Raw genomic sequence first — 72,089 nt, forward strand, 5'->3', positions numbered from 1 at the left:
TCGATTCTGATTGTCTTTGTGGTTTTTTTTTGTACGGTGACCTTGAGTGTTCAGAAAGGCGCCTTTAAATAAAATTTATTATTATTATTATTATTATTATTATTATTATTATTATTATTATTATTAAAACTCGTCACACTCTACCCTAGAGTGTGTCTTTCGAAAATTGAATAAAAGTGTAAACAAACAATACAAATCGTTTCACACTGACTTTTCAACTAAATCTTTGAAAACAAAATCATGCAAGGTAATTTCTGGACAGGGAAGTGGTAATGAGTGTATGTAGTACAGCAATAACAATGATTTAAAAGCACTAAAGGGCATCTGGTGACTCAAGATGCAAACTATTGTTAAAAAGTAGCTTTGTGTATCTGATTTCCTATGCAAATATGTCAAATGCAAAAGAAAAAAGAAAGTCTCTTAGGAATAATGTAATCTTAGTTTTCCATTTCTAAACATCAGCTTATTATAAGTTACTGAAAACCCAACCTCCAAACTTTTATCTATAAATATATAATGTGCTGACATTAAAACCTTTATTTATAGGTAAACAATGTTTTAACATTATTATTAAAAAAGAAAATGATATATTGAAAAAACATATACCTGACCTAATTGTGAGTTAAACAAATTTATTTTGCTGTGTGATGAAAATATTTACTAAGAAGCTGTTCGTTAAGGTCTGACCTTCTATGTGGAGGACCAGAAGTTGGTTTTGACTAGAAATTGTTATTAATAGAGATTGTTTGTAGAAAATTTTACTGGGTCAAAATGAGCTGGAGACGAGTTGGCTCATAAACAACTCTAGGCAGACCTTGGTAAGGGTAAGATTATCCTGAGCAGGAGATGATCAGATGTTGTCCATTTAGCCAATGGTAGATGATGATTTATTTTTCTTAGATTCTGTGTCTGAATCATGTTTATAAAAGCTGTGTAGCATATTATCAGGGCCCTTCCTCTCTCATGCTACAAAAGGAGATTTGGGACCTGTTGCGCAACAGCATACAATAAATCGTAAAACCTTTTTACTCTTGCCCATGCCTACTAGTGTGTAATAGTATGCCTACTTAATTTCTCTAAATTTCCACAACAAGTTGGCATTGTTGGCAGGATTCCGCGCTTGAGGATTAGCTTTGGGAGCTCCCGAGGAGTCTGTTAACTTCACCTCGACTGCATGATTGGCTCAGAGTGTGAGAGGACACAGGAGTTCACCGTGAGCCACCTCAATGCTGGAATTGGTATAATTGGAGGTGTGGAAGGTTAGAACATGTTATTCATAATAAGTTATTTGTTTTGTTGAAATTGCTAAATAATTGTAAGGTTGTAAGAGTTTTTAGAAAACCATAGTTAAAATTATTATAGTTGAATAATAAAATTATATTGTTGGTTGTCTGGTGTGGAAAGGGCTGTAAAGACAGGATTTAAACCTGGATCTGTCAAAAGGTCAGGGACCTGGATAGGCACCTAGTGCCTGGCCTATGGGAACAAAAAGTAAAGCATGGCACTAATCTGGGATTAGGTGCTTCAGGTGTCTTGTTTTTCGGGGTTTATGAAAACCCGCCACTAAGGGCTGACTTGCTCGGTGTAGACTCTCCGGAGGGCAAAGCAGGTGAGGGGAAAAGAGAAGAGAAAAAGAGGCAAAAAAAAGATAAAGTACAGATAGATTCTAAGACAAAACAGGCTTTCTGACACAGAGACTGTCAACAATAAACTAAGATAGTCATGGGCAAAAGTAAATCTAAAAGCAAGCTCAGTAAAAACACAGAGAGTGTCACTGGATCTCATAAAATTCACATTAGTTAATTATGGTCCTGATTCTGTGGCTTCCCTTATGGCAGCAGTTTTAGCCTGAAACAGTTAGATTCACTGAAAGGTAACCTTGTCCAAATTGGAAAAGATAATGTCAGGAAGAAGAACAGGAACAGGGTAAATGTAAACTGGACAGCTTTTTACATGTGGAAATCAGAGGCAGAAAAAAGGTCGAGAAAACCATAATCTAATCCAAAGTGATTATCTGCACAAAACATACAGAATGAAGCTCAAGGCTCACAAAGTCGCCAGTGCCTTAAGTCTTTTCAGATGATCCTGAAGGTAAAAAAAACCTATGCATCATGTGGGATACTGGAAAACTGAGCCTCATCAAACAACACTCTCTGCATGCGGAAAGGCTGCTCGTGCAAAGTAAGCAGGAGCAGGAAAAAAGAGAGAAGCACAAACACACAAAGTTCAGCTGATAATGATGCAAGCCATGGTGAATGAATGTAAAAGTTCCATCAGGCTTGGGAACAAGTAGGCATGGGGAGCTCCATGGACTACAATTTGGTCTTGCTAAGCCATTTTCTAAGACGTAGCTTACCTCTTGGCGCATAACAGACCTTTTAAAGGCATTAACACGATAAGAGTGTTGCTTAATAGGGCACGCACCATTTACATTGATGTCATGATATAACACGTTTTTGCCTAGGAACATCACTAAAAAGTAAGGTTGCAAAGGGGCGGAAAGTTTCCAGTAAATTTCCAGTAAATTTCCGGAAACTTTCCACGGGAACTTAATCTGGGGAATTTTGGAAATATTCCAAATTGGAAACTTTACGGGAATTTATGGAAATTTACGGGAATTTATGGGAATTATTTGGAAATATAGGGAACTTTATATAAACTATATCATATACAAACATAAATAAACATTTAGTTTGGTCATAAGCAGACATGCATGCAAGGTAATACAAATTTTAAAAATGACATCTTGACTGATTTAATTGTAAGTAGAACTTTAATTGATTCTTTCATTGAATAACACAAAAGCATAATAAACATTATTATGCTTGTAATAAAGATAATAATCTTAATAATTGTAATAAACATATTTCCCTATGATTGCTGTAAAATGAAAGCATCCCCCACCCTTGCCCTTCTAAAAAAGTCCCAATCAAAATGTAAAATGAAGCATTTTTCTCAAGCTTATTAGGTAACAGAAAACTGGCAGCTTAGCTAGCTACATGATAGCTAGCCTCATAAATTTTCAATGAAATAGTGCTAGCTTAAATTTAGATATCTGATTTACTGGAAAGCAAGTGTGGCTTCTGTGGTAGTCAAGGCCTGGAAAATGGAGGGGAATCCCCCCTTAAGTGATATGTGGAGGATTGTTTTTTTTTCAGGGGGAGTGAGTGTGTGAAGGAGGTTCATTAAATTATCTGTGCATGTGGTAACACTCCTAATTTACTACTTATTAAGAGTTAGTAAGGTAGTTTAGTTTATTAAGTTTAGGTATTGGGTACAATTAAGAATATAGAACAAGGTAATGCAGAATAAGGCATTAATATGTGCTTAATAAGTACTAATAAATAGACAATATTCTACTAATATTCATGCTAATAAGCAACTAGTTAAATGATCCTAAAATAAAGTGTTACTGTGCATGTTATGGAAGAATGCAAGTACATGCAGGGGGTGTGGCCTCAATGGCCCTCCAGTAAGCAGTGTGCTGTGTGCAAGTGACCGAGGAATGCAGGGTACAAGTCAACTTAAATTGCATTAAATCTTCTTGTTTTAATTCCCATATATTCCCGTTAGTTCCCATATATTCCCCTATTCTAGGCCCACTGCTTTTTTTCTTAAATATATTATCTCTGGGTAAAATTATCCATAAACATTGTATAAGCTTCCACTGTTATGTTGATGATACTCAGTTATGTTTCAGCAAAGCAAAGAGTAGTAGACAATAGTAGAAAATAATTCATGTGCAACAGTAAAAGACCTTGGTGTGGTCATTTATTTGAAGGTAATGTAGATAATATTACTAGCATAGCCTTCTTTCATTTCTGACATAATGCTAAAATAAACACAATGCAGAAATATTTCACGCTATTTCTACAACTAGGTTGTATTACTGTATCTCCTTTCTTCCTGGAGGTCCTAGTAGGTTCATAAACAAGCTCCAATCAGCCACAATTTTTTATTGTGATCCAAAACTGCAGGCTATTTTGTTATTTTTTGCCATTTATTGTCCCAATACAAATAAAATTTAATTCAACTAATTTCAATTATCAACATTGCAAACAATAATGAAGTATGTAAACAATGGCTGTCTTACAGCAATAAATTCTAAAAATTTAAGAGTAATTTACACATGCAACTGTTTGCATACTTACAAACAGAACCTAAAAGGCATGTACAAGTTTGCTTTGTCATGCAACTCAAATTGTGCAGTGGGAGTTTAAATATATGTTTCTCAGGAACAGAAAGGTGCTGAGTTGTTCTGCTAAATTTTTAATTTTGAATTTCTTTCAATTACAATTAATATTTAATTCAATTTCACATGACATCAGTGTGATTATTATCATTTTCATTAAATCGTTTCACACTGACTAAAGCAGTGCATTTTCTATTCCTAACTTCTAAAAAACCAAAATCATACAAGGTATTCTCTGGACAGTGATGTGTTAATGAGTGTATGTAGTACAGCAATACCAATGATTTAAAAGCACTAAAGGGCATCTGGTGACTCAAGATGAATGCAAACTAATGTTAAAAAGTAGCTTTGTGTATCTGATTTCCTATGCAAATATGTCAAATGCAAAGCAAAAAAGAAAGTTTCTTAGGAATAATGTAATATTAGTTTTCCATTTCTAAACATTAGCTTTTTATAAGTTACTGATAACCCAACCATTTGGTCCATTAAATTATTTTTTATTAAAACTAATCCCTAAACTTTTATTCACATGTACACAATGTTTTAACATATTATTATTAAAAGAAAAGTAAAATAAAGATAATTAAACACCTGCCCTTTTTTTAATCAACCAAAATTATTTTACTGTTATAAAATACTAAAAATTACTGTTAAGGCTAAAAAGTGACGACCCAGGTTAATCATACTACATACTATCTAGAATATTCTGAATGATTCCTTGAAGAATGCTTCTTGATGGAGATTCTTCTTATTCTAGAGAAGAGTGTAGAGTTATCTCTAGAAAATGAAAAAAAGACAAAATTTTCAGTGAATCAAAAATGAATCAGTGAAGGAGAAATCGAATGTTATGTAAACTTATTTTTATTGTAAAGTTTATGGTGCTGGTCTTAAAATTCTATTAATAATCTTGTATTATCACAGAAATATTCAGTCTAACACATTTCTGATTGATGTTTTGGATGTTTAATACCCACCTTCAGTAATAGCAAAGGAAATTAAGCTCCTCGTTGCAGTCTCTTTTCTCCCAGACTGATGTGTTGAAGTTGAAGGCACCACAGCTATATGGCTGGATTGGGCATTGAGGTAGCGATACGTTGTTCCCCAGCAGCATCCCGTTCACCCAGAACCATTTTCCATCAAGGAATCGCAGGCCTGTCCACACAGTGGCTGATTGAGTCTCTGTTTTAAGCAGTGTCTGATAATATTGAAGCGATTTATCCGATTCCATAAAAGCCAAGCTAGTGTATTGAGTCCTGCAATGCTGAAGAGCCATCTCCCAGGTTTTTTTCTCATTCACAAATATGAAACTCCTAGAACAAACGGAAAGAAATTTTCCACCACAGCTAGTATCACGCCAGCCATTTTGATCCATAACAACACAATTCTCTCCTGTATTCATACCATTGGGCTCGCCAGAGGACCACTTTTTGAAATGTAATTTATCTCCATCAGTCCACATCCAGTTGTTTACATCTGGTGCAGTTCTGATCAGCCCATTCCAAGCTAGGTTTGGTATTATAACCGCCACAGATTTGTTGTTTTCCTCTACAGAAGTGATGGTAGCCAAATTCCCAAAGTGTTGTATGCAATTGTTCTGAGCTGTGGTCCAGTTCATCTGCTGAGGAACGAAAAAGTATTCTTTTGTCACACTTTCAGATGTCCCATAAAGGACAAACAGGTGACAAATAAAAAAGAGATACTCCATCTTTGGTGTTTTGAGTCTAAGCTCTATAAACCTTTACTTGCTTCACTGCTGGCTGAGCTGACAACTTTCTGACTTCAGCTTGAGAGAAGTCATTTAAAGCACATGTAAAATAAGATAATTGCGTCATCATCAGTTCAACAAAACCCGAAGTGTTTCATGTTTGGACAACATTTTATTTGTGTCTGTAAAATTTTATACTTTTTCTGGTGACCTGAATGGATGCAAAGTAATAATGATAATAATTGCCTGAATTTCATTTGACTAACTCTTCATTCATTAATGTTTTGCAACAACTTGAAGCTTGAACCTCCACACATTGGTTTTTCTACATTCACTCAGAACATTGTTTTAGATTTGTGTTCTTAGTGCATGACCTGGTGAACCAGTATCAGGATATATTTATTAATAGACTTTAGAGCACTTCTGTAAGTCATTCTGAATTATATAGTCTGTTATAAATGTAAATGTAACTGTAAAAATTTATTTTCATGCATTCTGTTATTAACAACACTATTTTCACCTTTTAAGCGCTATAAGATGCTGCACTCTTGAGAAAGATTCATTAAAAGGTTCTTTTCTTTTATTTATATATATTTTAAAAATTAAGTTTGATTTTTTTTAAAATATGAAGGAAAACTGAGGGACCATCACACATTGCACGTTTCCCAATGATATCCTGGAGGCAGTAAAAAAATCACCCAGTGATTTGTATATTGTATTGCCCATATTCTCAATGTCCCCAAGCTCCTAAACACCTTGACTTTCAAATTCTATCTTTACTGGTCACACAAGCAACCATATAGTCTTCAACATTTACATTACATTTACATCTACAGCATTTGGCAGATGCCCCTTATCCATAGTGACTTACATTTATCTCATGTATCTAGCTGAGTAACCGAGGGCCAGAGGCCCAGTAGTGGCAGTTTGGGGGGGGTGTCACATTCTGTGTCACGTGTCTGCCCCCCACTTGTTTACTCCTCCCCGTCTCCACACACCCGTTCCTCATTTATTCATTGTCGGAATCATCGTCAGTGTACCCTCGTTGTGTTTAGTTTTCATCATTGTTCTTTATTAAATAATGATTTTCATCATTATTAGTTATTAAACCGGGGGGCACGGTGGCTTAGTGGTTAGCACGTTCACCTCACACCTCCAGGGTTGGGGTTTCGATTCCCGCCTCCGCCTTGTCGGTGTGGAGTTTGCATGTTCTCCCCGTGCCTCGGGGGTTTCCTCCGGGTACTCCAGTTTCCTCCCCCGGTCCAAAGATATGCATGGTAGGTTGATTGGCATCTCTGGAAAATTGTCCGTAGTGTGTGATTGCGTGAGTGAATGAGTGTGTGTGTGCCCTGCGATGGGTTGGCACTCCGTCCAGGTTGTATCCTGCCTTGATGCCCGATGACACCTGAGATAGGCACAGGCTCCCCGTGACCCGAGGTAGTTCGGATAAGCGGTAGAAGATGAATGAATGAATTTTATGATTTTTTTCAGGAGAGGAAAATAAAAGACTAGCACGTTCATCAGAGACTCTAACAAGATGTACTGTACTGAGCTAGCATGCCAACACAACCAGCAAGTATCTCTAGACTTTCCTATTAACCTTTTCATTCAAATTTAACTTCTCAAAACCAAACAAGTGACTTTCAGAGTCAGGCCTTTTCAAACCCATACAAACTGGCCAAGCCATGCTCACTGGTGTGTAACACTGGTAGTGAAGAACACAGCAGTGGTGTACTGTGTTAGTACTATTGTGATCCCAAGGATCAGCACCTACAGTAGCCACAGAAAAACCCACTTGAAGGATGCTGGATGGAGGGTCCATCAACAGAGTGCCCATCACACATTGTGCACTTTCTACCATGCTCAAACTCAGTGCCATCCATTTTGAAAAGGTTTTGCTCCCAGATATAGTAACCTCAAAGTTTCCCATAGTTCTCAGCTTCTTCTGGATGATGAACCCACATCCCAATGATATCCTGGAGGGAGTGAAAAATCACTCAGTAATTAGTATATTGTCATGCCCATAATCTCAATGTCCCCAAGCTCTTAAACTCCTTGGCTTTCAAATTCAAATTTCACTGGTTACACAAGCAACCACAGTCTTAGACATTTACATTACATTTACATCTACGGCATTTGGCCAGCGCCCTTATCCAGAGTGACATACATTTATCTCATTAATACGGCTGAGCAACGGAGGTAAAAGGGCCTTTCTCAAGAGCCCAGGAGTGGGAGCTTGGTTGTTCATGACCTTCCGTTCAGTAGTACAACACCGCATCCGGTAAGCTACCACTTCCCCTGAAAGACATTACAATCACACACATCCTACATACAGTCCTTAGCCTGGACATCAGGAAGGGAAATTAAGGTGCATTTTGTTGACTACAGCTCAGCATTCACAATCCATACTCACCAGCAATTTGGAGGTCCTGGACTTAGCCTGTCCATGTTTTAGTGTATTCCCAACTTCTTGACAGACAGACAGACCTCAAGCAGTACAAGTGGGCAGACATATCTTGCCTTCTTTTACCCTCAGCACTGGAAGCACCAGTATTGTGTCCTAAGCCCCCTGTGGTAATCAAATATACACAAATTACTGTTGTGACCAATTCTAACTCTACTACCATTAGAAAGTTTATTGACAACTCTGTTGTTTTGGGCCTGACCTTTGGCAATGATGAGAAGGCCTTCCTGGAGGGGATAAAAAGTATTTAAAACTGGTGACAAAAGGTGCTAACTCACCTACATCTTCAGTATAACATCTCTAAGTAAAGTGGAAGAAATATGACATTTACATATTCAAGGTATCCTGACATGTGTGCATTGTCACTACAGCCTGGAATCATTCTTTCTGTTTGCTTTCAAGTTGAAGATGGTTTGATGATGGTCTTACTCTGGGTTACATAAGCTCTTAGCAATTTATGTGAAGGGCAAGTACACTATAAAAAACAAATTTAATGGAAAATATCACTATTTTCTTACAGCATAATTCTGTTTTTCTTTTTTTCATTTTCCCAAAACGGTGTAAAACTATGGACATTCTCTGAAAATTAACATCAAAACTGTTATTTTACATATTATGATAATAATGACCAAAATACATATTTATTTATTTATTACAGAGAAAATACTATATTCTTTATATCTGTTTCTCATATAAGACAAAGTACGTGAAATGTAAATAATTATTTGCATTTAAACATGTTGATATTTATATTTATAAGGTAAATGACTATACTAACAATTTAATTTTTATCTTTGTAATTTTAAAGTAAATCTTAAATTTGTTTTATATTTATGTACTTTTACATTCAAACTCTGCAATTCTGCATACAAATTTAGCAAACTTTTTTTTTGTGAGAAAAATAGTTACAGTGAAGTATTTAAAACTATGCAAAGCAGTACATGAAAAAAGTTATAAAGTACTTGAATGTATTCTAGCATGTACTATGTATATAGCCGAACAGTAAAGTCTCACACACACAGACACACACAGACCTAAGAACAATGTAGATTCCTCAATTCATAGGATAAGCATGTCTTTTCAGAATCCCTGCAAGCACTAATACAGGTGTCATTTAAGTAGCACATTACTGCAGTGTTGAAATTCATACATACAGACATAATTTGCTGAATATTTTTGCCCCACTTAAGACTAGGACTGTTTCATTTGCTGTTACTGCACCCTGGTTCACTCCTTTTCTCAGGCAATTAAAAGCAAAAGGACGACGACTTGAGAGACTTTTTAGAAGAACTGGCCTTACTGTGCACAAGGAAATGTATTCAGAACATATGTCTTACTATAAAGAAACTATTGCCAAAGCTAAATCTACATACTATTCTGGCTTAATTGGTTCTAATGAAGGTAATTCAAGGGTTCTTTTTTCTTTATTGAAAAATTTTACAACACCCCCCGACTCACTTCCCTCTCATTTGTATTCATCTGATTTTTGCAATACTTTAGCTTCATTCTTTACTTCAAAAGAAGACATTCATCATCAACTTATGGCCACTCCTGTTTCTACTCCATGTGTCTCAGTTTTACCTGTTCCTACACAACTGTTCTCTGAGTTTATTCTACCCTCAATTGTTAACATCTAAAAACCTGTTCATCAATCTAAATCTTCAACTCGTGTTCTTGATCCTATACCAACTGTCCTTGTTAAGGCTACTGCTTCCTCTCTGTCCCCTTTTATCATGGGTATTATTTATTCTTCCCTTACCACTGGAGTTGTTCATTCTCTTTTCAAAACAGCTGCTGTAACTCCAATTCTAAAGAAACCAGGATTGGATACAAACAACCTTAATAATTTTCGTCCTATTTCTAATCTTCCTTTTATTTCTAAAATTTTGGAAAAAGTTGTTGCTGCTCAACTTCATATCCATTTGTCTGGCAATAATCTATATGAACTATTCCAATCTGGTTTTCGCCCATTTCATAGCACTGAAACGGCTCTATTGAAAATTACAAATGATTTGCTTATAGCAGCTGATTCTGGCTTACTATCCATCCTCCTACTTCTTGATCTGAGTGCAGCTTTTGATACAATTTCCAACAATATTCTTTTAGACAGGCTTTCCACTATTGGCATCACCAACACACCTTTGAAATGGTTTCATTCATATCTCTCTGATAGCACACTGTTCAACTAAAATCATTCACCTCTTCAACAGTTTCCGTTACCTCTGGTGTACCCCAGGGCTCTGTCCTGGGCCCCTTGCTATTTATTACTTACCTTTTACCCCTTGGACATATTTTTCATAAGCATCAGGTTAAGATTCTTTGATATGCTGATGACACCCAGCTCTACCTTTCCACAAAACCACATTCCAAACTCCCTCCATCTGCTCTTACTGATTGTCTCATTGACATAAAATCATGGTTTTCAGAAAACCTTCTTAAAATAAACAGTAATAAAACAGAATTTCTCATTATAGGCACAAAATCTGTGCTTAACAAATTTTCAAATTTTCTTATTTCCATTGATGAATCTCTCATAGCTCCCTCATCTCAGGTTAAGAGCCTTGGTGTCATCTTTGATAGTACCCTTTCTTTTACTTCTCATGTACATGATGTTAATTCATACTTTCACCTTCGAAATATCAATAGGCTTCGCTCCTTTCTCACGACTCAATCAACTACCACTCTTGTTCACAGTCTAGGAACCTCCCGGTTTGACTATTGTAATTCCCTTCTTATTGGGCTTCCTCACAAAACCCTTCATAAGCTGCAACTTGTTCAAAATTCTTCTGCCCGCATTATTACTCGTACTTTCTCTATCCATCATATTACACCTGTTCTGGAACAGCTACACTGGCTTCCCATTATTTTTCATATTAAGTATAAAATTCTTCTTCTAACATTTAAAGCTATCCACAATCTTGCACCTTCATATCTTCTTGATCTTCTTCATACTCCAAAACCAACTCGTACTCTTAGATCTTCTTCTTCCACTCATTTCATTGTTCCCTCTGTCCGTCTTGTAACTATGGGGAATAGAGCTTTCAGTTACTCTGCACCTCAGCTCTGGAACTCACTTCCATCTGAACTCCGTAATATTGATTCTCTTTCATTATTTAAATCTCAGCTTAAAACTCATCTGTTTAGTTTAGCTTATTCTACATCATAATTTGTACTGCTGGAATAATTTGTAGCTATTCGATTCTGATTGTCTTTGTGTTTTTTTTTTGTACGGTGACCTTGAGTGTTCAGAAAGGTGCCTTTAAATAAAATTTATTATTATTATTATTATTATTATTATTATTATTATTATTATTAAAACTCGTCACACTCTACCCTAGAGTGTGTCTTTCGAAAATTGAATAAAAGTGTAAACAAACAATACAAATCTTTTCACACTGACTTTTCAACTAAATCTTTGAAAACAAAATCATGCAAGGTAATTTCTGGACAGGGAAGTGGTAATGAGTGTATGTAGTACAGCAATAACAATGATTTAAAAGCACTAAAGGGCATCTGGTGACTCAAGATGCAAACTATTGTTAAAAAGTAGCTTTGTGTATCTGATTTCCTATGCAAATATGTCAAATGCAAAAGAAAAAAGAAAGTCTCTTAGGAATAATGTAATCTTAGTTTTCCATTTCTAAACATCAGCTTATTATAAGTTACTGAAAACCCAACCTCCAAACTTTTATCTATAAATATATAATGTGCTGACATTAAAACCTTTATTACAGGTACACAATGTTTTAACATTATTATTAAAAAAGAAAATGATATATTAAAAAAACATATACCTGACCTAATTGTGAATTAAACAAATTTATTTTGCTGTGTGATGAAAATATTTACTAAGAAGCTGTTCTTTAAGGTCTGACCTTCTATGTGGAGGACCAGAAGTTGGTTTTGACTAGAAATTGTTATTAATAGAGATTGTATAAAATTTTACTGGGTCAAAATGAGCTGGAGACGAGTTGACTTATAAACAACTCTAGTCAGACCTTGGTAAGGGTAAGATTATCCTGAGCAGGAGATGATCAGATGTTGTCCATTTAGCCAATGGTAGATGATTTATTTTTCCTACATTCTGTGTCTGAATCATGTTTATAAAAGCTGAGTGTAACAAATTAGCAGGGCCCTTCCTCTCTCATGCTACATAAGGAGTTTTGGGACCTGTTGCGCAACAGCATACAATAAATTGTAAAACCTTTTTACACTTGCCCATGCCTACTAGTGTGCTTATTTTCTCTAAATTTCCACAACAAGTTGGCGTTGTTGGCAGGATTCCGCGCTTGAGGATTGGCTTTGGGAACTCCCGAGGAGTCTGTTAACTTCACCTCGACTGCATGATTGGCTCAGAGTGTGAGAGGACACAGGAGTTCACCGTGAGCCACCTCAATGCTGGAATTGGTATAATTGGAGGTGTGGAAGGTTAGAACATGTTATTCATAATAAGTTATTTGTTTTGTTGAAATTGCTAAATAATTGTAAGGTTGTAAGAGTTTTTAGAAAACCATAGTTAAAATTATTATAGTTGAATAGTAAAATTATATTGTTGGTTGTCTCTGTGTGGAAAGGGCTATAAAGACAGGATTTAAACCTGGATCTGTCAAAAGGTCAGGGACCTGGATAGGCACCTAGTGCCTGGCCTATTGGAATAAAAAGTAAAGCATGGCACTAATCTGGGATTAGGTGCTTCAGGTGTCTTGTTTTTCGGGGTTTAGGAAACCCGCCGCTAAGGGCTGACGTGCTCGGTGTTGACTCTCCGGAGGGCAAAGCAGGTGAGGGGAAAAGAGAAGAGAAAAAGAGGCCCAAAAAGATAAAGTACAGATAGATTCCAAGACTAAACAGGCTTTCTGACGCAGAGACTGTCAACAATAAACTAAGATAGTCATGGGCAACAGTAAATCTAAAAGCAAGCTCAGTAAAAACACAGAGTGTCACTGGATCTCATAAAATTCACATTAGTTAATTATGGTCCTGATTCTGTGGCTTCCCTTATGGCAGCAGTTTTAGCCTGAAACAGTTAGATTCATTGAAAGGTAACCTTGTCCAAATTGGAAAAGATAATGTCAGGAAGAAGAACAGGAACAGGGTAAATGTAAACTGGACAGCTTTTTACATGTGGAAATCAGAGGCAGAAAAAAGGTTGAGAAAACCACAATCTAATCCAAAGTGATTATCTGCACAAAACATACAGAATGAAGCTCAAAGCACAAAGTCGCCAGTGCCTTAAGTCTTTTCAGACGATCCTGAAGGTAAAAAACCTATGCATCACGTGAGATACTGGAAAACTGAGCCTCATCAAACAACACGCTCTGCATGCGGAAAGGCTGCTTGTGCAAAGTAGGCAGGAGCAGGAAAAAAGAGAGAAGCGCAAACACACAAAGTTCATCTGACAATGATGCAAGCCGTGGTGAGGTCCAGAACACAGTGAGGAAGAGGGCGATATCGAGGAAGAGGCAGAAGGGGTAGAGCAAGAGAATGGATGTTTTATTTACAGAGTTTTATTTACAGGGATGCCCTAAGAAACACGACAAGGAAAAAAAATCGTTGATGCTTTGCAATGAAGAAACACTTCAGTTAACTTCTGATTCCGACTTAAATGCTAAAGTTTTGTATGCTGTTGTTTTTCTCGAAAAGAAACATGCTCCATAGGTCACATATGCAAAGTACAGTTTAGATGCCTATAAGCACATGCCGGTACACACATTAAATGTAAAAGGGCAAGAAATTGTGTTTAGTAGATTCAGAATGACCAGCGGCCATTCAAATTTTCATTTCTGCTATTTGAATGTTGCCCGATTAATCTGATGGGCAGAGATTTGATTTGCAAATTGGGAAAAAGCCTAATTAGCCAAACAGATTAAAAGTGTGTACAAGTCAAACAGTTGCATTTCAGGCTGTTAAGTTGGACCCCAGACTTTTTCTGTATGTGTATGATTGGGAACTCAACACCTCTGCTGTGAATTCAGTGAATTGAACGCTCATAGATAAGGCCTGTGCTGTTACTAACACTACACACACAATACAAGGAAGCAGATGTGTTATTGTTGAAGAATTTGTATTAGGATAATTACAGATGTACTGTAGAAGTGAGTCTTTGTAGAATACATGTAAGGCCATGGAAGACACACCCATTCAAAAGAGAAGTGGGACGATTTAGTAGAGTGGACACTAAATTGCACATTCTGCAGGCCTCAACTTTAGAAGGTTTTAAGTCTCAGTTCAAAACTTATCTTTTTATTTTAGCATTCGTTGAGAATAGACCTTGTTTAGAGAGATTTTCTTGATGCTTTTATATATTTTATCTTATCTGTTTCGCTTTTATGTATTTTATTTGTTTTAATTTTCTTTGTATTAATTGGTTTGATTGTGATAGAGCGGCCTTACGGGTTCGCCTTCTACCCAATTGATGGCAATACTCGCTGTGATGTTAAAGTGGTGTTTATTTACAATGTGCTCATTTACTCATTTACAATGTGCAAAATATTTACAACTCCCCAGAAAAGTGGAAAAATAAAGAAAACCAAAGAAAATCTGAGAAAAATAAAGAAAACTATGTACAAGCATACAGCACCTACAATTGTGCATTTACTTGACCAGCTTCCAATTCCAAAACTCCACTTCACACTCCTACCACTCCCACACCGAACTGAACTGAACTGGGAGACTGGTTTTTAAAGGGTAAACCCCTCCCCCTGGACTCAACCATTTCTCCCGGAGGGGTTGAAATTTTTACCCAGCCATATAAAGGAGTTATAACATTATATATAAAATAATAAACATAATAACAATAGTAATAATAATAACAGCAATAATGAGAACAATACCAATAATAATAATAATAGTAATCGTAATAATAGTAATAAACAAAAATGTTCCATCAAAATAAACTCGCCGACTTCCGGTTTTACTGCGCATGTGCGGCGCAGCACTGGCGCTTTAAAGCCAGCCGCTATCCAGCGCTCCGGTTGGCTGCTGTCCAAAACCACCCGGAAGACCGACACAACAAACAGGCGAGTTTCTAAAACATAACCCCAGAAAAGGAAACCTATACATAGATATTTAAAGACAAATAAAGAATTACAAAGTCCTTGAGTGTGTGTGTGCTTATTGTGCGGATTGAAAGAATGAAGTGAGTGTGTGTGCGGTATGTATGCGAGCGAGCGGCGTGTTAACTGGCGTGTGTGTGCACCCACAGCACTGTAGAGAGAAACGGAGGAGAAGTGAATGTGTAGTGTGGTATGTAGCGCCTTGGGACAGTTCACTCTGTCACATTGATATATATATTGCTTTATGTCTTTGTAATATTGTGCAGCACTTTGGGCAATTAAAATTGCAGTAAAATGTGCTATATACATGAATAAAGTTGAAGTTGAAATGTGTGAAAACTGGTGATTGGAAACCCAGTTCAGATCCCACAGTGTTGTACAGTGAAGCCTATTGTAATGTCTTTGAGCTGTATAGCCTTGGCTGACAGAACATTTGAGATACCGCCACAAGTAAACACAGATGTGCTAAAAGCAATGTGGCAGTTACCACATATTTCTGTAGATGATCCCCATTAAAATGCAGTTCTTGACAGGGTTCCCACGCGTCCTGGAAAACCTGGAAATCCTGGAAAATTAATGACCAATGTTCCAGTCCTGGAAAACACATGGAAAATGAGAGAAAACATAAATTGTCCTGGAAAAAATCTTGTTGTCCTGGAAAATTATTTTTAAATGTTCTTGACCATTTTAAAGAACAGTTTACAACTGGTCGAAACAATTAACGTTAGTAACAGAAAGCGATCTGTTCAGGGACGCTGAGTTTTGACGGGTTTTTTGTTATGCTGTTTACTCTCGCTGTGTTGCGGTTTCAGGTGCTAGGAATGGTTTAAGTGCTCGAATGTTTTCAGCAAATGGTGACGGGTAAGCAGGTTATATTAACCTTGTTAATCTGAATATCATGTGCAAGGGGAATGCACAGCAAACTAAAGCATGCTTGACGGCATTGGCCTGAGAAAGGAAAGGGTATTAATATGTGCGGTCTTTATATTTTATAATTGTTGAAATTTCATTCACATGACAAATCGTCTTTAAAAGTATAGTTAAGTAATAGCCATAAAGTGTACATTGTTTTTAAGACTTCTGTAGAGAAGAACGTATTACTTTAGGCCGTGAATCTGTGAGCCTTGTCTTTTTTTGCTAAATTTGAAATGTCCTGGAAAAGTCCTGGAAAATGATCTCTGAAAAAGAGTGGGAACCCTGCTTGAGCAAACATGATGTGGGTCTAATTAAGAATTGTGCACCATGCAAGTAAACCCCAAATTTGATTACAGGCCTTGTAAATTGCCGTATCCTTAATTTTGGTTTGTGTTTTATATTAATGAGGCATCACATTGTGAATCTACATACATTTATAATAAAGCTTGGAAATTGCAAATTGTAAAATAGAAGGTGAAATTTCTGTGACATCTGATATCAGAAGGCAAAAGTATAGAAGAAATCAGAGTTGCAAATATACAAAACAATCCAAAGCCTAAAACAAAGAAATAATTGATGTCATTTTTAGACATATGTCCTATTGTAGGACCTTTATACTTAATTATGCAATCCTCGAGTACAATGGATTATGGGAAGGGTCTACAGGCCCACGGTGCACTTAGTAGGACATCTGAAAAGAAAAGGCCTTTGTAAGAGTTGAAACTAGCCTTACTGTAGGCTAGGGATATTGTGGGATACAGTGAACTAACTCTTTTGGTCCCACATGCAGTGTCACTTCTTCTTGAACAAAAAACGGCACATATGTCTGAAACCCGATGGCTGAGATACAGTGGTGGCAAAAGTATTCACATTCATTACTCAGGTAGTAGTATAGATACAAGGGTTTAAAAAGACTTCTGTAGAAGTTGAAGTATGAACTCAAGCTTTTTACTCAAATAAAAGTGTAAAAGCACTGGTTTCAAAACTACTTAAAAGTGTAAAAGTAATGCAAGCAAAAAATGCCATTAAGGACAAAAGCTTAGGCTGTGCCACATGGGCCTATTGTGCACTGCCAAACCTCCTCAAAAAACATATTTCTAAAGGCCATAACTATAATGTTATATTAAAATGATAATGTTGAAAAATTTGGGATGCACTAGGCTACCTGTTTCAGCCGCATACAGCCCATTGGAAAAAAAAAAAAAAAACATTTTAGTGCAATGCAAATACATTAAACAACCATATGTGTACTACTGAGCTGTGTTTCATGGAGTGGAAGATATGACTAGTTGGCTATACTGTAAGTACTGTAATAGTGCAAAAAGTCAAACTTCAGAGGCATGTCATCAATAACCTTTATTGAAACAAACACATTTGACTCAAACAACAACAGGGTATTTAAAATCAGTTAAGTACAGAACAGAGTTACCAATAGGCTTTGTTCAGCCGCAAAAGCAGCTGGTTCTCAAAGTTCTTTGAGCCAATGCATGCTCTTCTTGGCCTGAAGATCAGCCCTGCAACACTAAACAGTCTTTCACAGGCTGCTCTGGCAGGGAGTGCCATATTACATTTACGCGATAGCCGGCACACAGCTGGGAAGGACTTCAGTACCTCTACTGTGTCTTCTGGGCACTCCAGGTACGCATCCAACTGCTGGGTCATTTCAAGAGGGCTGGTCTTCTTCAAGGAGGAAAAGAAGTCCTCTTCCTCAGATGATTGGGAGCCCTCACTGATGTGATTCTCGGCCTGACAGTCCAAGTGGTTTCTGATGTAGTCAAGGCCTGTGGAATAAAAACAAAAATCAGGACAATTTAGACCATATGACAGTATTGTAATTGTGTATTGGGTAGTGTGTGTGGGTCATTAAATTTCATTTTAATCTCAATTCAAACTCATTTCACTGTCTACATAGAAATGACACACATTAAAGGGATAGTTCACCCAAAATTTCACCCTAAAATTCTGTCATCATTTTCTCATCTCATGTTGTTCTGAATCTGTATGAATTACTTTTTTCTGATGAACACAAAAGATGATATTTTGATAAATGTTTGTAAGCACACAGCTGATTGTAACCATTGACTTCTATCTTCCACCTACACAGATATCTGCTTCAGATATATGCTTCAAAATATATATATAATAAAAAACCTTTCAAATTTTGATTTTGAAATGCTTTAATATTTTAGGCTTCACAAAAAAAGGGAAGGAAAGAAGAGGTAGAAGAAGAAAAAGAAAAGCAACAACAGAATTCCAGAGCAGTTTGTTTAGACTCAACAGAAGCAAATCATTTATTTTAAGGTCAGTGTAAGCAAACATCAAAATAAGATTTCCCATTCAAATATTTTAAATGCAAAATAAAGTGAGCCAGTCTGGAAAGATGTAATAATGACATCATCGTCTGAGCAATTCCTAATAGGTTTCTTTATTCCATTCTATTTGTTTAAATCACTAGCATTCTAGGCTATTTCCTGTATGTATATATATATATATATATATATATATATATATACACACATACTCACTCAGATGAGAGAAGAAAGAAATTTTGGAGGAATCAGACTCAAAAGGGAATCAGGGTGTCACCAGAGAGTGTGATTAAAAATAATGCCTTTTTTACAACAATGTATAGTCAAGTGGAGCTGTGTAACCAGAAGATTTTTAACAACTTATAATTCAGCATAATTTCTTAGTTTATTATAGATTTAACTCTGATTTCTTCCTGCCAGAGCTTTCAAATATCCAATGATGGAGACCAGAGTTCAAAACGGACTGTCACAGCAGCAGTTCAAAGCCTGTGCTATAGTCTCCAAGTGGTTCTATTCACAAAGGTTCCAACTGGTGTTGGTGGCAGGCTGGATCTGGCAGTTCCAGAGAAGAAGCGGTCAAGAAGACTGGTTGCTTGGGAGGAGCATGTTTACCTTGACAGTGAGAAAGAGAAAGATGCTTTTAGGTATGCTAATGATCCTGTAATGGTTAAGGACATTGTGCATTGACATGTACATTTACCTGAAGAAAGTACTGTAAAACACACACAAATAAAGATGTGAAATGATGTTTTCTGAATCATAATTCAAATAGACAGTCAAACAGTCTGCTCTGCAATAAAGTCTTTTTTGAAAATACTACTATAACAAATTTCTTCAAATTACATTGTACTCTATTAACAAAAAAGATGATGCTGAACTCAATATTAAAATCCTTTTTAAGATTAAACAGCATGTTAGGAAAATGCAGTGTTCTATATAATTTCTGTTGCGACACTCGACTACAGCAACTCTAAAAGGACACTCAATTAAAACCACAATTTCATATTGGCTACTAGATTCTGGGGTCGTGTTAAAATCATCACAAATTCAAAACTATTTTACTATTATAGGTTAAAATGATGATTACAGATCAAATATACTACATGATATCTAGGTCTGGATGAATTTTGAAAGTATGCTAATGGAAGGTGAGATTATTCTTCTTCCAATTGTAGAAGGTCATCTGTTTTGACATATATGTTAGCCCTTACAGAGAATAATAATAAAATAAAGAAACTCTAAAAGATCCAACCATCTACTGTACCTCTCTTGTCAGAGAGCCCAGTCTTTACATATATTTGTTGGTTTTCAGATTACTGCCAGTTTAGGCTATACTGTATGCTGCCTCTAGTCCCCTCAATACTAGAATAACAGCTTAATGTTAAAATATTTCTAAAGCTTTACCAAGTCAGCACATAAGCAACCTCATTCATGTAAGAGAGGGAGCTTGCAGAACTTTAGAACTACCTTTGGCCACTACAAGCATTGCATAATGCCATAATCACTTTTATCAGTGGCATGTCTAAAGAAAAAAGAAAATGAAAAATCATAGCTCTGGGTTTGTGCCTTCTTCTCTTCACATCTTTCCCACTTGGCCTATTTGCTTGGCATCACCAGGAGTTGGTTTCACTTGAAGAGAAGGGCCGGCTCTGCCAGCTCCTGCTCTTGAACTGCCTGTACTGCTGCATCCATAATTATGTTGGCTTTGTAGAAGCCAACATTCTGTTTTTCTATTTAAGCTTAGACAAAAATTTATCAAGAGTAACTCCTTCTAGGGCTTTCGAGCCACATGCACCAAATTCGGATATGTCGTAGACCCTGGTCTGAAGTTTGTTGCTATTATTTTTCAAAGCAATCCGATTTCCGGTACTTCTGGTACCGGGTCTCAAAGTGGCCTTTTTTCCCATAGATTCCCATTATAAACTTTGGAGGTTTATAACTCGGCAAGCTTTCGAACTATCTACACCAAACTCGGTTAGCTCCTTTAGGGTGATACTCTGAACAAAGTTTTAAATTGGTGTACCGACTGGCCTTCCAGTTGTGCCGCAGCCCTGCCCCCAAAATATGCAAAATCAAAAAACTTTTTACAACATGGGCATGTGATATATCAAAACACTCAGAACAATGAGGGGAACGTCCTTGCGGTTATTCTGATGACGTCACATGATGTCATGTGAAAACAAAACAAATTAGCACAACATGGACATGTGGCATATCAAAACACTCAGCCCAAGGAGGGGAATTGCGCCACAGGTTTTAGGATGACGTCACATGCTCGTCTCCCCTTGCCTCCAAATGTTTTGGCACCCTAGCGCTCCACTAGATTTCACAAGTTTTATGTCCATTTGCCTCCAAAAGTAACACTGACCCTTATGTCCACTTGCCTCCAAAAAGCACCGGCCTTTGCGAATACTTGCCTCGTCAAAGCCAACATCAAAATTTGTTGCGACGAACTTTATAAATCTAGTTGATTGGTGCATTCTGTCATAGAGTGGGGGAGACTGTGGATGTTTGTGAAAGCAAGGGCTGGAAAGTATCCTAAACAAGTGAACAGTAAAAGGGGCAAGGAAAACTAGAATATGAAAAAAATGAGACAAACAGTCCAACAGCTATCATAATCTATCCATGCAAACTAACATAAGCATAATGCTCCAACCAACAGGGAGGAAATTCTTGAACTTATATACATGTAGGGTGACTAATAGGGAAATGCTAAACAGGTATTTGAAGAAGAAGAAAGAAATGTGTAGTGATTTAAAAAATGTGAGAGAGTTCCCTCTGCTGGTCTTGTGAAGAATTGTCCCTGGTAGCCATGACACTCCCTCCTGTGACTCAGGCAAATGACTTGCCAGACTGGACAAATGGTGGCATAGAGTGCAAGTGATTACATTTCAGTCAATATCTCCTGAATCGTGAATCCTAGCGAAACTCGTTTTCACTGATTCCTTGGATACAGCTTCAAGAATAATTTAGCTTGCCACTGTTTTTCCCCCCCTTTTTGCTAACTTGCATAATATGTTCAAAAAGTTCAAAAAGGTGTAACCCTTAAGTCTCACTCAAATTTACTACTGGGGGCATTATTCATTTTCATAGTGGATGAAAATAAATTCAAATTACTGTCTTTTTGGAACTTAAGTCATAAAAGTTCAATCAAAACAACATTGCGCACACATGCCAATTTACTGTAATGTCTCAGAAAGGGCACAAGATGAAGGGAATATGTGCCAGCAAGTCCATATAAGGGCATCTACATCACATTACTCCAGCTTCTATTTGTCTAAAGAAAGCATGAGTGGACGCCCAGAGTGTGACAAGTGACGCAGTGTCTCAATCTTGTCTCAGGGAACCAGGGCTTCAAGGCTGATGCTATATTAATGTCAATACCCATGCCACCACACACCGGTCGATTACTGTGCCAAAGGCCATGAGTGAGCATGAGTGGACTGGGAATAGTACATCAATAGCCTAAAGTGGGGTCCAGGTCTAGTTTATAAATGTGTGTGGAGAGAGGCAGCCTGCCACAGCACAAATTTCTTCAAAAGGAACACCCCTGGCGAAAGCACTGGATAAGGACCTAGTGGAGCTCTGACACCTAGAGGCAGAGCAACACCTCATGCCTCATAGGCCTCTGCCTCACTACCCAGTGCACCAGGTGATGCTTGCAGATCAGATTGAACCTGTTCCGGGTCCCAAAGCAGACAAACAGGGAGGAGGACTTATACCATGAGCTCAAGCAGGGGACATAAATTCTCAAGGCACTAACCGGGCAAAGCAATTACAGCAATTATATCAGGAAATTTGTGTGCCATGAAAGACAAGGGCCCTCCCATAGACCCTGGGTTGGGCAGCCATCCGAGTCCACTCCCCAGCCCGAAACTGAGGCATCCATTGAAAGAGTCTTGCAATAAAAAAATCAGGAACCGGGGACTTTCCCACATAAGAAGAGTACGATGCCCATGGCGCATAATCCAGGGATGCCTGTGGGGATGAAAGCCTGCACCTCTGAGCCACTGCTGGAATCTAAAGCAGACCCAAAACGATAACATTAGCTGCTGCCACCATGCGGCCAACAGAGAGACTTTGGCATAGCTGAATAGCTTTCACTGCTGACAGTATGGAAGCCACCCAAGCAGGAGACAGATGTGCCTGCATTGTTTTGAAATCCAAAACTACTTCAAGAAAGGTGGTTCTCTGTACAACCTGTACAACATGGGCAAGTACAGCATCTCGATGACTTGGTGCCATAGCCTTCGACTGGGCCAGTATGAGCCAGATGTCTAGGAAATTCAGTATGCCCTGGAGATTCAGAAGTGCCAGTAAATGTCATAATTTCATAAACGTGCATGTTCATAGGGCTAGACAAAATGGCAGAACACAATACTGGTAAGCTTCATCCCCAAAAGCAAACCTGAGAAACTTTCTGTGCTCTGGCAGAATGCCTATGTGCTTTGTGGTCTATTGTCACAAGCCAGTCCTTGGACTTGATCTGCGATGCAATAAGCTTGAGCCTGAGCATATTGAACTTGAAAGTCTTCATAGTACAGTTCAGAACCTGCAAGTACAAAATTGGACACAGCCTCCCGTTTTTCTTGGGAACAGCAAGCAGGAGTCCTGATCTGGAAGAGGAATATGTTCTATGTCCCTATGTTACTGTGAAAGGAAAAGGAGCAGCCCATTGACCCCAAAACACCAGAGGCTGTGGAACAGGGTTTAGGGAAAGCTGGGAAGGACGATTCTAGGAATCCTAGCCCTCAAGTGTCAGGATTCCTTCTTAGCTCGACTGACAGAGATGACAGTGCTTCAGGTCCTCTCTCGTCTGATGGGTTGGGGCCTGGGCACGTTAACACGGTTGTTGCAATGTAAACTGACAGGAAATGCACAGGAAGCATGCTCGGCTCTCACTCTGGAACACCACTTGAAAAATGAGTCGTTATGGCTACTGCTCTTCACTCATATGAGCATGTGTCTGAAGCTTACGTTCAAAGATTTAGTGACTCTGTTAAAGCAGCCAGCCAAACCTATGTTGAATTAAGTTGTAAAAAATTCACCTTGTTTGAAAATAATATTTTGCTTGTGTGTTAAAGAGTTTTGAAGAGCTTGAAATGCTGATATTATTGGAGGAATTCTTGTCTCCCCAAACAATCAGTGTTGTATCTGAATGAGGAAAAGATTGACATACTGTTTAAGTTTGCCATTCTAGCTGATGAGATTGTCCTAATCCATAAAACTGTGTGCAGTGCCCTTTCTTCCTGTAGGTATGTGTCCTTGTGCTTATTTCCTCTCAGTAAACCTCTATAGGCTTGCACATCCACAAGTTCCCCTTTTAAAACTTGAGTGTTTTTACTGTGACAACAAGGTCACTTAGTTACTACATGCTAACTGTTAAAAAGTAAACATACAAGACAGCAGGCTCCAGTTAAAAGGGTAGGGCTGCAGATGTATTGTCAAATGTTTCTGTAACCCAGCCTGCTGTTGAACCTATGGTGATATCAATTGCTTCTTCCCCTCATGTGCCATTAAGTGTCTATGATGCAAAGATTGTTTTTTTTTTTTTTTGAAAATGTATTACCTTTTTCAAAAGATTCATATGCTGGCAGTCATGTATTTATTCAAGGTATCAAACTGACTGTAATTTATGTGCACATGTACAATGTGTATTTGGAAAATGAGGGTTTTTCCGGTCTTGTCAAGCTGTCGTTCAGCTTTGTTAGTCGTTGGTGTTTCAGCAATTCTTGGAAATTATATAGATGGTAATAAAATTATTTTTTTTTCACAAGTGCTTGATCTTGTGAATAACAGCACTGATCCCAGTATTCCTCTGTGTTCCCTGCCTGAGTGAATCAACATGCGCCCAGCAGAAAAAGTTGAGTGATGTGGTAGATTTGTTGATTCTTTGATCATGTTGTTCCTGTGTCATGAGGTCACTTTAGTGGACAAAATCTCTTAAATTGCTTCTGATGTGCCACCTCAGGTTAATAGCAGATTAACTTTTGAACTTTTTAACCACATCACATGCCTTGATAAGTGATGTTCAAAAAGCCAACCCCTCCTTGGTTCACAGTTGTAGAGAAGTCCGAGTTGGCAAATCAACCTGCTGCTTATTTTATTGAGAACAAGTGTTAATGAGAAAGTATTCTGGATGGTAGTCCCTTGTTACTTTGGAAAAAACAAACTTTGCTTATGACTATGCTAGCTCTGGACATGCAGGTGTGGATCAAACATACTTTAAAACTGCAAATATGTGGGTAAAACAAATCAGGTTATTCCATTTTCACCAATACAGCCCATTTTAATTCATACTGAATCATTTGAGTGTATAATAGTTGATTGTGTTGGTCCAGCAATTCTTTTTTGACCCTTGTGTGCTGCCACTCATTTTCCAAAGGCTATTCCAATGCATACTCTCAAGTCTAAGATTATAATCAAAGCACTGGGGTAATTCTGCACAACCTTTGTCCAAGCGTATACAGAAAAATCGTGGCTCTATCATTTGGTCACAGCTGTTCTCACAGGTAATTTTAGAGTAGCAAAATAGCCATCAAGTCTTGAGTGCCTTTCACTTTGAATCACAAGGTGCCCTTGAATGTTTCCATCAGACATTTAAGAATGTACTGCACTCGTCTTACATGGGAACTGTTCTGTTATTTGAGATTATCTACACAGTATTTACAAAATACATTAAGGAGCTCACAAAGTGTCCAGTGTCTTAAGTCTTTTTCAGATGATCCTGACCTGGATGGACTGCCTCCTCAACCCCGTCTGGCAGCGGCTGTGTCAACAGATCCGTCAACACAGGTGTACACAATGCTGTACATGGGTCTCTTCAATTCGTATCAGTGAGTTTTTACTGCCCTCACTGTGTAGACAGACACAGCCATGCAGAAAGCTTAACACTCCTCCAAAAAAGACTTGAAACAGAACTAAATACAAGTGTAATTTAATGGAAGCGGTGTAAAACTGAAAAAGACAACAGTGGAAGTATAGATGAACATAAACAATTTAGCAATAAATAGCACACCATACACAGCAGTAGTGTAAACAACATTGCACATAGTTTACATTTCAGATATGCATATGCAAATGTTCACACAAACTTTAAAATAAATGTGCTGAAAGTTTGTTAACAATAAATGCCCAGATTACATGAATCTAACAAGCAGAGGAGTATTTAAGTCTCATATACACACACGTCCTTTCATAATACATCTCCAAATACAACATCATGGTCTAACAAAACATCAAAAAACATTCATTTAGAAAACACTTACAGACAATGCTTTTTCCAAGGATAAATTAAGTGTAAATGGAGATTTGTATAATAGGTGTGCACTCTCAAACAGCTACCAACAAAATGGCTGAACAGCATGTGCTCCTCTTAAATATATGCAGGTCACCAATAGGTGTCACTAAATTACAAAACCCGAGGGCTGAAAACAGCACAGAGTTTGTGTTTGGTCACAACATATGAGGACCACTAGGTCCTGCTGGAACAATGGTTATTGGCATCAGGTCGCTGAAAAAGCCAATTCTGATGTATGTCCACACCCTTCCTAAGTGTTTAAAGGATACTGCTTGAAAAGCTTTAAGCTCTGCTCAGGATCAAATGAAGGAGTGGTATGACTGTACTGCAGATCCCCATTTGTTTTTTGCTAGAATATTAGCCTTACTGCCAGTGCCACTTTATTTAGTCCAGACCAGATTCACTGGCCCATACAATGAATGCTCCCCAGAGACAGATGGTCTACATCTTAGTAGGAAATGTCTGCCCTCAGTTCATGTGTGTCCTAACTAAGTCTTAGTCATTAGTGTGAATTCCATAAAGAATCGCTCAAGGCACAGGTTAACAACAACCATCACTGGTGCTGTTGACCTACAGGGTGCCAGCTGATATTGGGCTACTGTTGGTTGAGGAAGAAGAGGAGGGGAAAAGGGTTTGTAGACAGAGAGAGAAGAGGAAAGGCAGGAGTATAGGTTTTAAACCTTAACTTTGGTACAATAACAGGGAAAGATAGAGAGTTGGCAGACATGATGAAGAGAAGAAAGGGAGATATATTGTGTGTGCAGGAGACCAGGAAGGGAAGCAAAGCACATAGTATTTGAGGGCAGTGCAAACGTTTTTTTGTGGATAGGAAGACAAAAGGGGTAGGAGCTATCCTGAAGGATGAGTTTGTGAGGAACGTTTTAAAGGTGAAAAGAGTGTCAGACCAGGTAATCAGTTTGAAGTTAGAAATTGAAGGGGTAATGTTGAATGTCAATGCTTATGCTCCACAAGTAGGATGTGAGTTAGAAAATAAGGAGAGATTCTGGAGTGAGATAGATTAGGTGATGGAGAGTATGGGAGAGAGTAGTGATTGGAGCAGACTTCAATGGGCATGTTGGTGAGGGGAAAAGAGGTGATGAGGAGGTGATAAGAAAGTGTTAAGAAGGAACCTAGAAGGACAGATGGTTGTGGACTAAAAAATGGCTATAGTTCAATTAAATTCAAGTTTATTTGTATAGCGCTTTTTACAATTGACATCAAAGCGGCTTTACAGAACATAAACATAGAACAAAAGGTTAATATAAAGAATAATATAAAGATTAATAGAATACAAAATTCAAGATTAATATTAGATATATTAAAATGTGTATGTATTTATCCCTAATGAGCAAGTCTGAGGTGACTCGAGCAGTAGTGGCAAGGAAAAACTCCTTAGAATTGAAGGCAGAAACCTTGAGAAGAACCAGACTCAAAGGGGAACCCCTCCTCATATGGGTGACAGTGGAGAGTGTGATTATAAATATACAGTCTGACAAATGCTGTATTGATGTAAAAGACCACATGGACCACATCTCCTCTATAGTATTGCAGAGTCCAACTGGAGCTGGTAGATCTCTAGATGCCTCAGGATTCTCACAGAGTCGGCCTCATCTCAGCGGAGGTCCAAAATCTTCATCACACAGAAGACAATCAGAACTGGTACAATTTCCCCAGGCTGGCCCTCCTTTCTAAGGTTTTAAAAAAATTGTATACAGTACAAACAAATGAAATCTTTTTTGGATAAACACGACATCCTGGAGTTTTTCAGTCCGGTTTTAAAACACTGCATAGCACAGAGTCAGCTCTGTTAAGGGTTTTTAATGACATCCTAATTGTGTCTGATGCAGGTTGTAACACCTCGGTTTTGGGTCACATATTAAGTAAAGAGAGGATTCTTGCTTCTGAGAGTAGAGTGATGTATTAAAGTTTTGTGAGACAACCCGAGACAATATATTAATACAAACAGTGATGACAACAGTAAAGCATTACATATAAATAAACAGAAAACATTTACAACTTCCCAAATACCAACTCTACCAATACTCTACCAAACATTCTAACTTCCATCCATCCATCCATTTTCTACCACTTATCCGGGGCCGGGTCGCGGGGGCAGCAGTCTAAGCAGGGACGCCCAGACTTCCCTCTCCCCAGACACTTGAGCTTGGTGACCTCAGCTTGGGGGATCGACGAGTCCACAACTGAGCCCTCTGCCTCTGCTTCCTCAATGGAAGACATGTCGGTGGGGTTGAGGAGAACCTCGAAGTACTTCTTCCACCGTCCGAGGATGTCCCCAGTCGAAGTCAGCAGATTCCCACTCCCACTGTAAACAGCGTGAGCAGGGCACTGCTTCCCCCTCCTGAGGCGCCGGACGGTTTGCCAGAATTTCTTTGAGGCCAACCGATAGTCCTTCTCCATGGCCTCACCGAACTCCTCCCAGACCCGAGTTTTTGCCTCCGCAACCACCCGGGCTGAAGCTCGCTTGGCCCTCTGGTACCTATCAGCTGCCTCCGGAGTCCCCCGAGCCAACCAGGCTCGATAGGACTCCTTCTTCAGCTTGATGGTATCCCTTACTTCCGGGGTCCACCACCAGGTTCGGGGATTGCCGCCACGACAGGCACCGGAGACCTTACGACCACAGCTCCGAGCGGCTGCGTCGACAATGGAGGTGGAGAACATGGTCCACTCGGACTCAATGTCTCCAACCTCCCTTGGGATCTGGTTGAAGCTCTGCCGGAGGTGGGAGTTGAAGTTCTCTCTGACTGAAGACTCTGTCAAACGTTCCCAGCAGACCCTCACAGTACGTTTGGGTCTGCCAAGTCTGTCCAACTTCCTCCCCCGCCATCGGATCCAACTCACCACCAGGTGGTGATCAGTTGACAGCTCCGCCCCTCTCTTCACCCGAGTGTCCAAGACATACGGCCGGAGGTCAGATGAAACAACCACAAAGTCGATCATCGACCTCCGACCTAGGGTGTCCTGGTGCCATGTGTACTGATGGACACCCTTATGCTTGAACATGGTGTTCGTTATGGACAAACTGTGACTAGCACAGAAGTCCAATAACAGAACACCACTCGGGTTCAGGTCGGGGGGGCCGTTCCTCCCAATCACGCCCCTCCAGGTGTCACTGTCGCTGCCCACATCAGCGTTGAAGTCCCCCAGTAGAACGATGGAGTCCCCGGTTGGAGCACTTTCCAGCACCCCTTCCAGAGACGCCAAAAAGGTTGGGTACTCTACACTGCCATTTGGCACGTAAGCACAAATAACAGTGAGAGACCTATCCCCGACCCACAGGCGCAGGGAAACGACCCTCTCGTTCACCGGGGTGAACTCCAACACATGGTTGCTGAGCTGGGGGGCTATGAGCAAGCCCACACCAGCCCGCCGCCTCTCACCGCGGGCAACTCCAGAGTAGTAGAGAGTCCAGCCTCTCTCAAGGAGTTGGGTTCCAGAGCCCAAACTGTGCGTGGAGGCAAGCCCAACTATCTCTAGTCGGTATCTCTCAACCTCCCGCACCAGCTCAGGCTCCTTTCCCCCCAGCGAGGTGACATTCCATGTCTCTAGAGCCAGATTCCGTGTCTGGGGATTGGGTCGCCGAGGCCCCCGCCTTCGACTGCCACCCAATCCACATTGCACCAGCCCCTTACGGTCCCTCCTGCAGGTGGTGGGCCCACAGGAGATCGGCCCCACATCGCTCCTACGGGCTGAGCCCAGGCGCTCACATGCGAGCCCCAACCCCGGGCCTGGCTCCAGAGTGGGGTCCCGGTTGCGCCATACCGGGTGACGTCACGGACCTTGTTATTAAATCACTCATAAGGGGTATTTGAACTGCTCTTGGTCTGGCCTGTCACCCAGGACCTGTTTGCCTTGGGAGACCCTACCAGGGGCAGAAAGCCCCAGACAACATAGCTCCTAGGATCATTCAGGCATGCAAACCCCTCCACCACAATAAGGTGGCGGTTCGAGGAGGGGACATTCTAACTTGTCTCTCTTAAAAAGGATAACACTTCCTTTAGAGAGCTCTCTACCTCCCCCGGAGGTCGGGAATGGGAGAAACACTACAGCTTAAAACATGGAACAGATCCATAGCACTGTTACACACCCCCTTAAGAGAAAGGTTGTACATGACCGTAAAACCTTTTCAGATTTTCAACATGATAAGTTTCGGTCTGCATGGGGGTCTTTAGACACTTCGATTTTATAATTGACTTTATTAACTTGTTTAATTACCGTAGCAGGTCCTTGCCACTTAGGAGCTAACTTTGCCATGAATGCATCCCCTGCTCGAGACAACTTATGAGTACAAACCTTTTATGTACGGGCTTTTATGACATTCTCCTTTACCTTGCTCAGGAGGGGTTGTTGGTGTTCAATGACATTGTAGGCTGAGTGGTCAGGATCTGGATGACGATGTTGGAACTGATCCATGGGTCCTTTCAGTTTGCACCCTATGGTGATCTCAGCTGGTGTATTTTAAGTGCTCTCTTGCCACGCCGAATTAATCGCAAAGCGAAACTCATGAACCCATCTATCCCATTGTCGATGGTTATCTTTGACATACGATGTGATCATAGTCTTGAGAGTGCGATTCAGTTAAATTGGTTTGCGGATGGCATGCTGTGGTAAGTTTTTGAATTACTCCCCATTGTTTACATGTGGCATTGAGTAGCTGGGATGTGAATTGAGGTCCACAATCCGATACTAGGTAAGTTGGTGTTCCCCAGCGAGTAAAAATCTCCTTTACAAGTATGTCCGCGATCACATGGGAGTAACGACGCAATGTCTTCATACGTCCCATGTGTCCACTCAGCAAATTAGAGGAATTTCTGTCAAAGGCTCGAGGGAATGATCACCTGTAAACTACTTCCTTCCAATGAATCAGGTATATATCGGAATAAAAATTGGTTTAGAACCACATAGTGTTATGACCTTCAGTCTTTTGTTTTATTTCTGTGCTGCCCTCTGGTGTTTTCTTGTACCGGTCATGTGTTTCAGAAAGGTGGTTCCCGGAGTTAATAGGAGAAAAGCTCCGAATGGTCATAATCTCCACCTGTTCCAGATAAAAGGACTGCCTGTATCCCTGATTGAGGCCTCTTTTGCCTCTTGGCCTTTTTTGACTCTTGGCCTTTTTGCCTCTTTGCTCTTTGCCTTTTGTGCAATTGTGGTTACTTTGTTTGTGTTGCATTGTCCATTTGTATGCTATATTCACTGAATGTTAACCCATTTCAGTCATTTTTGATTGTCCTGTCTTAGAGAGAGTGTGTTGAGCCTGTGAGTTATGTTTTGGTTTATGTTTATTATTTCAACTGGTATATTTGTTTGTGCTTGACCCATGCCTGATATAGACTACGATTATGGACTCTGTTTTGACTTGTTAGCCAGCCAATTTCATTATACACCTTTATCCAAAACATACCAACTTATGGTGACAAGGTATGTAGGGGGATTGATGCCAGTTATTTTGGAAACCTTTATTATATGGTTTTTTTGAGAGGGAGTTAGGTAAGCAGTAATGTATTTTATTTTCTTCATTTTTCGGTTTAGTAAGAGAGAGGTGTTTGTGGAAGATTATTTTGGCCTTGTCCTCCCCTGAAGCCTAAAATCCTTGTCAACCCTTAAATAAAATATTGTGAATTATAACATATCTGTATTAAGACATTCATAGTGTATGTGATCTGTGTCTTGTGTAGAATGTTTCGCTTTTCCCATAGTTCTTGCAGTACTGGGTCAGCCTTCTGGAATTTTCCTAATTCTTCCCAATCTATGGGCAGATCTTTACCCACATCTTGAACATGACAAACTGCTATTGGACTTGGGATATCTTCTCCAGGTAGGGCATGAGATAACGAATCAGGAACAACATTACACCGACCTTTTCTGTATTGCACAGTGAAATCCAGTCCCTGAAGTCGAATGGCCCATCTCATGAGTTTTGATGTCGGTCGGGGATGGTTGAATACCCAAACAAGAGCTGCATGATCTGTAATAATTTGAAATTGTCTTCTTTCCTACGACACATTCACCTTGGTCCGAGTCGAGTAAGAACAGCACCCAGACCATTGTTGCTTGCATTTGTCCGTACTTTAAACGGTCTGCTAGGGTCTGGTGGAATGAGAACTGGGGCCTTTTGTAAAGCATCCCTTAGCCTCTCAAAAGCATTGCGGCATTCTTCGGTCCAATTCCACGTCGCATTCTTCCGCTTGAGAGCATGTAAAGGCGCGCAAAACACTGCTTTGAGATCTTTGATGTTTTGTTGGATGGTTTTAGAATATACCACAATGTCATCAATGTATATGAAGCAACACTTACCAAGTAAATTCTTCAGTATTTGGTTCATCAGTCTTTGAAAAGTAGATCCTGCATTTTTCAATCCAAAAGGTAGACAAAGAAATTCATATTGGTTGTTGGTAATGAACGCAGTTTTCTGGATGCTGCAGTCATCCATCATAACTTGCCAGTATCCACTCATCAGATCTAGAGTGCTGAATACTCAGTCTCCATACATTGACTCTAAGATGTCTTGTATTTGAGGCATTGGGAATCCATCCAATGGGGTTTTGCTATTTAGAGGCCAATAATCTACACAGAAACATACACTTCCATCTTTCTTTGGAACTAAGACGTCGTATTATGCCTTTGCTCAGCATCATTTCAACTTCATAAATTAATTTTTGTTTGTGTATTGGCACAGGATATGGTCTTTTGCACACTGGGATGGGATCACTTGTGAATATCTGATGCTTGATAGCAAGGTCTAAGATAGCAAGAGAATGATTGTGGTGATTCCTCTTGTCCGTCAAATGAATAAGAAGAACTGTTGAAGTCGAGCTTTAAACCAGTTGACATAAGGAAATCAAGTCCGAGAATGAGTGGAAATGATAAGCCTTGATTCCTCATGATAAATAACCTCACCGGGTATGTGGTTTCTTGTAATGTACATTCCCATCTCACTTCTCCTAAAGCTCATTGTATTTGTCCATTAGCAAGAGCGAACGAGAGTCCTTTGCTAGATTTCCATGTCTCAGCATCTTCCTTCCATTTCCTACACAAAGATTCTTGGATTAGGGAATACGAGCTACCAGTGTCTATAACAGCATCACAAGTATGTTTCACTACAGGAAGGGTTAATAGCTGGATGTTACCTTCAGATATTATGGCGATGTTATGGCTTCCGCCTTTGCCTTTACCGGATCTATCGGTTCCTCCTCTTCTGTTCACTTGTTCAGCATTACGTTTCCAGTAAGCTCTTTCCTCTGCCATATCTCATTCTACCAACACTCCAACACGAACTAATTCATCAAACATATTGACTGTGCTTCTCAAAATACTAGCGAGTCGAGGATTGCAGTTTCTTAATGTAGCTTGAAGTATCTCTCTTTCCGTCATCGTTGGCTTCAATCTCTGACACATGGCTCTATACTGAAAAGCAATTGTCCGGATGCTTTCCCCTATTCCTTGCTTTCTCTCTCTAATTTTCCTCTCTGCCTCCACTTCATGGTCATCAGGTAGAAAGGAATGCAGAAATACAGCCTTGAATTGGTTCCAAGTGTTGACATGGTTTTTTTCAGCCATCCACCAGTCTTTTGCTGTATGCATCAATATGGATGGAAGTATTGCTAAGATCTCACCACACAGCAAAAACATCAGTGTTATTTCAACTCCCATAGTGTTAAATTTAACACTTTCCCAGAGTTTATATAATCAACACCAGTTCAGAGTTAAATTAACACTTTGGATAGTGTCAATATTTTAACTCCATAATAGTGTTAAAAATGTAACACTCAGAGTGTTGTTTCTTAACACATTTAAGAGTATTTTTTACACTAAACATGTGTTATTCCTTTTCACTGGGGGTGTTAATTCCTAACATTCACAGTGTTATTTTATGACACTTTAAAGTGTATTTTAAACTCTATATCATGTTACTCCCTTACTCTTAAAGTGTTAATTTAGATCATTCAGTGTTATTACCACTTTACAGTGTATTCATGACAGTTGTGTTACATTCAATGTTCTGAAAATACTTTTTCACTACAAGAAAAAAGAAACATATGAAGAATTCAACTTTTTTAATAAAGACAAAAATATCCAAGCACCATACAACTTGCACATTTACAGAGAAAATAATGGTACAATATAAAGGCTGTCATCTCCACCATAAGCACTTAGTAAGTCAAAAGGCTTGTAAATTTGAAGACAATCTGCTTTTATCACATCTTTTTCATCACTTTCAAACACGTTGTAGGCATGAAAATGCTCACTGAAATGGTCAACCATAAGCTTGTTCACTATGAAGTAGATCACACTGTTGACTAAAAGCATTTTTTTTATTCTGCAAAACACAGGCATTTCCTGTTCTGTACCACTGCAAATCACTAACCCGGCTCTGTACTCTACCCCACTGATCTTTACCTAGTTAGTAGAGAAGATGTCTTTTGCGACATCGGGCAGGGCTTGGGCAAACATTTCACCATTTTCCTCATTGTTCACATTAAATGTTTTCAAAGGTCCATACTCAACATGGTTCAAAGGAGATGTTTCCCAATTGGATGCTATGGACATTTGATGTTTTTTGGCAAGTGATACTGTGATGTTCTTGAAGTTTTTAAGTGTGCTTTTGAAAACCCTGTGTTTTGCCTCAAATCGCATACTCCACATATGTATTAACGGTCCAATTTTTCGAATACAAGACGGGTAATGTAACATAAAATGATGTTTAGGAATCAGGTTTCTACCTGGATACAAGTGTTTGAACAAGTCATGATGTTCCATTATTAAATGCTTCAAATGCACAGTCATGCCTAGTGTAACAGATGGAGAGAATATGATGTTAATTATCTGCAGTAAGAGCAACAGCAAAGTCCAGTTCTGGTTTCCTTCTGGCACAATGTCACCAAAAATCAAAGGAATGTTTCTTACCAGACAAAGAGTCTGAATAGAGTTGAGTTCTATATTATTGCCTATACTGTCCAAGTTGACCCTTGTCGGACGATTTTTGCGCTCCAAGTAGCCATAGTCAAAAGCATAGATTCGTGACAAAAGACCAGGTTTTGACAAAACATTTTCAGAGAGATATTCTAACAGTAACTTTATCTCATACTGAGCCACCCCTTCAAGTATGTCATGCATTATGTCCAAAGAAAAGTTGTAGCAAACATGAAAGTACTGTAGGCTGTTAAGAGTTGAATTCTTCTTTAGACCAAACACACATAGCTTTTGTGGATTTGATTGCAACTCACTGCAGTGCATTTCAAAAAGCTCTTTTCCACGCAAAATTATCTTTGGGTCATCCTCTTTGGAAACATTCTGAGAATCCTCTTTTTCAATCAAACACAAACGACAGAATTGACGTCCACTGAAAGACTCTGCAAAACCCATTATTCCATGCATCCCCAAGTTGTCCCCAGTTATCTGACATATAGTGCCATAGACCTTTTCAGATGAAAAAGGCAAATCAATGCCATGACTCTCCAATATTTTGATGTCATCAATCAGAGGCTGTAAAATAGGATCAAAGCCATATTTTTTCACATCTTCTGTGTGAAACAATGCAACCAAATGAATGTTCATCAATACAGAGTTTAACTTTGGAGGCAGATTTCGGAGGACAAAATAGAGAGCACCAACTTTGTGAACACCACGTTTTAAACCCAGTGGGTTAGCAGTCTCAAAGTCATCATAGTAAAGCTGAATTTGTAAAGAAGTCTGTGTTTTTGAGAACAATGGATGTGACTTAAAATAACTTCCATCACAAAAGTCTTCATATCTGTCTTTTGATACACATGGTTTTGCAAGTAGTTCACAAATATAAGAATTGCGGCAGATAAATTTAATGGTTTCCAAAATTGGAATGTAAACAAAAGTGTCTTTCACTGGGACCTGATCATAAGTACCTGTATTTTTATTTTTCCTTGTATCAAATCGAACTCCTAAATTTTTTTCCACTGGCTCCACAATCCCCCATTTCTTGTTGAAATACTTAATTCTTTATTTTCAGTATTAAAACTCACAAATGGGTTTTCAAAATTCTCAAAACCCTTTTCCAACGTAGATCTTACAGGGTTATCTTTTGGCACAGTGGACAGTATTTCTTGCTTTACTTGGGAGTGCAGTCCACCAGCAAGTTCTTCCAAATCACTAACAATTGATGTAACTACACTATTTGCCATACCACTACCATGGAGTTTGGCAATAATTGTAGCACAGATATCTTTTGTGTTTTCTGTGATACTTTGACCAGATCCATTGTTGTCAAAATACCCAGCATCAGGGCTCTGCACAACACTTGTTCCTGCAACTTCTGTACTATTTCGTAAACTCAGAAAATCAGCCTGAAATGACTCTGAGGTTTCTGCATCACCACTTTGACAATAACCCTTATCATGCACACTAACTAAATGGTTTTTTAAACCTGAAAATGTTGAAAACTGACGCCTACAATGATCTTGTGCACAAACTAACTTAAACTTGGTGCCTGGGTAGAAACTGTGGCCAATTCGCAAATGAGTTATTAGGCCCTGGCTGGTAGCATGCACTGCTTGACAAATGAAACATTTGAACATATTCATATGTCATTCAAAAGTTTTGCCCGCAACTCACGAACTCTTGGAGACTCATCTGTTGTGGTAACATCAATGTTGTAGACAGTTGTCTGCAGAAAAGTGTAGAAATGGACCAGGGACTCATCATAAGACATGTTGAACACATAGTGGGATTTAAACAGTTCATCAAAAGCACCCAATGAGTTGGTGGCTTGGCAGAGGATGAGCTGTTTGTCAACGGCGATGTAGAAGGTATCAATCGTCTTCTGGGTTCGGCCAACTGCAAGGATGTATGGTTGTTTACCCTCTCTTTCCTGCACATATTCAGTGATGCTGCAGCATGACTAAAAGAAGAAAAAAAAATTATAAATGTGTACACCTTCAAGTGAATCTGGTACTTGCTGGTCCATGTTAATGTAATAGACTTTGTAAACTGACCCTGTGATTTGAGATTTGCTTCACTGGATAAAACATTCCTCCCAAATAATTGGGACATACTGGTCAGTAATACCCATTCATTTGAAAGGAACTAGACTTAGTCTGTGTTACCGGTGTTCAGCCGCAACACCGGTTACGTGCACTTGACAACGCGGCCCCCAACGTCGTTTTGATTTTGTATAGTCTTCTCTGTACTGGCACCAAGGTGGTGGAACGAACTTCCCCTAGAGGTCCGGACAGCTGAGTCACTGGCTATTTTCAAGCGGCGGTTGAAGACCTACTTATTCAGGAAACACTTCAACTAGCACTTCTTTCCTTATCTTTCGCATTTAAAAAAAAACACACCTTTGACACTTTTTCATTGTAACTTTGAACAAATGTTTCAAACTCATGGTATCTTAAGTATGTAACTTAGTGAGCCAGCATTAATGTATTCAATGTTAGAGATTTAAGCACTTATGTACGTCGCTCTGGATAAGGGCGTCTGCCAAATGCTGTAAATGTAATGTAATGTAATGTATAGTAATAAAAATCATTTAGTTCAGTTAGAACTTACACTACAATTAAAAACTGTACGTGTCTGCTCCATACAGTGTAAGATGAACGAGAGTTGCAGCACAGATCAACAGCAGGAGTCAGATTTCACCTCACAGTCTGACAAGACGATGGTGGAAGATTTGGTTTCAAAGCGAAACATTAAAGCGCATATTTAAGCGAGTTTGTCTTTATACTTTAAGAATAATAATTAACCCAACATTCAAGCATATGATACGCAATGGGTAGGGGTGTGGGGTAGGGACGTATTATATGTATGCCACAAGTGCATATGCAGAAGTGCATTCAGAAGTGCAAGAAAAGTAATTTCTGAAGATCAATAGAACGCCACATAGAAACAGAAAACCGTGCTATTGATACGCACTTTCATGAGATCGGTCTCTTCATTCTTATAAAAGTTGAGCTTCACGCTCACACGCGAGTGAAATGGGCACTGTTATGAATGCCCGTGCGGCCATGCTCATTTTACTTTCTAGTAAATCTACAGTAGTAAGTGCATATAACTAAAAAAATGTCTCATGGAATTTACAAATGAGGCATAATAGTGTACCTTATGAAAGTGCACCATTTTGTCCACTGCATCACTTGGACTTATTTTGGTCCTCTTCCGTCCAGCTGTGGGTGGCAAGAGATAGAGAAGAAGCAGCAAAGAAGCGATGTCACTGTCCCAGTCTATCAGGAGGAAAAACAAGGCATTAATGTCTAATAGGAAAAGATAAAACTAGCTAACTAATTTGTATTATGAACCAGTGTTTCCGCTACATTCATTCTGCCGTGGTGGTCCGCCACACCAAAAATCATAACGCCACAGCTGCAGCTTCAAAGTGAGGTCCGATATTGTGTATTCTATTGTGTTATGTTTAAGCCCCACTAAAAGCATAAAAAACATTCTTGCTGGAGTTTATTGTGCTTTCTAAATCATATTCCTTTCACAACACTGTGAACCATGCATGCTGTGTAGCTTACCCGTTTCATAGTTCTCTGCGAGTTTCTCAGCAGATTTTAGAAGTCGGCACAGCTCAGTTGTCTGAGTCAGTTTTTTGGCCTCTTTGATGACCTTGGGCTTGAATGAGGTGTCCCACTTCTCAAGCATCTTGGAGGCTGTTTCAGCACCAAACAGCAGCAGGAAGTCTTGATTCACCTGTTGATTATACACAAGCATATATATATGATGGCAGGGCTCAGTGCATTGTTAATGGTGCGCTTAATGATTTTTATCAGCGTGTGGTATATTAAACCAGTGTAAATCAGAATAAAGATTTTGGAAAAAAGAATACAATCAATTAGACAGGAATATAAATGATTAGGTGTATTCATGGCTAACATCCAGCAAAACACTGGATACTAAAACTTCATTTTAATAAAAGAAATATACAACTCACCAGTCCTTTGACATCTAAAAAACGTGGAAATGTTTTGAAGACATCTGTGCTTCTTTGTGGGTCATGCACTAGGTCCTGACGGTGTTGAAATGTCATCTTCATCTTCTGAAATACACTTGCTTCATCAGGAGAGTGAACAAGAAATGAAATGGCCTCCCTGCAGGCATCTCCATCAAGCTGCTGAGGCAGTGTGTTTGCTGATCTTCGGCGCTTTGGTCCTTGTGCTTGATGCACTGAGGCTTCCTTGACTGGCCGTTTTCCTGAAGTCCTGGAAATGGTTTTGAGGCGCCATGCTAAATATCCAGTGCCCTTTTCCCCATCATAGAAATGCTCCTGTTCCATTTAAATGAATAAACACAAATACTCACAAAATTATCTTACAGAAAGTGCAGATGCAGCATTGTGAAACAAAAGAACAATTAATTATTTAATAGATTTTCTTTTTTCAAATTAATGTGCAATATCCCTATAACCCAAGTAATTTTAAAAATAAGGGCACTATCATCAATATTATTGTTGATTATTGTTGAATTTTGAAATCGTTTCACTTTTATAAGCAACTGTAATTATTTTATAATGAAAACTACAATGCCAAAGCCCTTTTCTGTAAATCTGGTGCTGTTTTCTTAATAAGGTTATAAAACTTACATAGCCCTTTGGAGAAAAAGGATCCTTCAGGGAGGGAAAGAGTGTAATAATTCCCAGGGCATACTTCTCCTTCTGCTGATGGGAAGGAATCCTACTATAGAGTGAAGAAAGTCAATCTTTAATAATTTTTCTTTATATAGTACAAGAAACATTAGTAATATCATTACAAGATTACAGCTTTTTTTTTTACATTCCCTTGTAATAAAAACCTTTTTAAATCTTACCCATGTTTCTCAGTAATATCACTCGCCAATATGTTGACAAGCTGTCTCCGAGTGCGGTGCATTAGTGAATTTTCTGACTTGTACTCTTCAAGAATATCCTCTCCTCCAGGCTTCTTAAGCAAGGCCTTTTCTACCATCTATTCTCATAACAGGAAAAGGAAAAATAAGTTTTAGCGTTCAATTCTTTCTATTAGATAAAATCTTTAGAAAAAACATACCACAACATGTCTGTATAAACTAAGGCTGAAAGTTCAGATGAATCTCAAAAAACAGCAGTGTTGTCAAAGGTAAAATTCTATGAAGGGGCAAATTAATTACATTTTCTTTGATAAAAAAGTGAGTTTGGAACCAGATGATTCGATTGGTGATAATCTCAATTTAGTGTGACACCTTATAATTGATGGTAAATCAAAATAATAAGTTGTTTTCAGCTCTCAATTACCTCCTTTGCTGCCTCTGACATGGAAGCCTTTGTTGCAGAACTGCTCGTGTCTTCTTTGCTGGATCTATTTCTGCCTGTGGGAATACCCAGTTCTCTAAGGTCACTGTCACTTGAAGAAAGTGATATGGTATCCGTGATGGAAGATGGTGTTGAATGATCTAAAGGAGAAAGCTCTTTAAAAAGAGAGAATTTGATTAACCTAACCTTTTGTGGCTTTATCCATTTTAGTATAAACATTTTAAGTAACCCTAAAGTATTCAGAATATATTCTTAGTAATTAGTAACAAACTTGACCCAACCTTGCCCACTGCCATGTTCGTTCCATAAAGAAAGGTCAATGTCAGCTGCATCAAAGAGCATAGGTTTTCTAATGACACCTACCTTCATCTGAAATGCTGTCACATACTGTCAGGCACATGTCTGGATTGGCCTCCAACAGCTCTAGAAGAATGTCTTCCTCTACTGCTGTGTCAGTTTCATCAAAAATGTCAAGTTGAGTTGCATCAGGAAGCCCAAACTTGTTTTTGACTATCAAAAGAGGTAATGTAACCAGATAAAGTCACCTGGAGCAAGTTTTAAATCATTCCGCTTGTCTTGTAAATGTTAAACTAAAGGAATCTGCAGCAAAAGTATACTGCCATGTACTAACTAATGTTGATGATTCCACTAACTGTCATTAAAAGTAAAGCTCTGCAATTAAAATAAAATATTATGACAACATTTGAATAAACTGTTAAATACAGCCAAAAGTATTTAAATACACACAATCTTGTGCTGTGATTTGTCGCTAAAGTGGCTACATATTTTGTTTGGCCTTTAAAGGATGGCTATTTACCTTCCCTGATGAATTCTGAATAGGTGAAGCCTGAGTGCAATTTGATGTACTTCTTGATACTATGGTATTTCACCTTCAGCAACATGGTAACATCCTAAAACTGCACCTAGTGAAGAAAAAGCAATAAGTGGTTCAATCTTAACTGCAAGGAGATGTTAGCTTGTTTAAGTGGCAAACAAACAGTGAAGATTGCTTATCATATGCAGGAAAAAAATTTAAAAAATATTCTGTTTTGCAACATGATGCTCAGGCAATTTTAACTTTAAACTTCATTGAGAAAACAAGCATTATTAAAAGTTGAAAACTTGTCATTTTGTGGACACTTGTCATTTTTCATACTTTTTATCTTTTTAATCTGTATCATGATGTTGCTGTTCCGGCATACTTTTTAACCATTTAAGCAAGTAAATCACAGCAGAATTAGTTTATTTTGGGTTCTTACCACTTGTATGCATCCACCATAGACCAAACTATTTAGAGAACGTATATTTTAAAAGTAGTTTGCTTGTCTTGCGGAGGGAACTGATATACTGTAGTATGTACGTTTTTAAAATCTTCATCACGATGTTTGTATTCCTTCTTAGTTTTAACCAGTTTATTGTTATTAAAAAACAGTTAAATCTGAACCTCAAGTAACGTTGGCGCTGGAAGCAGCAGACGAGAAGGCTTATGCTGTTAATTATGATGTTAATAATTCAGACATTTGATTGCCCAACCTGGGTCTTGCACAGCTAAACAAAGCAGTCGGTATTTCTGCCATATTGATGGCGGAAATAAACGCTGTTGGGGCGTACAAATCTACACCATCGGGCATGGGCGTAAATTTCATTTAACAGTAGGGGCGGGGACAATAAATATTAATTTTCTCATGAAAATTTTTGAAGGGGGACACAAATAATACAGTGTAATTGTACTTATAAAGATATAAAGATATAATGTCCCACAGTGAAAAACTTTGCTTTTATCATTATTATTGTTGCATGGAGACTGCGTCATTATGGTTATTTTCAAAGTTTTTCTTTGGCGTGTTAGTCGCAGTGCACTATGCAACAAGCTATTGTAAACAAGCTAACGTTAACTAGATAATACATTTTAATCGCTAATATAGCAGATTCATGGAAAATTACATCGGTAATCAGCATTTTTGCCGCAACTAATTTATGAATGAGTCTGCATCAACTACATTAAAGAGAAACACTTTATTTAAAGTGAATAAAATCCCCTACTTAATAGAGTTGAACATTAATTGAGCCGCAGCCACACACCTGACTCGTGTGTGCAGAGTAGGTCATGAACTGGGAAAGCAGGCAGTGGGTCAAACCACTGTGAGAAAGGGGAGGGGGAACTCAACTGTTTATAAATGCATTTTTGCGTTTTTTTTTCTACTTACACAATTATTTAGGTATACATACATATATTTTTCACAATAGAGGGTGCGATATTTAAAAAAAAAAATTGGGGGGGGGACAATCCTCGGATGGGGGGACATGTCCGGGATTTATGCCCATGCCATCGGGTAACGTTAAACGCGAGTAAAGTTAGCGGGATTAAACATGAAGGCCGCGAACGGCGCGAAGCGAAAATGGCCAGTGTGAAGACGCCAAAAGCCTTGTTTAAGCCATCATCACCGACGAAAAATTTGTATTTTCCCTGCGTCACTGCTCGCGGACGTGCACCAAGCATCTTGAAACTGACGACGACACCACATAAAATGGCTTTCATTAAACGTTAGTGTAAAACAATGACTAGACAGTGATTTTCTTAAATGTACTAACACCGTTAAGCACATGTTGTTATATTAAAACACGCTAACGTCATTTTACCGTTTTACAGTTGCTGCACTAACTTAGACTGTTAAAGACTAACATTCTTTATAAATTGGTAAATGTGGTTCTCAACCTTTAAACCGAATATTCCTGACAGAAATGTGCTCTCTCACATCCCTTAACCGTCCGGAAAATTAAAAAAAAAGCGACGATCGACTGCATCACACCCCACTTAACGTTAAAACTTGGTTTAATAATGACTAACAACCTTTATAAATTGATAAATGTGATTCTTACCTTTTAAACCGAATATTCCTGACAGAAATGTTCTCTCTCACACACCTTAACTGTCCGCAAATTAAAAAAATAAAAAGCGACGATTGCATCACACCCCATTTAACGTTAAAACTTGGTTTAAATAATGACTAACAACCTTTATAAAATTGATAAAAGTGTTTCTTACCTTTTAAACTGAATATCCCAATACCACACAGTTTTCTTCTGGGCGTTAAGTTCACTGCCTCGGTAGGTGAAGACAATTTCCCGCTCGTCATTGAGCACGAAAAAAAGTAACTCAAAATTAGTGTATGCTCCTTACTCCTTGAAATGACGTCCCCCACAGAGCTTTTTCAGCACTGCAAGTGTTAAAAGAACACACAAATCAACACCCATTCACTCTGAATAATTTACACTGGGAATTTAACTCAAATTAACACTACAGATTTTGCTGTGCATCATTCATTGGTCGCTCTGATAAATACTCCGCACACCTTTCTAGGTAAGTCATCGGATCTTCATCTTCTGTGCATCCAAAGCCCGGGAACTCCAGCCTGACTGCTGCTTTATAAGGAATCGTGTTATACAGTATGTAGATGTTGTTTGACCTACTGGTAATGATGTTGTGAAGGTTTGTGAAGCTATGGGAGTAGACACGGCATTCAGGGCAGAACAAACCATAGACTTAAGCTGAATGTCTCTTCTCGTCATAGAATCCATCATTACCCATATCTTGCATCTGTCCTTCTAATACTTGCTTCACGTGGCTACATTGTTTCTCCATTCTATTTGGAAGCTTTTCTTCAATACCCCGCTGGTTCTGTTCAACCAACTAGGCTTGAGTTGTCATCTGGTTGGTCAATTCTCTAACTTGTTCTTCTATAGTTCTCTGGTCGTGTCATTGAAGATGCTCACGAGTACCTCGCTCAACTCTCCCAATACACTCCATACTGTCTTCTTCCATTTTGTCCATTCTCATGCTTAACTTATTAAGATTTTGTGATTCTCGTCCTACTAGACTTAACTGTTGCTTTTGACACAGTCGACCACTACATTTTAATTTATCGTCTAGATCAACTTCTGGGTATTCGTGGCCTTGTTTTAGAGTGGTTTAGGTTATTTAACAAATAGTACTTTTTCTGTGGGTCTTGCTGGTTTCAAATCCACCACTGTCCCTTTGTCCTATGGGGTTCAACAGGGCTCGGTTCTGAAGCCATTACTTTTTTCACTTTATTTGATTCCCCTGGGATCCATCCTAAGATGCTATGTGTTGTGTTCTCTTTATTACGTTGTTAATTGATAAATGTCCACTAGATGGGGCTATTGTGTGATAGATATGAAAGTAGGCAGGCAAGGGAGAAGAAGGTTGTGCATGCTGAAAATGTAGAGTAAAGAGGCCTGTTCGGTACTCGGTGTGTTTTCTTTTTCTTTTAAGTGAATACACACTATGTGATTTCCTTTCACTGCTATACAGACACCCAGATTTACATACCAATAAAGTAAATAGAGGGTTTCTCTTTTTCATATCTTCTTGCATGTCTTAACGACATTAAGGCTTGGATGGCGTTGAACTTCCTACATTTTAATGATAACAAGACAGAGGTGATGTTGTTTGGCCCAAGTGGTTCCTGTAAGTTTCCCCCTGTTGACCTAGGTTCCTTAGCCTCATATGTTAGACCCCTGATAACTTATCATGGCTTTAAAATGGACCCAGACCTTAAATTGGATATCCAAATTGGAGCAGTGGTGAAATCTAGCTTTTTTCATCTTAGATACTTGGCAAAAATAAGAAATTTGGTGACCAGGCAACAGTTTGAGATGGCAATCCATGCCTTTATTACATCCCATCTTTATTATTGTAATTCATTTTATGTTGGTTAGGGTTATTGTTAGTCTTCCTTGTCTCGCCTCCAACTGGTTCAAAATGCAGCTGCATGCCTTTTAACTGGACACAGAAACATGACCACATTACAACTCTTTCACAAAAGTTCCATTTTGAAGTTTGATTCTTCTTTACCACACCACTGCCATGTTTCTGAATGTGGTGCAGTTCTGTTCAGCCCGATTTAAAGTAAAGCTTTTTGCACTATAACCTTCACAGTTCTCTGGTTTTCCTTCTCAGCAGTGCAATATTTTTGAGCTGTAGTCCAGATATCTTGAAGATCATAATAGTCTTGCAGACATCCTATAAAGAGATGTAGTTGGAGGGATAATGTAAACATGCACAATTGTGACTTTTTATTCACTTTATTTGTACTATTTTACAATGCCTTCTCGGGGCTGAGTTCTAACATTGCACCTGCTTCACTTCTCAATTAATTTCGCAATTTTATTTCCACTTTAATGTATGATGACGGTTCATCATCAGGCAGGTCTCTGTAATTCTCAGCTATCTCCTGAGTAAATCTCTGCAACACTGAATGCTAATCAAATTTTGGTATTAAATACCTTTAAATATTTATACATTGATAACATTTTTGCATCATCAGCAATTATTGGACAAATATGCAGCATTTTATTACATACATTCAGGTTTGTATTTTTGCATATAGTGCATAACCATTCCATCATATCTTTATTTTGTCTCTCATCACCTTCCCTTTCTATACTCAAAAAAGATACCCTGGCCTTTGTTATCCTACCTGCTAGAAGACTAATGCTGTCTAATTGGAAATCACCAACATCTCCCTCTCATTTCTAATGGGTTATACTGTAAATACCCTTATTTTGTTAATTTGGAAAACATTAAACTGTCATTAATATCCCAACACTTTTTTGTGGAAATTCTGTTGTGTTTTAATAATACAAGCATAAGGGTAATTAAAAAGCTAAAATTCGGTGCGGCTTAACCCTAGATTGGGTCATAAGAGATTTGGGGCTCATCAGGGATATCTTTATATTTGGTGTATGGTGTGTTGGTGTATTGTGTCTGTGGTATCATGGCATATGATTTAGTTACGTTTACTCTGTGTCCTTCTTTGGAAGATTTTGATAGGTGCAGGAAGAATAATCTGCTTTTTTCAATGGGTCAGTTTGCCATATAGCTAGCAAAAAAGGTAGTCAAAGTTGCACTACTGTATATGACACACCTGTGGCTCAAAAGGTCCTACCTGAGCAGGAAGCCTACCCAAACTCCCCACATTCCCGGCAGAGTGGAGGCCATGATGGAGCCAGACTGAGGTAAGTCTTGTGTAGCCTCCAGCTGGTGTGGTAGATTCGAGTTTGCAGCTTGAGCAAAAAGAGCTTGAAGTGAAGATTAAGCAGCAAGAGTACCATAATGCAGCTGTTACTAAATGCTTACTTTGCAGTGTCAGGAATGGCTGGGATTATTCCCTGCCTGGAAACTATTTAGACATTCTGGCAGTTTTTGTGTGTCTTGTACCATGTGCCTTTGTTTTCGTTTTGTCCTTAATCCATTCCCACCTCTGCACACTTGTTCCTTGTGTTTCTATGATTTCCTCCACTATTTAATCTTGTTGTTTTGTGCCTGTTGTTTGCTGAGTCCTTGTCTCTTGTTCCTTGTCTTTGGTTTGTTGTGGTTTTCTGTTTACATGTTCCTAGTGTTTATAGTCTTTGTTGTTTTTCCTCATTAACAAAGATAGTGCCTATGCTGTTAGTCATTCCATCTAGATCATTTGTGTTTATGGGTATAGTAAGAAGTTAAAACAGATCACTTGTGAATAGCATGAAGTACTGATCATCACTTTGAGGTAGAATAGGTTTTTTGGCTCTTTAAGTGACCATTGTAGGGATTTTCCTTTCTCTAATGAAAGGGTACCAACAATTTTGTCTATGTGTATATAACAAATTGTGGTTGTATGGCTCTGCACAAAGTTGTAGCATCTTTATGCAAATATTATGACAAAGAATGTCTGGGGTTTAGGTTTCAACAGGGGATGAAGTCTAAACTTCTGTTTTTCAGGAACAGAAATCTGCTTAATTGTTCAGCTAATCTGTAGCTGGATTTTAAATTTTCATTTGTTATTATCAAAAAAAAAAAAACACTAGCACTATAGCTTGAGTGTTTGATTGCATCTGGTGACTCAATGCAAATGTAAAGTTAAAGTGTGCATCTGATTTCCCATTCAAATCTGTCAAATGTAAAAGAACAAAGAGAGTCTCTTCTAAACAATGTAATCTTAGTTTCTGTTTCTGCTTAAATATTTAAAAATATTAAAAAGTTTTCTAGGTTGAACAGAAAGATGCTGAAATGTTCTGCCAGATTTTTTTTCTTATAATTAGAATAAGAATTTCATTCAATTTCATACATTTCATTAGTGTGATTATTCTGTTTAACATAGATGAAAGTGGTTTGATCTAGATAATCAGATCTTCATACTTTGAACTATTATTATTATTATTATTATTATTATTATTATTATTATTATTAATGTTGTTGGTTGTTTTTAACTGAAGTGGAAAACTGAACAACAAGGTGAACAGATTATTTTACAATGGCTAGAGCAGTACATTTCCTGCCTATTCATGTAGGTTATTCTCTTGAAAGGAATGTTTTAATGTGTACGTAGCAGAGAAATAAAATTATTTAAATAGCACTACAGCTTACGTGCATCTGGTGACCCAAGATCAATGCAAACTAATGTTAAAATGTAGCTTTGGGTATTACTTTCCCATTCAAATAAGTCGGATGGGCTCTTAGGAAAAATGTAATCTTAGCTTTTACATTACCTTTTAATAAGTTACAGAAAACCCAACCTCCAAACATTTATTCATAAATACACAAAATGCCTCCATTAAATTATTCTAGAAAACTAATCCCCAAACATCTATTCACAGGTACACAATGTTTTAGCATATTATTATAAAAAAATAAAAGGTACATAATTAAACAACACCTGCCCTAATTTCTATCAATCAAAACTATTTACTGTTATATTAAGGCTAAAAAGTGATGACCCAGGTTAATCATACTACATACTACAGTATCTAGAATATTCTGAATGCTTTATTGAAGAATGCTTCTTGAGAGAGATATTCTTCTTGTTCCAGAGAAGATTGCAGAGAGTTATCTCTAGAGAAAGAAAAAAAAAATGTTTTTAACATATACAGATTTAAATAAACATTAAAGGAGATATTGACTGTTATTTAAACCTTTTTTATTGTAAAGTCTTCAGTGCTGGTCTTAAAATTCTATTAATAATCCTGCATTATTACATTAATATTCAAACTAACACATTTCTGGTTGATGTTCTGAATGTTTAATACTCACCATCAGTGATAGCAGAGAAAATTAAGCTCCTCATTGCAGTCTCTGTTCTCCCAGACTGATGTGTTGAAGTTGAAGGCACCACAGCTATATGGCTGGATTGGGCAAAGAGGTACTGATACCTGGCCCCCCAACAGCACCCCGTTCACCCAGAACCATTTTCCATCAAGGAATCGCAGGCCTATCCACATAGTGGCTGCTTGAGTTTCTGTTTTAAGCAATGTCTGATAATATTGAAGCGATTTATCTGATTCCATAAAAGCCAAGCTAGTGTATTGAGTCCTGCAATGCTGAAGAGCCATCTCCCAGGTTTTTTTCTCATTCACAAATATGAAACTCCTAGAACAAATGGAACGAAAATCTCTATCACAGCTAGTATCACCCCAGCCATTTTGATCCATAACAACACAATTCTCTCCTGCATTCATATCATTGGGCTCACTAGAGGACCACTTTGTGAAATTTGATTTATCTCCATCAGTCCACGTCCAGTTGTTGACATGTGGTGCAGGTCTGATCAGCCCATTCCAAGCTAGGTCTTTTTCTATAACCGCCACAGCTTTGTTGTTTTCCTCTTCAGAAGTGATGGTAGCCAAATTCCCAAAGTGTTGTCTGCAATAGTCCTGAGCTCTAGTCCAGGTCATCTGCTGAGAAAAGAAAAAGTATTCTCTTGTCACACTTACAGATGTCCCATAAAAGACAAACAGGTGACAAATAAAAAAGAGATACTTCATCTTTGGTGTTTGAGTCTAAACTCTGTAAGCCTTTACTAGTCTCTCTGGCAGCACAACTTACAACTTTCTACTTTCAACTTGAGTGAAGTCATTTAAAGCACATGCAAAATAACATAATTGCATCATCATCAAAGGGCGTCTCTACAACATTTTTGTTTCTGTAACACTTTGTTGCTGTAATATATCATACTTTTGCTGATGACCAGAATATATGCAAAGTGATAAAGATAAATTCCTGAATCTTGAACCTGAACCTCCCTGCATTTCTTGCAGTGGATCTCGAGATAAAAAAAATTCATGCTAAAATAACTCACAACAAAGTTTTTAGATTTATTGTGTTCTTAGTGCATAAATGTAATTAAAAATGTCATTCATGCATTTGGTGATTAGCGACAACATTTTCACTTTTTAAGAGCTAAATGATTGCTGCACTCTTGGCAAACTCAGCCTCGTCTTATTAAGATTTATTAAAATGATCTATTTTTTATTTCTTTCTTTTTAAAGTCAAGTTTAAAGTTGGCTTCTTAGTGAAGTACTGCAACAACCATGCTAAAATGGAGAAATGAAGGATAAAAAAATGTGTCGAGGAAAATGATTCAATGAAACATTTCAAACCTTCATAGATTTAGTATTTCACAACTCTTACAGAAATTAGGTAAACTTTTATGTTTTTACATGTCTTTTAACATATCTTTTAATGTTCTCTTTTATGCTATTCTGGCCATTCTCAGTATTTCCAAATATTTTGTAAAAAACACAATTGGTCATTTTCCAGGTTGTCTTGGTTTGACTTTAGCACTTTGTTAGTGCTATTTTAAAACTCATGTTCATTATTCTGTTAGATTCAATATATTGATTTCCTGCTTTTTGTTCAAATTGATAGTGTCATGTTTTCATTTATCTCCCATACTCATTTCCTCACCTTATGTTTACTTTGGCTTTTGGAGCCCATACATATTGGCCAAGAAAAGCTCAGTGGTGTTACATGGAAAACAAAGAAGTTGAGGACTGTATTAGTACCATTGTGATCCCAAGCATCAGGACCTAGTCACTGCAGAGCCCCCTCGAAGTATGCTAGAAAAGGTTCCTTCAGTGGAGGGTCTATCACACATTGTGCACTTTTACCATGCTCAAATTCAGTGCCTTCCAATTTAAAAAGATTTTTTGCTCAAAGACAAAGTAACCTCCAAGTACCCCATAGTTCTCATCTTTTTCTGGATGATGAACCCATATCCCAGAGATATCCTGGAGGGAGTGAAAAATCACCCAGTAATGAGTATCTTGTCATACCAATTTTCTTAATGTCCCCAAGCACCTAAAACCCTAAAGACTTTTAAATTCTAATTTTACTGGTCACACAAACAACCATACACTCTCAGCATTTACATTACATTTATGTCTACAGCATTTGGCAGACACCCTTATCAAGAGCGACTTACATTTATCTCATTTATACAGCTGAGCAATTGAGGGTTAAAGGCCTTGCTCAGGGGCCCAGCAGTGGCAGCTTGGTAGACATAGGAATCAAACTCACAGCCTTCTGATTGGTAGCCCAACACCTTAACCACTAGGCTACCACATCCCCATGTCCTCATGTCCGTGTCTCCTTCTGGCACTCCCTTTTAGTTATGCTGTCAGAGCCTATGTCTACACTTTGCACATAATTGTATTTAACCATTACATGATCACAAACATGCTTAATATTCTCTCTCTCTCTCTCTCTCTCTCTCTCTCTCTCTCTCCTCTGACAAACAACACATGCTACTCAACAGTAATGTTAATTTCGTCACCTATTTTTAATTTAGTCTTAGTCTTAGTCTTGTGCCAAATGTCCTTGTTAGTTTTAGTCATATTTAGTCATTCACATATCTTTTTTGTTAGTCAAGTTTTAGTCGACTAAAAGTCTCGTCATTTTAGTCTAGTTTTAGTCAAAAGAAAACTCAAGGTGTCTTAGTCAAGTTTTAGTCGACTAAAAGTCATTTAATTTTAGTCTAGTTTTAGTCAAAAAATTGTAACTTGACCACATCTGGAATCTATTGTAAGAATAAATACAACGAGGCCTCATTAAATGCAATAATATCAGGAACACAAGTGTTACAGTGGAAATAAACTTAGTGAAAAGCCTAAGATCAAAACTGTAGGTGTGTATATATATATATATATATATATATATATATATATATATATATATATATATATATATATATTGCACACACCATTATTGATGATATTTGGAGCAATATTACATGTAATTGTTAAACTTGATTCCCTTACATATACATTTGCTTTTAAGCCTAATTATTCATTTTGATTATGATGTGATTGTGACAGGGCCGTGGGAAGAGGTTTCAGGTTGGGGGTGCTGAGTTTTTTCAAAAGTGTCACCACTTTTGAGTAAGAAACAATATCAAGGCTATAAAACTTGTCAAAACTCCGCGAATCACAAAAGTATCAGTGAGAATTGAGAACACACGTTTAAACAGTGCATACACTCGAACTTGACCTCACATCACATTTTTACTTTATTGATGCTGCTTTTAATCCTAATGCAACGACCGGTCATCAAGAAGCTGTCATGTACAATAAAAGAGCCTGCGCAGCGACAGGAAATATAATTTAACACAAAAAGCCTGACTAGACCAGGGGTGGACTTGTACTCAGGAGTTTTTATTTATTTATTTATTTTTTTGAGCGGCGTGTGGACGAATTTTTTCTACACACACACTATTTTATTTCTTGATAACAGACCGCTGCGAACTATAACACACCGTTGCCATGAAAAACAGAGCGTTGCCATGGACACACAGGATTCTAACCGTAGAGACGGAGCGCACTATTTTCTTAATGGAAACAATACAATTGTTTTTAAATCAATAAACTCCTTTTTAAATCATCATTTTGAGTCAAATTATCGATTTATTTGGTAGGTAACAATATAATAAGCGGGATCCGCTTCGCGGACCTGTAACTTGAGCAACAGCGAAGCCGCGAACTCGTGCTGAATATTTTAAAGGCGTAACAGCTGATGAAAAAGCAGAGACAATTGTAGACGAAAATGAAGAGAGATTTTATCTTCGTTTTTATTTTATACAAAACATTTTCATCTCGTCTTTTTTCGTCAACAATAATGCACGTTAATTTAGTCTTAGTCAGCGTTTTTGGACAGTGGTGCAGTCTTGTCATCGTCTCGTCTTAGTCATAAAAAAAAAGGTTGTTGACGAACATATTTCGTCTCGTCTCGTCTGACGAAATTAACACTACTCCACAGATCCTGAGTTACAAGTGTGGTATCCATTCTGATGCCCTACTTATAGCCCGCAAGCGTCTCTTCAATCCTAGGCATCGCCCCATACCCATGGCTTTCAAGCCCTGTAATGGCCGAATAGTCAGACATGGCAGGGGAAAAAATACACGCTGAAAATGGATTTTTCCACGACCTCGACACCTCGGCATGAAGGTCTGAAAAACGGCAGCCGCCTGCATGAATATGGCCTGCGGCCTGAAGTCAGAAAGCGGTCGTCTAGCTTAGAATAGACAACACTAACTACCTCTTCAGGCCTATGAAATTTTTATGTCACCGCCTCGAGGAGCTCCTTGGACGCCACTGATTGTGTCGGCTGTTCAGAGGGGGAAGCTCCTCCCCACCCACATCGAGCTCCCGAAACCGAGTGAACAGAGTTAGGGGAGAGGGAAAGAGAAAGGGAAAAACCCGTCTGTTGCTCCGTTTCCGCTAACTCAATCTGATCGAAGAACCTTCTCCTGCTTTAGAAAAAAACTTGCTCACATGGCATAGATGTAGCAGTATTGACAGAATTTTTTTTTGGCAAGATGAAAGTGATGAGAAGAAATTTTGAACAAAACTCCAGTGGATCACTTGTTCTGTTAATGTGAGGTTTGTATAAGTATTGCTGTACTTCAACTCTTGCATCTGCAGTGACACTGTGGACCTTCCTGTGTCTTGCTTATTTTATGGTCCAAGAGTTTCTATAGGTTCTCCTCTCCGTTTCTTTTTCCTCCTGGTGTTGCAGGTGGTGGAAACGGTGTTGATGTTTCACGCATCACTGAAGTTCATTCAGCATTATGTTGATCACATAGCATACATCTCACAATATTGTTTTCCAAATTCTCTAAATGTTCCCAAACAACTGACCTTGGTCATTTTTTTTACTCCACTCATTACACAATATTCTTCAAATGACAAATTATTCACTTTTTTCACCAACTCACTAACCCAAAATATCTGGACTTGGTTTATTTGTTTTATAGTAAAATCTGGTGGGATTTCAGCCCAGGTGACTACAACTCATGCTGAAGAGAGAAATGATCATGAATCAGCACAAACAAATGGGCCGCATTCAATTTTCATTAACATTCATAATAAAACTGACCCAAAATCAGTAAAAACAGTGGTTTATGGGTTCTTTTGGAAATCAACTTCCCCCTAGTGATAGCCATTGTTTTGAAACGTTTCAAAACAGTAATGACTTAACGAAGTCTCGTTTGCCCAATTTGATACATGTCAAACGTAAAAGTTAAAAAAAAAAAAACGTAAAAGTAACTTCATCAAAAGTTTCATGAAGCAGTGTTTCAAAAGTGCCCAGCAGTAACACTTCCATTCGCAAACTATATGTATCTTTCCTGGTTTGTCTGAATTGTCATTGTGATTTCTAAATTATTTTGTCTTCAGATTTGTTTTGTTTTGCACTTCCTGGGAACCATACATTTCTGCCTGCTCTGTATGGCTCTATTTATCTGTGTTGCGGATTACGATATTGTGTTTGTATTGTGTACTGTATTGTGTTTGACAGAGCCGATCTGCTCTATACGCTCACTACGCAAGTTGCGTAGGACCCCGTAAATTACGTAAGGCCCCGCCTCCCCCCGTCTCATTTTACAGCGTGTGATAATGTTTACTGTGTGGATGACAATATGAAGCGGAGCTATCCATCTGGCCATGAAAAGAGAAAAACGAAACAAAATGAGAGTGAAATGCGAGAACAGCAATCAGGTAAACTTGTGTTCTCTTCAGGTTTGATGTCAGCAAGAGCAAATAACAGTAAAGTTAAGTTGATGTGATTCTGTCACTAGTCTCTATCTGACTAGCTACATTTGCTGTGCAGTGCTGCCGGTGCATCTCTTGGCCTGTCTGTCACACAACAATTCACTGCGTGAACAAACACCCAAGGGCAACGGTGTTTATAAACGGCAGCACAATAACTGCGTTGCGTGTGAACATGCGTTCATATGTGCGTGCAATTGTGCATAAAATGACACGTGCGCTTTCCAGCAGCAACATCTGTGTGGGGACCAGTACAAAAAGTAGCGTGATAGCACTCCTAAATGACAATGTTTATAGTCTCTCAATCAAGGTTACAACAACGCTAATGCAATATGGAGACCAATGGATTTACATTGGAATGGGCATAATGCCAGGTCAATATGAATGCACATCCCTCAGTAAATAATAACCATCAGGGATCAAGTATTGCTCTCATGCATACTATAAAACACAGTGATACAGTATGACAAGCCATTTTAGCTTTTATACATTCACATGATATTAATTTTTGATATTAAGAATTCAGTTTTCAATACTTGCAATATTGAGCCAAGACATATTATAAATAGTATTTTATATTTGAAAATGGATAAAGAGGAATCTGAGGAAGGCAGTTTAAGTGGGCCCTAATGCAGCTTACAGTATAAAATGAATAATAGTAGTTATCTATAACTTACAGGTGCTATGCTCAAGTTTGTTAGTAGAGGAGATGCTGTCAAGTGTGAATGTGTGGCAAATGGTTTACATGGCTCACGGGTCAGGTAGGAGGGCCCCTTAGCAGAATTTTGCTTAGGGCCCCAGGGAGGTCAGGATTGGCTCTGGTGTTTGCTTCCATTAGACTCGTAGACTGAACCTTTGGGTCCTAGCCTACATTTGGGTCCTAGCCTTCCATCCCAGACAATCTTGCATACATTGCAATCAACTTAGTCTCCACATGTCCTTCATACAAATGGGATAAATCTTAATTTACCTAAACAGCTGTAACTAAGGACTGGTTGTACCAATCTACACAAGTTCTAAACATCTTCAAGGAAATGTAAGAGATGTGCAAGCAACCCTCAAAACACTAAAAATAAACAACAGGGTGAACATTTAATGCACATTGTTTCATAGTGATTAAAGCAGTGCATTATCTCCCAGTTTGCAATGTTTAAACTTAAGCTTGATTGAATTCCTGTAAAGCTTAAACAAATAAAAGTGTAGGAAGCTTGGACAACCTCACATTTGTACTTGTAGTATTCCTCTCACTACTCCTCTAACAAATTTTGTCCTATCACCACCAAGTTTGGCGACTATAAAATCTTCAGAGTGAGCCTCATAAAAGTAATGGACCAACAATTCTAAAAGCACAGTTGCCACAAAATGTAGTGAGGCTGTATCTCAACAATGACTGCATACTAAAAAATCACTTGGTAGGTAATTTCAGGATCGTGCATTGAATCTAGGTAACAAATTTCTTGCATGCACCATATACTGGTCAACAGTTATAATAAAATGCTTAAAATGCTTACATCTGCTAATATTGCTACTCTTTCTCCAAATTATGTCCAATCCTTACCAGATTCCATATGTTCATCTTGGCACCTGTATAAACATTATTGTAGTAACAGGCAACATCAGAAATCACAGGAGTAGTGGCAGCTACAGCAACAATGCTACCCTGGTACCCATTTGTTAACCTAGACCTTTCCTGCTACGGTCAGAAAATTCCAAAAGTGGTTTTATTCCTAGTTAATTTTGCTAAAGTATTAAATAGAAATTAAGCATTATTGTTATCTTTGATTAGGGTGAATAGATATGCTGAACTAAATTTATATGCATGTTGAACATATTGCATGTTTTTGTTAATAAACCATTTATTGGTTATCCAGGGTTGGGTTTGGGTTGGGTTTTTGTGAAAGCTTATTTTTCTATTACTTCTTTCACTGAAACTCAAGAGGCTGATTTTTTAAACATTTAGCTCAGCCTTCAGAAATTTGTAATAACATTTATGTGAAAACAAATGTCTTGTCATAGCATTGTTTTAACCAATATATAAAATGTTCAACATTTTCAGATGATTGTGAAACACAATTATTAAAACATGTTGACATTTGTAAACAATATGCTGTACATATAACTGAATACATTCCATTGAGTTGGATGTTCAGGAATTATCCAAATATATCGCACACATTGCAATCAACATCACCTCCACATATCAAATAGTCCAAGTAGGGTAGAGCATGATTTATTTAAACAGCTGTAACTGTGGTCTGGTTGTATGAATGCACAAAACTAAGCATCTTCAAGCAAATGTTATGACATGTACAAAGCAATTCTCACAATATGAGATTTATTGTTCTATGTAACATGCCAACATCTGCAACATGTGCTTAGACCTGCATAATCAAAGCTTCTGGATATATGTATTATTATTATTAATTATTTATTTCATTTCATTTCAATAAATATTATTTAATTATTTATTTTTTCAACTAAAGTAGGAAAAACATAGTTTCACAGAAAATAATGCAGTGCATTTTCGGTCTACTATCAGCTTTGTAACTTCTAACTTTCGAAGAAAAATATCATGCACTGTATTCATGTGACTGGTATTTTAATGATTAAAAGTAGTACAGCAACAATAATGATTAAAAACCAATGTATTAAATGTATCTAGTGACTCAAGTTCTATGCAAAGCAAAGTCAAAAAATAGCTTAGTGCATCGGATTTCCCTTTCAAATAACAAGGCAAGGTACAAAAGTGAGCCTATTTAAAACAATGTCAGCTATTACATTCTTTTACATTAGTCTTTATTCTTTATACAATAACCAACTAAAAAAGCATTTTCTTGCTTTTCTTTATTTAATTTAATATAGGACTCAAAGGATAGGAAAAAGCTTGCCACCAAACTGCTCTCTTATTGGCCATCCAAAAATGGATTTATACCTCACCTGCTGCCTCAAGCTTAGTTTTTGTAGATAAGAAAAACAGAGCATGGCGGCCATGCATTGACTCTCAGGGCCTTAATGCCATCACTGTAAAACATCCCCACCCCCGCCATTAGTATCACCAGCCCTAGAAAAGTTCGGGAAGCACAGATATTTACCAAGCTGTACCTAAAGAGCGCATGCAACTTAGTCAGCATATGAGGAAAAGAGAAAACAGCGTTTATCATGCCTAATGGTAGTAGCCATATGCATCTAATGCACCGGCGGTGTTCCAAGCATTTGTTAAAGAGATTTTCAAGGGCCTCCTAAATCAGTGTGTCATCATCTACAGACGACATATTAATATTAATCAAGACCATGGAAGTTCATATAACCCAAGTATGTCAATTCATGCAGAGACTCCCAAAGAACCGCCTGTTTGTCAAAGCAGAAAAATGTGAGTTTCATCAACACATGATTACATCATCAGCAATAAAGGGGTACAGATGGACGCTAGTAAGATTAGTGCAATCACAGAGGCTGCTCCACTCAAAGCCCTGCTCAAGTGGAAGCACAAGAAGCTATGTTGGTCTGGTGCCACCCACCTTGCTTTTACCCAACTGAAGGAAAGGTTCACCACTGCCCCATCCAACTCCATCCTGATTCAAATATCTCATTTGTTGTTGAAGTGTACGTCTCCTGCTGTGGGACAGGGGCTGTTATCTCAGTGGCAAGAGTACATGAGCAAACACCACCCCAGTGCCTTCTTTTCACAAACTCATCCTAGCAGCCCTGCTAAAAAAACAGCATTGCTGGTCCCTCTTTTGAATAAAGAACTGAAATAACAAAGCTCAAAAAGCTTTGCATAACTACGGAAGCGTATTGCATTCACTTGAGTAAAAAAAAATCTACTCTGTTTTTCTGAATTAACGACTTAATTTTTCAGGAAAAAAAATTTTTGCTCTGTTTTTCTGAATTAACGACTTACTTATCTCAAAATTATGAGATAATTTTTCAGGAAAAAAAAAATTTTTTCTCTGTTTTTCTGAATTAACGACTTAATGTGGATTGCATGGAAGTAAATATGTCCCGCCTTTCAAGTTTAATCCGGTTGTTTTATTTTACTTTGGGTTTGAGACATTGGGAGATTCTTTAAGTAATATAAATGGTATTGTTATTAGTGCATCAACTTTGCGCAGACACCTCAAGACTTTGCGCCTGTTCAGACGAAAAGAACATTCTGATCTGCTTGACGTTGCTGTGTTTCAATATCAGTTGAACCGATATGGTATGCTTCACGGTAGCCGTATCACCATTCGTGAAAACCCGTCGATTGCACCATTCATGCAGATCCCATATGGTTTGAGTTTATCATATGAATCAACATGCCATAAAAAGTTCGGGCCTGGATTCCGGCGCCTCAGTTGCACTGGATGGAGATCCAGTATTTTCAACAATTGCCTGATTGTCTCTTGTGTCACCACATAGCCAGCCTGAATGCATTTCAGATGCATCATCTTATATCCGTGAAGCATACCATATCGGTTCAACTGATTAAACTTGAAAGGCGGGACATGTTTACTTCCATGCAATCCACATTAAGTCGTTAATTCAGAAAAACAGAGCAAAAATCTTTTTTTTCCTGAAAAATTATCTCATAATTTTGAGATAAGTAAGTCGTTAATTCAGAAAAACAGAGCAAAAAAAATTTTTTCCTGAAAAATTAAGTCGTTAATTCAGCAAAACAGAGTAGATTTTTTTTTTTACTCAAGTGAATGCAATACGCTTCCGTACATAACAAAGAATAAAAACATTTAAAAATCGTTCATTAGGGATTAAAGTGTCTCCACAAATTAAATATAGTAATACCAATTAATTAGTATTAAATATAGTAATACCAATTAATTAGCTATATTTAATCAATTAAATATAGTAATATATATATATATAAAATCCTTTTGTCTCAATTAAGAAGTAGTTAAGTTGTTTGTCTGTTTTTAGTATCTCTATGTGAAGAGATATTACCCAGCATCAGCCTTTCAACCTCTAAAGCAACTATGTTCATGTAGGTAAATGTAGTTCCTGCACTTTCCAAAAATAAATCTCGCAATGTTTTTGACTACATTATATACCTTACAGTGTTTATTGAAATTAGTATAAGTGCACGTGTTCCAGATCATCATGTTTTTGCCACCATAATTAGGATTTTGTTTTGGGATAAATAAAAAGCTTCCGCTTCTACACGACGAATCTGCTGATCACTGGGAATCAGAATGTTTGCATACGTGAGGTACCTGGATGACGGCTGCACGGCAGTTGTTTCACCTAGCGAAATTAAGGACTTTAACTATGACATGTTTGACCAAACTCAGGTTTATTGGGTACGATGGAAGCAAGACTTCTTCAGGGCACAAATACTAATGCTTAAAGGTATGTAACTTAAGCAGTAGCTGTTTTATCGTAACTTGTTCACTGCACAATATTAACAAATGAGTGATATATAGTTTTGTTTCTTATTTTGTTTCTATAATTTTTCAGAGATTAAAGACATAGAGCAGCAATTGTCTAAAGGCAAACGACTCCGGGTAGCACCTCTTAAAAAAACATGGTCATCGCAAACTTTTACATATATATATATATATATATATATATATATATATATATATATATATATATATATATATATATATAAATATATATATATATATATATATATATATATATATATATATATATAAATAAAGCCATGTAAATGAAAGGAATATCCAGTTTTTCTTTATTAAAAAGTGAATTGCAATTCTCTGTTGCAATTCTCAATTGTCTTGGTCTTTATTTAACTATGAATATGCACTAAGAAATGTGATATGTAACAAATGGGTTTTGTTGTGGTCTTGCTGGTATTATACTAGCATCCAAAAGACAACATATGTTGACCAGCACACCAGCATCCCAGGCTGGTCGGCCAGCACACCAGCATCCCAGGCTGGTCGGCCGGCACACCAGCAACCAGCACCTAATGCTGGACCAGCATACCACCATCCCAGGCTGGTCGGCCAGCACACCAGCAACCAGCACCTAATGCTGGATCAGCATACCACCATCCCAAGCTGGTCCCAGCATGCAAAACATACCTTATGCTGGACCAGCAATGCTGTTTTTTTAGCAGGGACAGAAGCAAACATGAATTTTTTTTTTTAATTTTGGCTCTTGCTCACATGACCCGAATGGCATCTGTGAGCCATTTTTTTATATGTTAATATGATTTGTACAACAATTTAAAATGTTGCATCGGGACTGACACTATGGGAAGGCTATATATGTAAACTCAAACATGGGTATGTTTGTGCTGATTGTATGTCCTGTCTAGTGCAGGAAAAAAAAATAAAAATAAAATATATATATATATATATATATATATATATATATATATATATATATATATATATATAATATGTATGTATGTATATATATATATATATATATATATATATATATATATATATATATATATATATGTATATATATATATATTTCAAGCACTAGGCAGGGAGAAGCATGATGTTGGCATATAAGCATTTTATGAGATGTGTGCATCTGTACCCCCGCTGTCACAAACTACGAGCCGCCGCCTGAGCGTCACCATAGAGATGCGTCTCCGGAGTACTAGCGCGCTTCCGGACTACACTTCCCATTCACCACCATCAGCCAAGCCCAACAGCTCGCCGGCCATCACCAGCAGCTGACGCGCCTCACGCAGCTGACTCAGGAGCTCGCCGCGGGACTACAAGGACTGCAAGGAGCCGCCGGAGCAGCAAATCCTCCAGCGCCGACTCCCCAAGCCGCAGTGTATCCCGCTCCGACTACCACCGGTCCGCGCCTCGCCTTCCCGGAGAAGTTTAACGGCGATCCGGGAGGTTGTCTGGGTTTTTTGATGCAGTGCTCACTTTTCGTGGCGCAACAACCAGCTCTGTACCCCACAGAGAACAGCCGCATCGCCTTCGTTTGTTCGCTGCTCACTGGCAAAGCACTGGATTGGGCCACCGCGGTGTGGAGAGAGAACGCCTTTCCTTCATTTGAGAGCTTTCTCACGCATTTCCGCGCGGTCATTGATCACTCCGTCACAGGGGAGAGCGCGGAGGAGCGCTTGCTGGCCACATCACAGGGCGATCGCACCGCGGCTGAATACGCACTCGCATTCCGCACTCTCGCCGCGGAAGCAGGCTGGGAGGAACGCCCCCTGCTACTGCTCTACCGCAGGGGATTAAACCCAGATCTCCAAGCCGAGCTGGCCTGTCGGGATGAAGGAAGAAGCCTATCCGAGTTTGTGGATCTCTCCATTCAGCTGGACAACCTGATGCGTTCCCACATGCGCACCCGCGCGTCATGCGTGCCTCGACTACGGAGAGCCGATGCAAATCGACTATATGCACCTCACTCCTGAGGAGCGAGAGCGCCGCTTCTGCCTCCGTCTCTGCCTCTACTGCGGTGAAGCTGGACACCGTCTACCGACCTGCCCAAACAGACCACCGCGAAGTCGACACAACCCAGTGAGTCAAAGTTCCGTCATTCCGCCGTCACAGAGCTGCGCTCAAATCCGCGTGCGCCTCCAGATTTGAGGAGAGAGTGTGGGACTCTACGCACTTATTGACTCGGGCGCAGCTGGAAAATTCATGTCATGGAGTTTCATTCAAACTCGGAGCTGAAGAAAGGGTTCATCTGCCCCTCTGTGTCTCCAGCGTCGTCAGGGTTCTTCTTCGTCAAGAAGAAGGACGGGGGGCTCCGACCATGCATCGACTATCGGGCCCTCAATGACATAACCGTGAAGTTCAGGTACCCCCTTCCACTCGTACCATCAGCCCTGGAGCAACTCCGGTTTTTCACAAAACTCGACCTCCGCTGCGCCTACAATCTTATCCGCATCAGACAGGGGGACCAGTGGAAGACTGCCTTCTCAACCCAATCAGGCCACTATGAATATTTGGTCATGCCATTCGGCTTATCGAACAGTCTGGCGGTCTTCCAATCATTTATCAACGATGTATTCCGGGACATGCTAGATCGCTGGGTGATCGTTTACATCGACGACATCCTCATCTACTCCAAGAATGAAGAGGTACACGTCAAACACGTGAGGGCGGTGCTTCAACGCCTCATCCGGCATCAGTTATATGCCAAAGCGGAGAAATGTGAGTTTCATCAGACCGCGACTGCCTTTCTGGGGTACGTTATTTCAGCTTAGGGGGTAGCCATGGACCACACCAAGGTGCGGGTGGTGTTACAGTGGCCCAAACTACAGACCCTCAAAGAGCTACAATGCTTCTTAGGCTTTGTTAATTTCTACCGCCGCTTTATTCGTGGCTTCAGCACCATCGCTGCACCCCTCACCTCAATGACGAGAAATGCACCAACCCACCTCACCTGGTCACCAGAGGCGCACTCTGCTTTCAGCCAGCCCAAGGAGAGCTTCACCTCAGCACCTATTCTCCACCACCCTGACCCGGACCGACCCTTCATAGTCGAAGTGGACATGTCCAACATAGGAGTAGGAGCCATACTGTCCCAATGCCAGGGACCCACCGATAAGATGTTCCCGTGCGCCTACTTTTCCCGCAAGCTGTCTCCGAGGGAGCGAAACTACGACGTGGGAGACCGCGAGCTGCTGGCCATGAAAGCAGCATTCGAGGAGTGGCAGCACTGGTTAGAAGGAGCGCGGCATCCCTTCACTGTTCTCAGTGACCACCGCAACCTGGAGTACCTGCGCAATTCCACTACCCAAGCTCCCTACCGCCTTCGAGACAGCAGAAATGCTTTGTACCCACGTCTTTCGCTGCTATGGTCTGTACGAGGACATCGTCTCAGACTGAGGTCCCCAGTTCACCTCGCGGGTTTGGAAAGCCTTCTTTGAGCGGTTGAATGTCAACGTAAGGCTCACTTCAGGGTACCACCCACAATCCAACGGCCAGACGGAACGCCTCAATCAAGAAATCATACGCTTCCTTCGTATGTACTGTCAGCGCAAGCAGGATGAATGGAGCAAGTACCTGACGCCCTTTCAGCCGACCTGACCTGACGCCCTTTCAGTGTGTCCTGGGCTACCAGCCTCCCTTATTCCCCTGGTCCGACACATCCACCGACCTGCCGGCCATCGATGAGTGGTTTTGCTGAATCGAGGAAACGTGGGACGCAGTGCACCGACAGCTACGGAGTGCCGTCAGGGCACAGAAAACTCAAGCTGATCGACACCTCAAGGAACACCCCGAGTACCAACCCGGCCAGTGGGTTTGGCTCTCGTCCCACGACATTCGCCTCCGCCTACCCTGCAGTAAACTCAGTCCCAGGTACGTGGGTTCATTCCGAATCATCAGGCAGGTCAACCCCGTCTCCTACCGTCTCGCCCTGCCGGCCACCTACCGCATCTCACCCACTTTCCACGTTTCTCTGCTGAAACCCGCCGAGGAACCGAGAGAGGATCCTGACACTATCGCCACCCCCCCACCACGCCGCCACTGCAAGTTAGCGAACTACTCGACTCCAGGCGCCGAGGGGGCCGTTTGGAATACCTAGCTGACTGGGAGGGATTCGGTCCGGAGGAGCACTCATGGGTGAAAGTTGGAGACACTGTCATTCTGAGCGTTTTCCTGTGTTCTGATTTCCTGGTATTATTCTGTTTCCTGTTTCTGACTCTTCTGACTGTTTTCTGCCTGCCCCGACCTTTTGCCTGTTCTCAACTCTGATTTTTGCCTATCCTCTGATATTTGTACCTCTGCACGTCCTGATTATTGCCTGTCTGACTACTCTTCTGATTGTGATTAAAACTAAGCTGCAAATGGATCCATAGCCGTATGCCTCCTCATTCCACCCGCTATATATATAATACGCGTAATCTTGTGTTGTTTGTTTGGGAGAGGAGCATGCCCGGTTTAAGGAGCCGGATGTGAGAATTGTGGGTCTTTTCCTTTCTCGTGCCTTCTCCCCTTCGCTCAATTTCTTCCGAACCGGAAGAGAGCATGCTGCTTTCCGCATCAAGCCCTGAGGAGCTTGATGTGGGTGGGGAGGCACTTTCCTCCTCTGATCTGCTGCCACAATCAGCGTTCAAGGTCTTTGGGAAATCCCATTTCAGCGTGTCTTTTTTTCCCCGGCCATGTCTGACTTTTCAGCCATTATAAGGCTTGAAAGTCATGGGTAATGGGGCAATGCCTGGGATTGTAGAGATGCTTGCATGCTATCTCTCTCCTACATTGCCTGCATGGAGGAAACCTGCACATCCATTTAAGTCTTTCAGAGCTACTTCAGCCCTTGTGGGCCAATCTGGTGGGGCCCTGCACACCATGGCAGTTTTACAGGCCTACCAGGCTGACCTGCTGTAAGAGCTCGATGGTAGTGAGTGGTTTGGACCCTCTGGAGGTAGCTGAGATCCGCCAAGCTTTGGATCTCATGCGCCATGCCACAAAGCAGACGGCCTGCTCCGTAGGCCATTGAATGGTCAAAGTGCCAGAGTTTATCCCTCGTCATGGCGATCAGCCTGGGCCATCTTCCAGCTGCACCCAACCCCCTCCTAGCTCACTCAAAGAAAAGCTGCTCCTCTTCCTTGCATAGACCTGTACCCTGGGTTAACACCTCAAGTGTGCTGTTTCAGGGCACCTTATGGAGATCTACATGAGGCTGACACCACTCTCAGACAACCGGGCAGAATGGGAACCTCTGCCAGACTTGTCTCAGTGGGTCCACTATACTGTAGAAAAAGGGTACAGGATCCAGTTCACCTCCCATCCTTCACGTTTCAGGGTGTGTTGTGAAATACTGTTGGAAAAAACCAGGAGGTGTTCCTCAAAGAGGAACGTCTCTCGCTCTTGAGAGAACATGTTCCCCTCTCAGAGCAGGACTCCAGCTTTTACAGCCAGTAATTTGTTGTAGCCAAGAAGGATGGGGGGCTGCGTCTGATTTTGGACCTGCAGGCTCTGATCCGATCTGCTCATGCTAGGTTATTTTGTCCCAGATCAGGTCCAAGGACTGCTTTGTGACGATAGACTTCAAAGTTCAGATGCCTTGGTACAGATGTGGCCCAGGCGCCATCTGTATGCCTTTCGCCTGGTAGCTCTGCCCCCGCAAGTCTTAGCCAGAGTGCACCACGACTGAGTCAAACTTCTACTAGTTGCTCAGCCCTAGTTGCTCATTGATCCCCTTGAGTTTGGTTCACGGACCTAGTCTCCCTCCTAGACGTCACTCCATGTGAGGTTCCCATCAAGAAGGATCTCCTCTCTTGGGCGAAGGGGCAATCCTACACAGAGGTGTCAATGGACACTCTATTCACTTCGTCATGTGTCCTTCCCAAGCCATTAAATTGGCGTGTTTGCACACAGAGCTTCAGACACAACTTCCCATAGCATTCCCATAAGCATTCCCATAGGGTCAGCCCTGACGCAGCATTTTGTTCCCTTTTCAGGGAACCAGGTTACGTAAACTGGTGTAGTTTTTTTTAAAGACACAATTTTATGTTAATAGACAAAAATCCTAGGATGAGATGTGAAATGTAGGTTTCGCATATTATGCAAATTATGAATTACCCAGTACAAAGAGGTGGAATTATTTCTTCTTATTGGTCTTCCTCTTCTTCTTCTTCTTCTTCTTCTTATTATTATTATTATTATTATTATTATTATTATTATTATTAATTATTTCATTTTTCTGAGTGGCAGTTTATAAAATTCACTTATATATAAAATATAAAGTTGATATGCTTTATTGTTTCAGATTGTTTCAGAGAAAAAAAAGGAAAGAAGATGAAAAAGAAGAAGCAAAATTCAATAAAGTATAAAGAAATAAAGAAAATAAATAGGGTTCCAGAGCACTTTGCTGGGAATTCTAAGAAACACTGTAGCTTAAGCTCATCTGTTGCTTCCCATTCAAATGCCTCCGATGCAAATTAAAATGCAACCTCAGCTTACATGTTGTCTTTAGGATTGGAAATTCACCTATTCTGTACACAATATAACACCTAAACAAGCAAAAGTTCGTTTTATATATTATAGCAACAATTTGTAATCATTTTTAGATGATCTAGAAGAAATTTTCAATGGTTTCAATAAGAGTTGTATTCTAAATTTGTGTTTTTGATGCCAGAAACATGAATATTGCCTTTAATGGGCCATTTAAAGTGAGATTGTTTCAGAGTCCTTACTCAAACCAATAATTCATATTTTTGACAATTGCTCAGTAGGAAAATTATAAATTACCATGGCCAAAATTTTGCATTTGACCTCAAAATCATGGATTTCAATTTTTTTTTTTTTAATTTTTAGAAGCAGTCATATGTTATAGCTGTTTAAGAAAATTAGACACTAGCTCATATTCCCTGAATGCTGTCTGGGAGCCATTTTTAGAGTGCTATAGCAGCATCAAGAGATGCACTTTTTTCATTTATATTTCTGAGTAGCAATTTAAAATTAAAATGCACTTATATCATTTGATTTTGAAATGATTTTATGATTAAGAAGAAGAAGAAGAAGAAGAAGAAGAAGAAGAAGGAGGAGGAGGAGGAGGCGAAGAAGCCAACAAAAACAAAAGGGTTCCAGAGAACTTCGTGTTTGGACTCCTAAAAAATAAGGTGACTAACAAGGAAATACTAAACAGGTATGCAAAATCAAGAAAGGAAATTGAGAAGTCAGAAGTGCAGAGATTTAAAAAATGAGAGAGAGTTCCCTCTGCTGGTCTTTAGAGGATTTGTCCCTGGTGGCTGACACTCCCTAATGCTACTCAGGCAAGTGAGACAAGACAGACTGAAGGAATGGTGGTACTAGAGTGCAAGTGTTTAAATTCAGTCAGTATCTCCCGAATCACTGCTTGCATAAATTTGCATAAAACTTTATGAAGTCATATATAGAAATATAGTATTTTAGTTTATTTTTTTCTTCTTTTTTTATTATATAGTTATTTCTTTTGGGGGCACGGTTGCTTAGTGGTTAGCACGTTTGCCTCACACCTCCAGGGTCGGGGTTCGATTCCCACCTCCACCTTGTGTGTGTGGAGTTTGCATGTTCTCCCCGTGCCTCGGGGGTTTCCTCCGGGTACTCTGGTTTCCTCCCCCCGGTCCAAAGACATGCATGGTAGGTTGATTGGCATCTCTGGAAAATTGTCCCTAGTGTGTGGTTGCATGAGTGAATGAGTGTGTGTGTGTGTGTGCCCTGCGATGGGTTGGCACTCCGTCCAGGGTGTATCCTGCCTTGATGCCCGATGATGCCTGAGATAGGCACAGGCTCCCCGTGACCCGAGGTAGTTCGGATAAGCGGTAGAAGATGAATGAATGAATGAATGAGTTATTTCTTTTCTTTTTTCCCTCTTCTGTTTCTATTCTTCTGTAAAGTTACTTTGAGACAAAAAAGGGAATTGTTAAAATTGCTATACAAATGAACTGAATTTAAATTTGAATATATGGTAGAATATTCTAAGATTATTTGGATTGTAGTCAAGGAACAAGGGGAGAGGATATTTTTGTATACATGTAACTGTTACTCAGGAAAGGCATTTGAGAGAGTTGAGCTACAACCTACAGTTAATTTGTTTCATACAACAGAGAGTATTCGTGTTCTAAAGTAACAAATAAAATGTCTGTGATTGTAGTTTAAAGAATGTGTATTTTAAATATAAACCGGATACAATAACCAGGATTTTACCAGAAAGAAATGATGAACACATTTCTTGAACAAAAGATTTGCATTTTAATTGTTTACATTTATCTTCTCAAATTAAGAAATAGAAGAAAGAACAGGAAGATTGGGGGAAAAAAATACAGCTGTTAACAACAGGTCTCTGTACAGTACTCCATCTTTAATCCAGTTCCAGTCTTCTGGTTTCACCCATTTGTTTTCAGGTCAACAATTGCCTCAGTATATTCAGGTGGTGACCCACTAGTAGATGTAGTACTGATGTTGTGACACTCAAATAGGTCATTGGTCACTGGGGGCACTATTCATATTCATTGAAATTGGAAATTATAAATAAAAATAAAAATAATAATTGTCAGTGCAATCAAGACAACATTTAATGTGCTGCATAGATTTCCTCATCAATAGCTGGATTTGTAATCATCTCTGAAAAACAGTCACTTTTAGCCAAACAGTCATTTTAAATAACTAGCATTTAGCAATCATCACAAACCTTGATAAATATGCAATTGTCTGGTCTCATCATCGTTCTATTTATTTTGGCAAGATCTCCAATAGGTCATAATTTGTGAGGAGTTCTTGGACCCTGCTGATTACTGCTTGTGGCAATGTTGACGATTCTGAATATTGTTTGGAGTATGCCACCACACAAAAATCTATTTTACTGACTTTTTATTGCTTATTTTACTTAAACAGATCCAACTTATAATTGTGTGAATGGATTTACATCAAATACTAGCTGCTATAATATAAACAAAAAATTCCCCGAATTAATCAATTAGTCATTTAATGACAGCAAGGTTTTCCAGGCACTTCATGTAGTTATACACTTACTAAAGCAATGCATTTTCATTCAATAAAAATCATGAGGTGCTGTTACTATGTTGGTATGTAACAGGCCATGATCACTCATAATTATTAATGCTTGACTCATGAAAATCGACAGCATACCGAGCACAACATTACCTGCTCGGGTGTAGGCAAAATATTCATGCTACATTGCTCTATCTAGTTAGCTAAAGAAAAATGGATCCTGATCCACACAATAACAGTACACAATATTCTAACATGAACTTTATAAGTTATACATAAATAAACACCTGCAATAATTTCCAATTAAGTGATTTTGAAAATTTTGAAAATCCCAAATTTCCAATTAACCAAAACTATATAATGTTAAATTTTAAGCTTAAAAGTGATGATCCCAACTAATTCTATTACATAATATTTACATCTCAATGATTTCTTGAAAAATGCTTGTTGAGGGAGATATTCTTCTTATTCCAGGTGTAGGAAGTTATCTCTTTAGGGGAAAAAAATCATACAGTTTTAAATATAAACAGTTTGAGAATGTCAGTGACAGAAAAAAACTGAATGTGATGTAAACTTTCATTTTAAAATCTTTAGATTTAAAAAATCCTTGTTAATGTTCTGGATGTTTATTACTCACATTCAGTGATAGCAGAGGAAATTAAGCTCCTCACTGCAGTCTCTGTTCTCCCATACATAAGTGTTGAAGTTGTATGCACCACAACCATAGGACTGGATCGGGCATGTAGGCAGTGATACCAGGCTCCCTAGTGTTGTCCCGTTCACCCAGAACCATTTTCCATCGAGGAAACGCAGGTCTGTCCACACACTTGCTGTTTGGGCTTCTTCTGTCTCTGTTTTAAGCAGGTCTAGCACTGTTTGTGAATCCACAATGACCAGGTTAGAGTAGTGTGTCCTGCAGTGCTGAAGAGCCTCCTCCCATGTTTTTTTCTCCTTTACCAACATAAACCTCCTAGAACAAAGGAAAGAATATCTTGCCTGACAGCCAACATCATTCCATCCATATGGAGAAATAACTACACAACTCTCTCCATCAGGTGAAAAATCATTGGGCTCAGGATTACTCCATTGAGTGAAATTTGTTTTTTCACCATCAGACCACTGCCAGATGTCTACATGTGGTGCAGTTCTGTTCAGCCCAATCCAAGCCCAAAAATTGGTTCCTACAAGCTGTATAGCGTTCTTGTTTTCCTTTTCAGTAGTGATGGTAGCAAAATCACCATAATGCTCTCTGCAATAGTTCTGAGCTGTAGTCCAGTTCATCACCTGAGGAATGTAAAAGTATTGTCTTATCAGGCTTACAGTCAGCCCATGAAGGACCAACAGGTGACAAATAAAAAAGAGATCTTTCATCTTTGCTGTACTGCGTCTAAGCTCTGTAAACCTTTCGTTGCATTGCCCAGCCAACAAATGTCAGACTTCACCTTGAGCGAATTAATTTAAAGCACATGCAAAAGAGATTTAAAACGTCATCTCTGAGTTATCAAAACATCACATTTCTACCTGTAGTTAGGGTTTTTCTCACTACTGAGCAATACTGTGCATACTATTGTGCAATATTCACCAGATTTGTTTCAGGCTATCTTGGTACCTGTATAAATATCACAATAGATCACACCACACCACAGATCACAGCAGCAGTGGATCACAACAGTAGTGGATCACAGCAGTGATCTACAAGTGTCTGTAGTCAGAACATACATATCATTGAAACTACAAATCACTCATAAATCCTTTTGCCTAAAGTTATGGCTCTACTTTTCTGTGATTGCTTAGGCAACAACTGTAGTGAATCTGCACTAATTCCTGTTACAAATATTTACTCATGAAACTCACCATCACATTGAGGCCACCATTAGATGCTCCAGAGGCAGGTTTGCAATTTTCGCTCATATGACAAATGCTCCCAACTCTACACAAAAGATTCATGTTGGAGTGCTCTATCTACTTATTTAACCAATAATGATATCTGATCAACACTAAATCACACAGTTCATCAGTCAGGAGCAAGGCAAATGTAGCATTATAGACCTAAAACAGGAATTCAGAACTCTTGCCCCTGTTGGATGGATTGAGCCATCACTAAAATCTGCTTGGAATCAGGAACAAAAATAACTTTTATCAGAGCTTGATGGGTCGACCCAATTTCACTAAACTCCAGTTGTATTTTTTGACTATTCCAAAGAATTTTTGGCATATCAAGAAATATGTGTCTGTTCTTTAAATCACACTGAAATGTGTAAAAATATTCTTTTAAAGTAGCATAATTTTGTTAAACTTAATTTTTTGTTCTAAATTCTAACCCGCTGGTCATGAATAGTGCCATGCTGGCTCAAGTCGTTAAGGCTCTGGGTTGTTGATTGGCGGATCAGGGTTCAAGCAAGGCCCTCAGCCCTCCCAGCTCCAGGGGCGCTGTACCATAGCTGCCCCTGCACTCTGACCCCAATCTCCGCAGTTGTGAAGAAAAGAAAATATATAAAGGCTTCTATGCCTTTCCTTTAATTTATAGTGAATGTATATTTCAATATAGTTATATGGATACAGTTGCAGTTTATTTTTTAAAAAAAACAGAAAAATCCAAAACATTATGCAGGTTATTTCTGACTAAGCTCAATGGACAAAAGCAGAAATGGAAGACTGTGTTATTACTGTGCTGATTCTAAGCATAAGCTAGCTGAAGCGGCAGCACAACTTTTAATATTTAATAATGATGACATAATAATATACTTCAATTCCATATAAACCCACTTCTCTCTAAAAACTCTAGAAATGTGAGTTTCACACATACAAACATATCAACCCTCAGAAGCATTCCTTATGTAAGCACCTGTAAAGTAGGGGTATGAATAACAGTATTGAATTGTGTCAATTTTGTTGCTCTGTATGTTTATTTGCTGCATTTGCTTTAACATGAATGCTTTGCATTTTTGAGCCTTTGATATGATGTGGGACTATGTGTACATTATCCAATTAAGTTTATTTGTTTCATGTGTCAATTGGAAGCATCTGCCAATGAATGCATGGGGGGGGGGAATAAAGAAAAAGGAATTCTAAATGTTTGAGTTACAACATTTTCTTCACTCTATAAACTTAGTAGAGCCGGTCGCTAACATCGCGGTCTTACTGGTGAACAGCGGATGGTTTTTGTACCTTGCAGTTTATGCTAACAACGCTTAGCTACACGAGCTAGCTACACGAGCTTACATATCGCGCTGAACACGGATTGTGAGCCACATTTGGTGAGCTGGAGTTTTGCGGTCTAAAGGATACTACGAGACATCGCTTCGGCCGTGAGGACAGACATTTTGTGAAGCAGAGGATCGGAAGGTAGTGAGTGAGGAGCTAAATAATAGTTATTGAACTCTTCAACTTGGTGAGTTGTGTAACGTGCACCAACGTTACCCAACGACAAGCGCTTTGAGAACTATTAAATTTTTGTTGTTTTATTGATATCCAAAAGCATTGTTTTACACGTACTTTTATTTCATTTGAAGGCCTTACGAATGATGTTTGATGTTCAGGAGTTATATTTCTGGAGATTTGCTTTGAAGCTGCAGTCTAATTTCAGTTACCTCTCCAATTAACCTTGTTATCATTGTTGTTTACCGCCCTCCTGG

At 39.0% G+C, this 72,089-nt stretch overlaps 1 protein-coding gene and 1 long non-coding RNA gene across 2 annotated transcripts; both read right to left on the minus strand.

The window, feature by feature from the left end:
* Window positions 1-36,435: 36,435 nt before the first annotated feature.
* Window positions 36,436-39,434, minus strand: LOC132849739 (uncharacterized). The gene is made up of 4 exons (XM_060875584.1): window positions 38,857-39,434; window positions 38,441-38,615; window positions 38,025-38,146; window positions 36,436-36,825 (listed from the first exon to the last, which is right to left on the minus strand). The coding sequence occupies exons 1-4, from the start codon at window positions 39,196-39,198 to the stop codon at window positions 36,505-36,507; spliced, it is 960 nt and encodes a 319-aa protein (XP_060731567.1). The 5' UTR covers window positions 39,199-39,434; the 3' UTR covers window positions 36,436-36,504.
* A 104-nt stretch (window positions 39,435-39,538) lies between these two features.
* Window positions 39,539-40,247, minus strand: LOC132849740 (uncharacterized). The gene is made up of 3 exons (XR_009648923.1): window positions 40,171-40,247; window positions 39,729-39,865; window positions 39,539-39,598 (listed from the first exon to the last, which is right to left on the minus strand). It is a non-coding gene; the product is annotated as an uncharacterized LOC132849740 (long non-coding RNA).
* Between the last annotated feature and the right edge of the window lie 31,842 nt (window positions 40,248-72,089).

Source organism: Tachysurus vachellii, chromosome 8 (genome assembly GCF_030014155.1).
Source record: "Tachysurus vachellii isolate PV-2020 chromosome 8, HZAU_Pvac_v1, whole genome shotgun sequence".
NCBI lineage: Eukaryota > Metazoa > Chordata > Actinopteri > Siluriformes > Bagridae > Tachysurus > Tachysurus vachellii.

Coding starts and splice junctions, on each gene's coding strand:
- LOC132849739 (XM_060875584.1), bottom strand. CDS start 39,198: ATGGAACAGGAGCATTTCTATGATGGGGAAAAGGGCACTGGATATTTA. Junction 38,616..38,856: donor TTTTAGATGTCAAAGGACTG/GTGAGTTGTATA, acceptor TATAATCAACAG/GTGAATCAAGACTTCCTGCT. Junction 38,147..38,440: donor CGCAGAGAACTATGAAACGG/GTAAGCTACACA, acceptor TCCTCCTGATAG/ACTGGGACAGTGACATCGCT.